This window comes from Adiantum capillus-veneris, chromosome 1, assembly GCF_014529385.1.
Source record: "Adiantum capillus-veneris isolate H3 chromosome 1, ASM1452938v2, whole genome shotgun sequence".
Taxonomy (NCBI): Eukaryota; Viridiplantae; Streptophyta; class Polypodiopsida; order Polypodiales; family Pteridaceae; genus Adiantum; species Adiantum capillus-veneris.
This window is the reverse complement of record NC_140931.1, coordinates 66,887,375-66,959,463: the sequence shown is the minus strand read 5'-3', so window position 1 is coordinate 66,959,463 and position 72,089 is coordinate 66,887,375. Positions and strand designations below refer to the sequence as shown.

General features: G+C 42.1%; 1 protein-coding gene across 4 annotated transcripts; it reads left to right on the top strand.

Moving 5' to 3' along the window:
• The first annotated feature begins 39,261 nt into the window (after positions 1-39,261).
• On the top strand, positions 39,262-46,616 carry LOC147464922 (putative beta-1,3-galactosyltransferase 2). 4 transcript variants are annotated; one of them, XR_015188738.1, is made up of 11 exons: positions 39,262-40,451; positions 40,978-41,041; positions 41,234-41,304; positions 41,533-41,735; positions 42,040-42,103; positions 42,995-43,067; positions 43,657-43,777; positions 43,888-43,975; positions 44,979-45,104; positions 45,210-45,338; positions 45,912-46,049. XR_015188738.1 is itself a non-coding variant. In XM_086517082.1 (11 exons), the coding sequence occupies exons 1-11, from the start codon at positions 40,360-40,362 to the stop codon at positions 46,058-46,060; spliced, it is 1,161 nt and encodes a 386-aa protein (XP_086373208.1). In that variant the 5' UTR covers positions 39,318-40,359; the 3' UTR covers positions 46,061-46,616. The 4 variants fall into 4 exon arrangements, 3 of the variants coding, with proteins under 3 accessions (XP_086373208.1, XP_086373211.1, XP_086373215.1); XM_086517082.1 differs by having other exon boundaries at positions 39,318-40,451; positions 45,229-45,338; positions 45,912-46,616; XM_086517085.1 differs by having other exon boundaries at positions 39,320-40,451; positions 41,249-41,304; positions 45,229-45,338; positions 45,912-46,616.
• The last annotated feature ends 25,473 nt before the right edge of the window (positions 46,617-72,089 follow it).

Genomic DNA, 72,089 nt, shown 5'->3' with positions numbered 1-72,089 from the left:
TGAACCTGACGTGAAACCAAGCTCGGGTGTGAGGTAAAGATGGAGAATTTAGAGCAGATGATGAAGTTGATTGAAGAGTTAAGTGCAAATTGTTTTGATGATAGGTCACAGTTCCATATTTTTCAAAGATGTTTCAATTGGTTTAAGGATCTTTGCTTGAAATGAAGACCATGAAGAAGAAGAATAAAATGGATGAAGCTTTGGATGTAGCTTTAGATGCGATGATGGAAACCAAGTTAAGAGGGATACCAAAAGAGTTAATGATCAGATCCTTTGAGCAGTTAGTGAGTTCATATTTGAAGGAGCAGATTCAAGAGGTTACCAAAGCCTACAATGACGACTCGAAATACTTCAAAGAAGCTATTGTTACAAGTAAGTTATGATCATTATGCAAGCTATCATGAAAAAAGTCCAAGTCTACCAAACTATGTCGATATCGAGGAAAAGTACGATCAAAATTAGAACTTGTGATTGATGAGTGTATTGTACAAGATGCTACCTTCTTACAAGCTAATGATGAAGACACAGTTAAAGCTGTGTATGAAAATTTGGGTTTTGCAGATGCCTTGCATGAAGTATAAGTATTTGAGAGTGAGTCTCTACAGCCTCAAGATACACAGGGTGAATTTTGCAAAGAACCTATACATGCAGTATAGGAGGAAAAGAAATCAGGGGATCAAAACAACGAATTGGATAAAACTCAAGAAGAAATTGTGCAGGTGAATGAGTGTAGCCATATTCAAGTAGATATGCATGAAGATTCGGTTACAACTGATATTTTTGCTACTACTGACTCAAAACCAGAGAACTTTTATTTTGGTGCAGATTCTACCATAGAGTTGATTGATGATACAGATGGTATAGGTCAAAGAAAGGCTACAATTGAGAGCAGTAGGACCATGGATTTACCAGATTTATCGAATTTGGATATACTAGATTTTGAGGACTTGGTTAAGAAAGAGTATGTGTTTAAAGATCTACAAAATGTTGATTCAGAGGGGGTGCAGACTCCTTGTTTGACAAGATTCTGTGACCCAGAGCTACCGATGTGGCAAATTGATGCTGTTGGGAGGAAGAGGGGGAGATCAATTGCTTAAAACTATTCAACACATGCTCACAAACATCACCATCAACCTATCCACCTCTTTTCCCAATTTCCAAGCGCACACACACACACCTAGACTATCACACACACACACACACACACACACACACACACACACACACACACACACACACACACACACACACACACACACACACACACACACACACACACACACACACACAGAACATGGAATTGACATAGAAAAGATTGTAAGAGTGTGTAAGAGATTTGTAAGGGATAGAGACTTGATTAGAGAGTACACAAAAAATAGAGCATAGCATAAGAGAGTAGAGAAGAGAATTTGCAAGAGAAAGGCCTCAATCTAGCCCCAAACCCACGGCACCTGTTCTTGTGGAGTTGGTATTTAATATATTATTTAAGGTGCCAAAATTTGAGGCCCCTCTTTTACAACCACTTCACTTTTGTAAATGAGTGAAGCTCATTAGTTCTTGCATGATCCATAAGGAGAGTTCCCACTACAATTATTTACAGAGCCATAGTGGCTTATTGGAATGAAAATCTAAAAATACTGTGCGAGTATAAATTGGCCAAGAGTAATTGCCGATGCCTCTTTGTCAACTCCCCGCATTCCACTCTACGAAATCATCATCATCAACTCAATTAGAAAAATAAATAGACAGTACATAATTAACCATTACGTGAGCTATCTTAATTGCAGCTAGCCACTACAACAAGAGGGTGCCCAGTCTCGTAACATCCCTCCCACTAGGAATAGAAACCGTCCTCAATTACTCAATAGAGAAATCAAATGGACCGTGAGTGATGGAAATTGTGAAGAAGGTATGGGAAGTTGCGAAAGAACTTTTCAGGCATCCATTTGGCATCCTCTCTAGGGTGGCCCTTGAAAGTCAAAAGGTAACGGTTATAAACCATACCCGTGCGTGTAGTGGTGGTCTTGTAATCAACTATTTTTTCAGGGATGAGTTGCTCTTCTTGGTCTACAAGTGAAGGTGGGTCTTCATAAATGTGATGTGTGGGTAGGGGTCTTCTAAATGGTCGTAAAAGACTAATGTGAAATGCATTGTGAATGTGCCAATGTGCAGGTAGGTCTAAACGGCAAGAAACATCATTAATGACAACTGAAATTTTAAAAGGTCCCTAAAAATGAGGAGCAAGTTTAACAAAGACATTGGTATCAACACTTTTAATCCGTCATTTTTCAATGCGAAGTAAAACATAATCACCTTCTTTGAATTGGTGTGCCTTGCGGTGCTTGTTAGCATGCTTAGTGTAAAGTTCTTATGGGTGTTTAATGACATAATGCACACTTATATAAACATCATGAAAGTCAGTAGTGAAATCATCAGCGACAAGCACAACATTAGAAACACGCATAGCAGGAGTAGGAAGAGAGTGACCATGTACAACTTCAAATGGAGATTTACCCGTGGCTGTGTGAGTGGTGTTGTTATATGAAAATTGTAGAATATGGAGATAATCATCCTATTTCTTAGGTTGAGAAGAAACATAAGCCTTTAACAAATCAATGATAGTGCGATTGGTGACTTCGGTTTGACCATTAGATTCAGGATGAAATGCAGAAGTGAAGTCAAGTGTAGTGCCAAAATTTTCAAACACAATAGTCCAAAACGCACTACAAAATTTTGTCTCGATAAAAAATAATGACTTTAGGAAACCATGATGTGGGAAAACAGTCTTAAGAAACAAAAGTGAAGCTTGATGTGCTGTGAGTGTTTTCTTACAAGGAATGAAATACGTTTGTTTAGAAAACGATCAATAATAGTCCAAATCATGTCATGCTTGTGACTGTGAGTGGGAAACCAGTAACAAAATCCATTGAAATGTGTTCCCAAGGTCTTTTAGGAATGGGGAGAGGGTGTAAAAGTCCCAATTTCTTACATGTAGCTGCTTTGATCTTTTGACAAATCAAACAAGTTGACACATATTGTTTAACATCAATTCTCATAGTAGGCCAATAGAAATCATGACATAAATTTTGAAAAGTTGCAGCAAATCCTCTATGTCCAACATAGGGTGGTTTGTGCTATTCTTTAGTAATTAATGTACGAAAAGGTTCAGTTACACACAATTTTTGTTTGAAATAAAGGAAGTTTTCTTGAATAGTGTATTCGAGAAATGTGTCCACAAAATTGTCAAGCTTATGCAACCATGTCATTTTGAAGTGATCATCTTGTGCATAAGTGTCAGGCATAGTGTTAAATGAAGTTCCCGTAATGGTTGATAGATGATTAAGTGAGGGTCTTCTACTCAAAGCATCAGCTACCATGTTTTCTTTACCAGAATGGTATTGAATGTTGGGCTGGAAACTTTGAATAAAAGCGGTCCACTTAATATGTCTATCATCTATTAAGGGCTGAGAAAGTAAATATTTGATACTTTGTTGATCAGTTTTAATGATCAAGTCAATACACATTACATAGTGTTTCCAAATTTTCAATGCATGTACAACAACAGTAAATTCTTTATCATAAGTACTGAACTTTGTTTCAGAAGGTTTGAACTTACAACTTTCAAAAGCAAGTGGATGGTTATCTTGCATAAGGACTACAGTGATAACTTTTCCATTAGCATCAATGATTACAACAAAGAATGGTCTTTCAAAATCAAGCAATTGCAATATAGGTGCATTGGTCAAAGCATGTTTAAGTGCATTAAATGAGCGTTCTTGCAAATCAGTCCATTCATAAGGTGTATTTTTCTTTAACGGGAGAGTCAAATAATGTGTCTTGTAAGCAAAGTTACGAACAAATTTCCTGAGATAGCTACAAAGACTGATGAAAGAACGTAGCTCATGCAAGTTTTTGGGTCTAGGCCATGACTGAATGGCTTCAATTATCTTAGGGTCTACATGTATTCCCTTACCCGATACGATGTGTCCCAAATATTCAATTTCAGATTGGAAAAATGAACTCTTTTCAGGATTCAAGTACAAGTGATTTTGTGTAAGTAGATCAAATACACGTGTTAAGTGCTCTTTATGCTCTTCTTCAGATTTACTAATTACCAGAATTCATCAAAAAATACAATCAAATAACCTTGATGGTCAATGAAAATTCATCATGCATGTGAACGTGGCTGGTGCATTTGTCAAACCAAATGGCATGACAAGAAATTCATAGTGTCCAGTTTGTGTTTTGAAAGCAGTTTTGTAGACATCATGTTCAAACATTTTGACTTGGTGATACCCTGATTTAAGGTTAATTTTGCTAAAGCTGTTTGCCCCTTTCAGTTTATCTAAAAGATCATCCACTCTAGGAATAGGAAACCTATTCTTGATGATGATCATGTTTAAAGCCCTGTAGTCGATACACATACGAAAGGTTCCATTTTTCTTCTTGACAAGAAGTACTGGAGCTCCGTATGGTGAGCTACTAGGTTGGATTAGGCCTCGGTCAAGTAAATCAATGCTTTGAATTTGTATCTCCCTGTGTGCGGTTCGATTTACACGATAAGGTGCTGTACAAGGAGGTTCACTACTTGGTATAATATCTATTTTGTGATCTTCTGGGCGTGATGGTGGTATTCCAGGTGGTAGATCATGCATGAAACAATCTTTAAATTGTGAGAAAAATTCCTCGTGTGTAGAGTTGCGTGAAGTTTTAGTTTCATCAGAAATTTGATTTACCAACACTAGATATGTTTTCCCCTGTTTTCGAACTACTCTTTTGGCTTGAGTGTGAGAGAGGAGTGGAAATTTTTGATGTGCTAGTGTTGCTTGGATGGAGAAATTTTTATTATTATGAGTGAGAGACATAGTATGTGTTTTATAATTAATCAATGCATCAAATTCATGATGAAATGGCATTCCCAAAATCATATCAAGACCATGCAATGGTGCTACCAGAAATGTACGTGCTTGTGTAAATTCACCAATGCAAACTTCAACAGTGACTTGGGTTTTACAATTAAAATGTTGATTATTAAAAAAAATTTTGACCTTATGAGGTGATGAGATTTCAGAGAGAGATAGTTACGGTGCCAAGCGTGTAGAAATGAAATCATGGCTACTACCATCATCTAACAGAATGGTGACACTTTCACCCTTAACAATGCCTTGCACTTTTAAACAAAGTGTGGGGAGATAAAGGAGTACCTGAGGATGGGTTGTCATTGTTATCATAATCAAGATCATATCCCTCACCGTAATTAGCTTCCACTTCATTTTCGTGGGGATTAGCATCTTTAATGAGGTTAGAGTAGCACTGTTGGGGCGGTTGTTGTGGGTTTTTGGCTTAAATTTTGGTTGACTCCGGCTGGAGTGGCCATTGGATTGACCATTTCCCTTAGCAGGACCATTTGGACACTTTTCTGCATAGTGACCAACTGAAAACATTTAAAACAATTCACCTTTTTGTTACCATTAGAGTTTGGAGCAGGACGTTGGTTGAAAGAATTTTGGTTGCCTCGTTGCTATGTATTATTGTTGTTGTTGCTTGTATGAGGTTGAGCAGTTGTAGGAGAGTTGTCAAATCTGCGTCTTTTGAAAAAGGTATGGCTTTGATGTTTGTTTCTATCAAAGTTAGTAGAGAAAGGGGGTCTCTTGTTACTATTAGTGTTAGCAATTTGATCAATGTGAGAGGGTTGTCTACCTGTCTTCTTTTCTGCATTGAGAGCCAAATTACTAGCCTTTGACAGAGAATCTGGATCGAGTAGATCTACCTCAGCACCAATTTGTAGTACCAAGCCTGATATGTACTTATGCTTCAATTTCCTGTGACTAACATGTTCAATAGCTTGCAATTGAATTAAACAGTTCCAAAAACGATAAGTGTAACTTTGTACATCTTCATTTTGACCCTGTCAAATTAGATCCCATTGACGTCATGCTTTAGCTTTGTACTATGTGGGAAAAAATTGAGGTAAAAATGCTTTTTTAAATGCATTCCATGTACGTGGTCTTTTTCCGTGCTTTTTGGTGGCATTCCACCACAGTGCAGCGCTGCTAGTGAGATGGTTTGATGCACATTTTACCATTTCATGTTCGGAGAAGTCTTCATCATGAAAATAGTCATCTAGCTAACTAACCCATGCTAGAACAATGCTAGCATCTTTAGTGCCATCAAAATCCTTGAAAGTGAAGGCTTTTCTACTAATTTTGTTTTGCTTGGGTTCCGGTGCAGATTTTGTGCGTGCAGAATGTAATAATTTATCTTCAAGTTCTTGCCTTTGCATGCGATCATACGTGAGGGATTGTTGCAGATTGGCAAGCTGTTCAAAAATTGTGGGTGCCTGAGGAAGGTGTGCCATGATTGCGTGCGTTTTATATTTTTATATTTTTGATTTTTAATTTTTTTAATATGATGTTTTTAAACAATAATGCTTAAAAGGGCTATATGGTGATATTTATAGATGCAATATGCGGAATAAGTAAACAAAAGTAAAATAAATAATAAAAATGAAAGGTACTTAGCTGAGAAATTGTATTGGCGTCCAGTCTAGAAAGGCGATGCGCTAGGAAATTTCCCGAAAAAGTGAGCGGTCCGAAGGTTTGTCTGCGAGTCGGTCGAGTTTTGTGGCGCCTGATCTCCCGTATCCCCAGAGGAGACAACAATATCAATTGTAGAAGAGAGTCCGTAGGTTATTCAAATAAGTGATAAATCCTTCGATTAATTTGACGATGTCCGGATTCTTGGGAGGTAATTTCGCAGCTCCATTGGGATAGTTGATGTCAAGGAGGAATTAAGTTGGAAAAATCGACAATTTTTGTTCCATAATCTGTGGCAACTGCGGGAATTGCCGGTGCCAATGCCGACCCGTTGACTTGCAAGAAATGGAAAGCCGAGCTTTGGAAAAACAATCGCCCCTTGGGACCGAACGGGGGCCGATCAGGTTGGGAGACCAGTCAAGTGGAGAGCGCTTTGAGGAGAAAGGGGTGAATGGAGGTTAAGGAAGGTCTAAAAAAAAAAGTGGCAATGGGCGGCCGGCCATTAGCTTTTACCAAAGCCTCCCCTTTTCACAAAAGGTGTATACTCAATTGCATGGTGGCGTGCATGAAAGTAGGAAACAACGCGAGTAGGAAGATGTGGACGGGGCGCCGTGAAGGAGCCGATTCAAGGCTTGGGGGAGGAGAATATAATGTTCCTCAGACTAGGGTGCTCTTTCCCATGCCGGCCTTGCAGACTTTGAGCAGGGTCGGTGGTGTGGTTCTTTTGCTTGCAAGGGATGTTTCCCGCGACCGTTAGAGGCAGCCTTCCAAGGGAAATTATTTATTTTATCCCTCGGAACTCAAACTTCATTTGTAGAGTCACGATTGGTGGATTGTCGACGGCTTCAATTCCTTCTATTAACTTCAAAGGATCTCGCAAACCGTTCTTCTTTTGATCTCCTTCTTGATACTATTTAATCTATACCAGGCTTTAGCCGTCCAAATTTCCTTCTGATTTCTCCAATGTCGGATTCGACTCTTGCTCTCTTTGCTTCACAATCCGCATTTTTTTTAATAGACATTAACTTGGAATTTGAGGTTTGACATACCGTATCTTGACCATCATGAAGCCAAAACTGGAAACCAGTTGTCGATTAGTTGTCGATTTGCCGCCAATTAATGACCAAGCAGAATTTCTTTTGCAAATTCAACCGATTAATCTTTGAGTTTCCACGAATCCTTGAATCTTTGAATTGAAAATTTGAGGAATTGCAATTTGGAGTTTGACGATTCGAGGAATTTCCTCCTTGAGATTGAAATCTGGTGCCGATTAAATCAAACCTGTTAGCTCTAATATCACTAGTGGGAGGAAGAGGGGGAGACAGATTGCTTAAAACTATTCAACACATGCTCACAAACATCACCATCAACCTGTCCACCTCTTTTCCCAATTTCCAAGCGCGCGCGCGCACGCACACACACACACACACACACACACACACACACACACACACACACACACACACACACACACACACACACACATCTTATAGACTATACAATCACTCCACTTGGCCTTAGCCAAATATAGCTAAGCCTTTCACGCCTCCCTTCTGAAGGAAATCTATGAAAACACACTCAAAGATTGATCCACATAGGATGGCTTAGTAAAGACATGTATGCAAGGGTTGGTTGTATCAACTTTTAGCCAAATATTGACATCGAGTTATGTGGGCAACAATTCCTGCCAATTGGAAGTGGAGGTATATACACATGGCACACTTGGGTTTGCTTGTTGTTTATGAGCAAAGGCATAATGTGGTATGATCAACTTTAGTCTTATACACCTTGTCTGGCTTTGTTCCCCTCTTGTATTCTCACTATGCATGCATGTTGGTGGGTATTAGTGCTTCCCTCTTCACCCTCAATAAACAAATATTTCAATTTTTGGCAAATGCATTTTCTATAGCTTACAAGCTACACCCTATTCCTGTAACTGATTGTAATGCAAATAAGCGGTAGGCCATCCTCATGCAAGGGCCATCGCTCATGCGCTATCCCTTACCTCGATGATCACATCGGTGGAGAATAAAACCACACAAGCTGTTTGCACAGATACCTCAACCTCTCTCTTTTGCTCGCATCCTGGCTTGCCATAACCTATGAATGTCTCATGAAAATAGGGATTGGAGTATCCCTCCACCCTTATGCCTCCTCTAGTACTCGAAGCATCTTCTACACTCTGCTGTCGAGCATAACAACACTACATGGAAACAACCTTCTCACTTCTGTTGATTCTCAACAAATCATCTTGGCAAGCAAAGTTGAATCCCTTGCGATATCTGGTGTGGAGTATCTTCGGGCTCCTGCTGCATACGTTCTGACATACAACACCTACTTCATCAATCATTAAAAACACGGCATCTAGGTAGGTGAATCTGCACCTACTCAGTCTGGCGAAAAGCCTTATATTTGGTTGGTTTTTTAAAATACATTTTGACAGATATTCTTAATCTACCGAATAGAATCTAAGATGATTCTTAATGATGAGAATGTTACTTTGGGAATAGGATAGTTATTTTGGGAGACTTTTATGTGGTGGTATGCTATACAACTTATTGATCAAAGAGGATATAGTGCTTTCTTTGGCTATGTTAAGGCGCGTGCACGCGCGCACGCGCGCGTGCGCGCGCGCGCACACACACACACACACACACACACACACACACACATACACTTGATATTCTGTCTGCCTTGGTCCCGATCCACCCCTTGCACCCTCGTGCCCTCCTCTCAATTTTACACACTTGTATCCTACTGCAACAACTATTTCATACCGTGATAAGGCAGAATTTGCACGTTTAAAGTGTTTAACTAAGGATGGAGCTTGACCCAAATCTCCAAGAGCTGAAAATATCTTCAATTTGGCATCTCGAGTCTTAACCAACATACCACTTCAGGCTGTTTTGGTGCTTGAAAAACATGCATATACTGACAGGTTTGATATTTAATTTGGTTGCCCCTATGACCATGATGTTTTATGCAAGATAAGTGCTTGTCATAAGAATTCCAAATAATATCATAATTTGGACATACTGCTTGTTTTAGGATATGGAAAGTTGGTAATGGCACGGTATCATTGGCATATAGATACCAAACTGTGCCACTATGATAACCTGATTGGGGTTTATTGATCATGGGAACGTTAATTGTCGACAAAAATCTAGGTCTTGAAGCTAGGAAAATGGGGGTTGATTCTCTACCATCCATAATATACTTTGGACTTTCCCATATTAATGGGATTTGCTGATACTCTGCTTTGACTGCTGATGCGTATTCCTAACTTTGATATTGTACTCCCTCTAAGTGGTACTCTCTCTAAGATGGTAATGGCATCTTGGTATTATAGTTGAAATTTTCTTAGTTTTTAAAGCTGAACACTCGTCTCTTTCTTTGACATAGATGTTTACATTCTTGCAGATCAAGATTTTTATGGGGTTTGAGATGAAAATAGCACTTTCTTTTGGGAATTGGAATTTAAAATAGCTTTTTGAGGAGGAAATTTTGTTATAGTGATATATTTGTATATGCAGGAACTCAGTCTTGATGAAGGTAAGTATATAGTGGTAAATTCACATTTGTAAAGTACTTTTTGATGCTATCCTTTCTTGACAGATAAAGGAATTTTTTTGGGAATTTATTTGGAAATTGTCCAATGATGGTAAAAAGAGCCTTAAACCTCATGTGGGGGTCTCGGATGAGATGGCATTAGACTGGAAAGTTTGAGAATTGATCCAGTTTACAAAGGAGGTGCTGTCCGATTTTTTTTGGAAATTAAATAATGAAAATAGTATCATAAACAAATGGCTCAGTCTCTAAACATAATATTTGATCTGTGTTATGTTGTTAGTGTTTGTTGTAATTTTTGACACCAATAACATGGGGAGGGAGTCGTTGACACCTGTCTTCCCAAGTAATGCCAGTTCTGATAGGCTTGTGTTTCTTGGATGGTGGTAGGTAAGAGATTCTTTCCTTGGGATTACAACGACAACTGCTGCAATAATAGAAGATCATCCATTGTTTGATTATTTTTTAGAGATTGAAAACCCTTGTGAGGGTTACCTTCTTAGCTATAGTTTTCAAAGTTCCTTGGCTGAAGATAGCGGACTATTATATCTTCTGGCTCTTGATTTCAGTACTATGTATAAAGACTGTTCTGTACTATCAATGGGAATTATACCACCTTTTCATTGACATAGTTTCTAGTGTCTTTTGTGATATGAAAGGATTCTTTGGTGTATATTGTATATTGTATATTGTTATTGAAACACACACACACACACACACACACACACACACACACACACACACACACACACACACACACACACACACACCCCATGTAATTGACATAGACAAGATTGTAAGAGTGTATAAGAGAATTGTAAGCGATAGAGACTTGATTAAAGAGTACACAACAAATAGAGCATAGCATAAGAGAGTAGAGTAGAGAATCTGCAAGAGAAAGACCTAAATCTAGCCCCAAACTCCACGGCACTATTCTTGTGGAGTTGGTATTTAATGTAATATTTAAGGTGCCAAAATTTGAGGCCCCTCTTTTACAACCACTTCACTTTTGTAAATGAGTGAAGCTCATTAGTTCTTGCATGACCCATAAGGGGAGCTCCCACTACAATTATTTACAGAGCCATAGTGGCTTATTGGAATGAAAATCTAAAATACTGTGCAAGTATAAAATGGCCAAGAGTAATTGCCGGTGCCTCTTCGTCAACTTCCCGCATTCCACTCTACAAAATCATCATCATCAACTCAATTAGAAAAATAAATAGACAGCACATTATTAATCATTACGCGACCTATCCCAATTGCAGCTAGCCACTACAACAGGAGGGTGCCCAGTCTTGTAACGGATCCCAAATTTGCTGATGATTTAGAGGGGGAGCAAAATTCTTCTCTATCAAGATTTTGTGACACAGGACTCACACTATGGCAAAATGATCATGAACTTGATGATGCTGATTCAGAGAGGGTGCATAGTGAAGTGCAATCTCTTGGTATTGAATATGATTGGTTTCATTGTGTTGATGATACAGACATGGCAGTCGATGAAATTTTCAATGTGCATGTTGAACTTTGTGCTACAGAAGTGCAAAGATATTTGGATGAGGGTGAAAGACTTGAAGAGCAGTTCACAATTGATGTGTTTAGTATGCATGTCATATGTGAAAATCTTAGTTTATAGCAGCAGCCTGAGATGTGCAGGAAGGAGGAACCTTTTGAACCCGCGGACCTAGATCTTATGTGCTTATGGGACGAAGCTTTGGAAGGGTTCTCAAATATAGATGCTAAGGATACCGATCAATCTAGATTCATGCATGAGCAAGTTTGTTTAGATGCAGCTGATGATGAAATTATGCAGTTATTGGATGATGCTCTACTTGATTGTGAGCCTCTACAAGATAAAGAATTGTTTTTTGATGTGTCTTGAGAGCCTAATGAAGAGAGTTTTTCCAGAGACTTGATGTATTCAAATATGCATGATTGGGATTACAATACTAGTGAGAGTGAGGGTGTACTACTAATGCTTTTACATGTTATTAATGATCGACAATTGGATGAGCCAATTGCACAGGGGATATGGTAGTATCTATTGATACCTGATGCTATATGGGATCTAATGTTACCCTATGATGTCGGAGACTATGCGGTAGCTTTTGACCCAGGAGGTGACATATATATGCATGGTCCGGGGCAATTGACTTATATGCCATATGATCCAGGTGCTTTTCATGAAGATTTGTGGGTTAATTTATTTTTATGCTCTACTGATTGGAAATTCTTGTATTTTTCCTATAATCCTGGAGGATGGTGCAAAATTTTCAAAGAAATGCTCACAGTGGGACAAATGATTGGTTTCCCGTTTGATCCTGGGGCCTATTGAAGTGCAAGTTGCAGATTTGAAGAGTACTAGTTATCCGTTGTAGCAGGCTGCATGGTAAAATGTTTTGGTTTCTAGATTATGCTAATTCAAAAGAGTTTTTGGTTATGCGTTCAATAAGATTACATGACTAGCTTCTAGTTGACAACTTTGGACAATTGATAAAGTATCTATACATCTTTTGAGTTGGTTTTACTACCAGAAATTGAAGTAAAGGACTTGAAGGCCATTCCGTGTGTAGAAAAGTAAGGCATACTTGAGCTAGACAGGGTTCCCTAAAGCGAGCTTAATGGTCAAGCTGTGTGCATCATTAAGTGGAGCACTTGAGTCTGGCGGGGTTCACTAAACAGGTTTTCTATAATTGAATGCTTTGGAGATACGGTAGATACGGTTCAAAGATTTTTGATGGGTAGCTACCTAATGAATAAGTTAGAACATTGATGATAGGATATAAGCCTTATATTATTTTCCATATGTTTACCAGTTACGTGAATCTGATGATGGCAAAGAGCTTAAGGTACTATAGCAGATGCAGGTTGAAGCGCAGCTGGCACAGACCAGAGGCTGTGCAGGTTCAGAGGGGATGGATGTAGTGTTGCTCCGCTTCCATGATGGGAAAAACAACAAAGAAATGCAGGCTAAGCTTTGGTTCCATTGCGATGTTGTGCCGCTCCGCTTCCATGGTGGGAGAAAGAGCAAAGAAATACAAGCTAAGCTTCTTTAAAGCCTACACATTTACTAGAGCAATGATTAGGTCAATTGCAGATCCGTGCCGGATTGGGCAACTGCAGCTGAGGGGACATAAATGAAGTGAATGCATGGGCCTAAAATGCTCACTTCGTGGAGCGTGTTGGTCTTTTCAGATCAGTGATCGAAGTTACGATTACCAAGATATAGCTAGATTAAATTTCACCAGGGGCCAGTTTCGTACCAGTCTGGTCGGCTCGGTCGGTGTGCCATCTTGGAATTTTTGACTTCGACCAAGTTTCGGAACATTATCTTTTGCCGTGCACTGATAATATATATGCAAGAGGATTTGAACTCGGCACTACTTTAGCCAATATCTGTGTCATCACTATGCTTGGCAATGCTTTGATCTAAACTTATAATGCTAATTGGTACGCAATCCAATGGTTTGCAAGGAAATGCCTTGGGTGAATTATATGCCAAATGTGGTGCCGTACGGAAGCACATAAGGTTTTTGAAGAGCTTCGTGTCCGGAATGTCGTATCTTGGAATGCAATGATCGCGAGATCTACCCAATAGAGGCAGGGCTAGGAAGCTGGCTATTTTGAGCAGATGCAAAGAGAGGAATACTCTCCAAATGCAATCACTTATACTTGCATATTGAAGGTGTATAGCACTATCGAAGAAATTAATGCAGGCATCAAAATTCACAATGATATTGTTAGTCAAGAACTATTGGAGAAGGGCTTGCCTTGCCATGCCTTGGCCGATATATATGCTAAATGTGCTGCCTCTACAAGCCCAAAGGATGGCCGCCCATGGTCAAAGTCTACCCAAGGCCAAAAGGGCACCCAAGGCAAGAGGTGGCTGCCCATTGAGTTAAAAAAAGAAATCCTAATGTGTAAAATGAGTGAGATGTAGGAAGAAAGAAGGGGAGAGATGGTGTGTAGACAACAAGGACAATGTAGGTGCGAGGAAGAGGAGCTCAAGGCGGCTGCTACAAGGCCTGGACACAGTCGGTGAGAAGAAGGAAATTACAGAGCGGGTGGGTTGGGGCGAAACTTTTTGGGCCCAGTTTTGCTGCAATCGGCACTGTTGCGAAATCCGTTGCCACGCCATTAAGGGTCAATTTATGTTCCCTAGCAACGATGACACCGTCGTTGCTAAGGGAGGGGTGAAAGATAATAAGAGGGGAGGTATTTATAGAAGGGCATGAACGTGAGAAGAGGGTTACTAGAAGAAGAGGGAATTGGCATGAGGAATGGAGGAGGAGAACGAGAGGTGCATGAAGGTCGAGCGGGGAGAGCTTGGATGAGGGCAAGACAAGGAGGGGAGCACGAGGAGGTAAAAAAGGGGGATTTGATCAATGAGGAAGCATAATAGCTCTCTCTCTCTCTCTCTCTCTCTCTCTCGGTGTATGAGCAAGGGTGTTCGAGCAGGAGGAAGATAATCAAAAAAGGGGCAAGACAAGGAGGTAAAGCTAGATAAGCTAGGAGGAGACCCGCTCTCTCTCTCTCTCTCTCTCTCTCTCTCTCTCTCTCTCTCTCTCTCTCTCTCTCTCTCTCTCTCTCGACCTTGGGAGCAAGAAGAAGAAATCTCGATCCCTTTCTCTCGACTTCAGGGGAAAAGACTCGATCTTTCTCTCTCTCTCTCAACGCAAGCTTGGAGTTTGAAGATCTTAATTTCTCTCTCTTAAGTATAGAGGGGCGGAATCAGAGAGGGTAGGCAAGGGAGGGGTGATTCTTGAGGATCTTTCTCATTCTCTCTCTCAATTTTGAAGGCTTCAAAGGTAAGCTTTCTCTTGATGTTGATGAGCAAGAAAGGAAAGCAATTAAGAGCAGCAGAGGGAGCTTTGAAAGCTTTGGATGGAAACCGAAGAAGAGGACAAAGAAAACTTGTGAGCGGCAATTAAGGCAGTGCAAAGCACACAAAGCAAGAAGTTGCAGAACAGTTGACAATAATTGAAGCATGATGATTGACACAATTAACTTAAATGAAGTTTGCAGGATCTTGAAGGTAGTTGAAATAGATAAAGTGACATGTGGGAATTTCCATCACCGTCATTAGCTCAAAGATTGATTAATTATCTTGTTAAGTCCCGGTGTTGTTAACGGCCCGATTAATCCTGTAAAACGGGAGCTTAAACTCCTAGTTATGAGATGATCCAAATGACGGTGCTGTTCACAGTCCGCCTTGGCTAAGGATTAAGTTGTACTCGATTAATTGAAGTTTACGGTGATTGTCAGATCCATTTGCATCTGTTGTTCTCGTTCTCTCTCTTTTAAACCTCTCACAACTAGAGGCCCGGCGCCTTCCCGACTCACGTTTCAAACACATATCCCCCGACAAAGTTGTTGAAAATGGATCTTTCTACTAATTGCAACATTTATTCTAATGTGTGGAGTGAAATGAATGGAAAAAAACCTCCATTCTTGGACCATTATCTATGATCTATGCATGATCTAATGCTTAAAATAGAACAAAAGTATATACATTCAAACTAAGGTCGTACCTAATGAGAGTAACAATAAAAGGATATACTGAAGCGTTTATCTCAACCAACCTAAGAGGGCCCAAAATTCTACAAATTACTCATTGAAATTGTAATTTAGTGCTAACAATGATATACACCTTTTGCCTTGCAATGGGAACAAATGGGTCGTACAAGTATTCAAGATTCATGCAATCCATTTGATTATGATAAAAACTAAACATTAATGCAATATGCAACAATAATAGACACCAAGCCCTCCTCATTGGGGGCACCAAGATTGAGGCGGTCCGGGGCGGCCAACAAGAGAGGTGAACTCTAAACACCCCTCAAGGCTCTCATGCTGCTCAATTGGGACTGGGACAATCACAAATAAGAAAAACAACAACAAACCCATAGCCAAACAAGTGAAGGGGCACCACTTAGTTATGGTATGCGAACTAGGATACAAGAGAGATTTTGTCACAACTAAAAAGATGCAGAACAAAACACACACAAGCAATCTCACACCAAGATACACACCAAATGGAGCAAGAGAGAGCTAGAGCAAAGGGAAGAGAGAGGAAAATGGAACTTGTATAATATCTCGTTTGTAACTTGCAAATAGAGACGGTTTGTTATGATGCTATCATAGAGCTTGTACAAAACTAATCCAATGCTTAGTGAATGCTAAACATTGCCAACACACACACACACACACACACACACACAAAGTCTTAGGGTGTGGGAGACCTCTCACCACAATACCCTCTTACAATGAACACACAATTGGCAATAAAATCACACTAAATGTTTTCTCAAACAAGCTCAAATGATAGAAATTTAAAAGGCACAAGTCACCTTGAATTCACCAAACCGCATTGTACAAGTGCAAGGACGAATATTTGAACTCCAAATCACGCCTTTGAAGCACCAAACCTCAATATTATTGATGATGGAGGAACATATACAATAGCGGTTTTGAGATTTGAACTCATACTCTCTCACTTGCAATGTGTAGCTTGAAAGCTTCTCTCACACCAAGTGTGAAACTCACAAAGTGGTTGCTATGCCTAAGTCTCTTCTCACGCATAGAGTATTGGGGTGCTATGTGAGATGTTGGAGATGGTTTACAAAAAGGAGAGGGGTATCTTTATAGTTTGGAGACGCCTCATTAAGGTTATTGGTAACCCTATTTTAGAAGTTAATGAAATTGAAATTATGATCTTTTTTGAATATCAAATTATTCGGGCCTTCATTGTCTGCTTGAGTCATGGATGTGAGCTCAAGAGAAAGCATTATTGGTGGTAGATAAATGTGAAATTAGAGAGAGAGAGAGAGAGAGAGAGAGAGAGAGAGAGAGAGAGAGACTTTACTATATCTACATGTCTTGAGGGGAGGTGCTTTTTAAAGTTAGGTCAATGGGCGTTTGTGTTAGTAGGTTAGTAGTTAGTGTTAGCAGTCACTAAAAAGCTAATGATATGTTTACAATGGGTAGAATGAGTTGGATGGTTGAAGAAAGATGGGTGAATGAAGCGACAAAATGCTTGTGATGGTGAAGTTTTGAAGAAGTTTTGGATTTACTTGTGTAATTTCTCAAAAATGATTGTTGATCCTCTTCTTCTTCTTCTCTTCTTACGTCGTCGCCGTCAAGGTTGAACACCACGATAAAAAATCCAATGTTGGTTGATGAGAATCCCCGATTAGCAGACATTAAGTATGGTTTTCATGCTGAATTTTATGTATATAGAGAAAAGGTAAGAAGGAATTGTGATTTAGAGATGATAGAGAGAGGCATAGAGAGGGTCTAGAGTTCCTATGCGAGCTATGGAGGTGAGAGGGAAGGGTGAGGGTGAGAGAACCCATGGAAGGTACATGTTTGAGGGAGAAATAGAGAGAAATGAGTGTGTGTGTATGTGTGTGTGTGTAGAAGTGTGAAGGAAGGAGAGAGAAAACTAGGATGACTTGTGAGAAAAAGTGGGCAGACTGGGGTGCACCAAAAAAATCATATCTCATCGGTGGTAGCTCCAAAAATTATGAAAACTTTTGAGGTGATTATTCAACTTGTGATATACATTTTTTACATTGAATACTTTCTCAAAATTAGAGTGTAGTGGATGTCGAAAATCCCACCAAAATACCCATTTTGTCCTCATTGCAAAAGTCTTTTTGTGGCCCTCTTTTTGTTGAATTTTCATAAAACTCCAAGGGTGAGCCCCTCCTTGCATGAAAGCATGACCTAATAGATTCTTGAGTGTTTGAAAACATGCATAGATTAGGAGTATTCACAAATATGGTATATGGATATGATGGAAAAAAAAGTTAGTTTATAAACAATTCATGGAATTTAGAATAGAGTCACATACATATAAACATAAAAATAGAATATATGAAAGTATAGGGAATCAAATGAGGGGACCTTTATTTCTTTAAATTGATGTAGGTCTATTTACAAAAAGTCAGAAAAAATGCATGTAGAAAATAATAATTTAGAAAAAGGGGATGATTGGGTGGGAATTCACACCAAAACTGATAAAATTATAGAGGCTTGAATGAAAAGATTTATTTATAGAATGGAGGGAATACACATTTGTAAAAAAAATTATGGCAACGGTGAGTCAATGTACATAACATACTTAGACAAATAACGCATACTTAGGTCAAAATATTTAAATAAATACCAAAAAACTATAATAATATTTAGGCCCTATATACAATGAAATATTTACACACAAATGGGCCATGATAGTTTTATTTTTTATTTTTATTTATTTATTTGGCTCAACTAGCCTAGTGACTAGCTAGCTGAGGGTTTTTAAGGAGATATGGAAAAAGTCACCTCTAACTCATATGCCTGTGTATAGTGAAAAGGTGAGGATAGCCACAATGTTTATGTGATTTTGGTAGGGTGAGGTAGCTCACTATGGCAGATACGGATAGCCAAAAAATGACTATCAGTGTTCTGCCTGACCGATAGCATGATATGCTATCTTTGTGAGCACTTCTAAAGCCCCCAAGAAGGATATGTTCTCTGGCTTCTTTACATGTGTTAGAGTGGTATGAATATAGTGGGTATGGTTGACCTTAGTGGTTCCTTCTCTCTTTAATTCCTAAATGAAAGTAGAAGCCACAACGCGATTAGGAACGATGTACCTTGATGGCCTCTTTGCAGTGAAATAAAAGAGTTGATGGTATGAGTCTAAGTGCTCTCTCTATCTCCCTGTTTGAGATCTGCAAATGATGTGGATTTGCCAAAGAGTATGCCTATGGTAGGCAACTGGCGATATCTCATTGGTCTTCCCTCCTTGGATAGTATAAGGGCTTCTACTATCTGATCTTCTGTGATGTTCACTTCTATGGGAGTCACTCAAATTCAAATTAGTGGCATGACCATCTTCATTAATGATGTGCAATAACTCATAAGCTCTTTCGTAGTCCACACCACATGGTTACAATTGGATGTATTTTGCAAGACCACTCTTTTCCCATAGTGATCTAACTGCCTCTTCTCTTGCCAAGTCTTGAGCTTCCTTGGGCAATAGTTGCATTTCTACTCTAGATCCTTGTGCGCTTTTAAATATTCCATGATAAACTGTGACATGCTAGCTCTCTAGCTGTTCTTTGGCTAGCCATGTAACGTTGGTCTCTTGGTTTTCCCCAAGCTTCCCTGACGGATTTTGTTGTTATGGCTATGCCTACCCCACTGTCCAAAACAGCCATGGTGGTTACATCATTGCATTGTACTAGCATGGTAGTGTTCCCCTCGTTCCCCTCATAGTAGTATGCTATCTTGTTCATAGGAACAAAGTTGAAAAGTTTAGTCCGTATCTCCTCGTTTTGCAAATTTTCCAGGTTTGTTTGAGATACTCCCTTTAATCCCATCTTTTCCATAGTGGTTTGAAGGTCTCCCCATAGGTGTGGTCTCCCCATAGTGAGACAATCCTCTCCTCAGTTGGTATTTCCAACTTTGGACATCTGTCCATATACTGCATCATCCAACTCACACTATCTCTGATAGTTTCTCCTTTTTTTGTTTGAAATTGTAGATTTTCATCACTGTACTATGTTTGATTTTCATTTTTGAGCAAGCAGCAATAAATCTCATTGCCAAGGTTGGTAGATCACTTATTGATATGGGGGGTATGTTCTAGAACCAAGTTAAAGCTTTGACTTCCAAGATCATTCTGAACCCCTCAAACTGTGTATGGAAGTCAATTATGCATTCAACCCTCAAAACCTGTCTGAAGCTCGCTAAGTGGTCATACGGACCCCCTGACCTGCTGTGTTTTTTGAACCATTTTTGGAAGTCTACTGGTTTGACTCTACAGTGATGTTCAACCCCCACACACTCTCTCTCTTCTAGTTGGAATTTCTCCCATTAAGCCTTGAAACCAGCTGTTTGGTAGATGTGACTCATGTGGACCTCTACTTGTCCTAGTATCACTCATTCTTTCCCTGTTAAAGGTGGTTTTTGAATTTCTTTCCATGTTTCCATCATTGAGGTAATTGCCCCTATCTGTACTTCTTCTTTGATTGACCATGCTATCATAGACTCTATCATTTGGGCCTATGTTCTATTCAATTTCATGTACTGTTCTCGTAATCACTTCTCGGATTGAATGTCCTTGGTATTTGGTCTATTTAATCTCCTTCAGAGTCATCATAACAAAATTGTTATAACAATCCATAAAGAGGTGGACAGGTAGTTCCACTAAACCCTTCTCCTTGATCTTGATCTTGAAAATATACACAATTTTCAAGGGTGTCAATTGCCATGGTTTGGAATAAGTAGTCTAGATCAAATTTTTGATAATGTTGGCTTCCCAACAATAGACTCCAAGCCTAGGGTTGTCAGTGGGTATGCACTTTAGAGGTTTGGTATATATCATCATATTCTTCTAATTCTAGAATAGGAGGTCCTTCCTTCACAACCTTATTTGGAATCAGAGTATCAACCTCCAATCCCCATTTGTCTACTGAATAAGGATTCTGTATCTTGAGGTATTGCACCCCATATGTTTAGAAATGGCTTTAAATTAGTGTTTCAAGAAGGATAAATATAACACTTTTAGCCTAAATAGCAGCGATTATCTTCAATGGTACTTGTAAGTACGTTACGTTGTATATGTAGCCATACCAAAAAACAAAGTAAAATGCTTCATATAGCTCCGTCCATCCCCCCCCCCCCCCCCCCCCCCCCCCCCCCCCCCCCTCTCTCTCTCAATGTGTGTATGTGAATTGTTTCAATTTGTGGTGGGTTTATACACTCTTAACTCTTTTGAGTATAGGAAATTGGTGCACATTTTTTTCTTCCTCTCACATGTGTTCTATTCTCTCTCTCTCTCTCTCTCTCTCTCTCTCTCTCTCTCTCTCTCTCTCTCTCTCTCTCTCTCTCTCTCTCACCAAGCTTCTAATAAACAATGTGTAGATTTTGTCACCTTGCAACAGATAATGGAGATTAACAATATATTTTTGCGGAGATGGTAAAGTGAATTGCTTCCATAATTGCCTCTACCAGTAGAGAATTTTTGCAAAACATATCTACATATAATAGTGTATTGGCTTTTGCAAAACATATCTACATATAATAGTGTATTGGCCCTATTTTTTGAGAGTTATGAAATGTTGCGGATTATGGTTAAAAACAACATTTGTAATGAGTAGTTAGTCTAGTTGCAGAAGCCGGGGGTGCAATGGCACTTCCAGATTGTAAATACAAAGCCATTTACTCCTTGCACTCTATTTTAGGTTTAACCTATGGTAGCCTTAGTATATAAGGTACCTAGGTCATTTTGTAAAGAGAACTTTTATCATAATCAAGTTTTGAAGCTGCCATCGACTGTGTGTGAGAGAGAAAGAGAGAGAGCGTGAGCTTTATCCTAGCGCTACTCCTTGCTCACTCATCGGATTGGAGAATCGACAACATCGCGATAGACTCGGAAAGAGCTACACATCAACACCAAGTATTCCTCACAAAACAGAGCAAACACACTGACGCATCTACAAGCCATTTGTGGTCGTAAGTGTATCAAACAATCCCAATTTTCTGCTTGCAAGTAGTCCTTAGAGTCGTGGAGACATAAGACACTCATAGATACTCATGGACTTTAGTTTCGGGCACTTCAAAATTTTGGCTCTGTCTTCATACGCGTTTTTTGTAGATGGGTATAGAGTGAGGGTTTTGAGTGTAGAGCTTTGGGATAGGTGCATCCTAGTGAGGGGATGGTGTTCCTTAAGTTTCATACAATTCTGGTATGGTTTAGTGAGTTTTCCTTCCGTTTGTGTGTATGTGGGTTGGGTGGTGTAGTTGAGAGCAGTGAAATTCTAGATTGTGGTTTAATTAGCCTTCTAGAGTGTTGTATGTGTGGGATGGTCTCAGTCTAACAAGCTAAAGAGATTTCCTCAGTGCACCTATTGTGTCATCTATGTCCTCAATTGATATTATGTTGATCTAGGTAGTGTTGCATGCACTTTATAGGCGGTGTGATTCGCTCCCCTAACATTGGCACTATTGCTGGGGACAGAAGGACTTGAGTAGGTGATCCTACTAATACTCGTGTGATGGTTTCTTGCTTTAGTTTTGGCTAAAGAGAGATTTTTTCTCACGTGGATCCGGAAGAGGATATTCCGAGATCAAGTGGATAGCTAGGAAGCGTGAGTCTTGCCGAGGGTTTGCGACTAGGTACATTTAGTTAGGATTTATAGTATTAGTTGTAGATTAGAGTAGTTGTTGGTGGTTGAGGATTTGTGAAGTGATACAAGCGGTTGCTAGTTCGTGTTTGGTAGTGGAATGTTTTTCTACTCATAAAGGCAAAACCCCATATCATGTGTGGGGAGTAGCTTTAGGTAAGTGATTTGATTTTGATCTAGAGCTATTCATCATTGATTTATTTGTTGAAGTGCTTGTTTGCATTCATGATCTCTAAAAAGTCTAATTTTGAGGGAAAAAATTACAATAAACAACTTTCTGTTAACATTTTTGCATGACTGATTGGTGCTAAGCATTTGAGAGGGCATGTGCAAGAGGTCTGTGTCGAAAGACGACAATTCTATAAACTTGGACATCATACACGTATGATGTCTCAAGAGGCATCTAGAGATCAAATTTGAAAAATTTGTCTGTATCAGAGTGTTTAGAAGGGGGGTTTTATCCTAGGTACACACTGAGATTAGAGTTTTGACCAACTCTTGACACCCAAAAGGCAAAAGACAGAGTGTCGAAAACAAAAAAAAGAGAAACTTGTGATTTTGAGCACATTTTTGCACGAAAACTGGTAAAGATGCTTGAAAAACCAGTGCTGAAGACTTGGAAATGCTTGTGGATGAATTCTGTCTAAAAATTCATCAACAGACATCATACACGTATGATATATGAAGGGTGATTCTAGCAGCAAAAATGAACTTTTGACATTCTATCCATCTTCTACATGTTGTGTTGAGCACATACACCAAATTTCATTTCATTTGGGCTTATAGATTGAGTTTTGAGGGGCTTTACTCTTTCGAGAATTTCCTTGTCAAAAAGTGGTGATTTTGTCCAATTTTGACACCCAACATTTGTTGTGAGCACATATTCTTGTTGTACATATCAAGGAGTTAGGTCTTCGAGCAAGCTCAACGGAGCGAGCTTTGCAGTGAGCTTTTTTTTTTTGGAGTACCGCCCTCTCTACCTCCCCTTCCTCCTCTTGCCGCCCATGTGCTTCCTCCTCTTCCCTTCCTCCTCCTCCTCCTCCTCAACCTCCTCCTCCAAAATCTTTCCTCTCCTCCACCTCCTCTCTCCATCTACTCCTCTAACCACCTTCCCTTCCTCCAGCTCCTCCTCTAAAAACCACCATCCCTTCCCTAAAGTCCTCCTATCTCCTACTCCCTTCTTCCTCTCTCTTTTCTTAGTCGCTCTATAACCCCTCTCCTTATCCCTCTCTCCCTCTCTCTCTCTCTCTCTCTCTCTCCACCCCTCTCTCGTGCTGTCTTCCCTCTGTGTGTGCGTCTCTCTCTCTCGCCCGCCACCCCTCTCTCTCGTTCTCTCCCCCCCCCCCCCCCCCCCGCTCCCCCCCCCCCCCTCTCTCTCTCTCTCTCTCTCTCTCTGTGTGTGTGTGTCTCTCTCTTTCCCTCTCTCCCTCTCTCTCTCTCTCTCTCTCTCTCTCCCTCTCCCTTGCCTTCCCTCCCTAGCTGGAGTGAGCTTCACCCCTCTCTCCCCCATGTCTCTCTCTCTCTCTCTCTCTCTCTCTCTCACACACACACACACACACACACACACACACACACACACACACACACACACACGCACACACGCACGCACGCACGCACGCACACGCACACACACTAGGACGAGAGGGAAGGGTGGCAAGCATAGGCTCTCTCTCTCTCTCTCTCTCTCTCTCTCTGACACACACACACTAGGACGAGAGGGAAGGGTGGTTAGGGGAGAGAGAGAGAGAGAGAGAGAGAGAGAGAGAGAGAGAGAGAGAGAGAGAGAGAGAGAGGGTGAGAGGGTGCAGAGAGCTATTTAAAAAAAACAAAGCACTAGCAGTATCTCTAGTGCCTCCGTTTTTTTGTAAGAGAGGGAGAGAGGGGGAGAGAAAGAGAGAGTGATAGCGGGAGGGGAAGAGAGAGGGGGGGCATTGGGAGGGAGAGAGAGATCAAGAGAAGAGGGGTGGCAGGTGGAGAGAGAGTAGGAGACTAGGAGGGAGAAAGAAAGCAAGAGTGGGGGGTTGGGGTTGTACAGGGTGAGCCCGTCTTTCTTTAAAAAAAAAAAACAATACACTTCACCTCTCTCCCTCAGAATTTTGTCGCCCCCTTCTCTCTCTCTCTCTCTCTCTCTCTCTTAAATCTGCCGAATTCAATTTCAAGTTGGTGTGAGGATGTACGAATTTGACCAATAGCACATCTCAAACCATGAGACAGGTGGGTATCCATGTAGCTCGGGCAAATCACAAATCCATCTTCAGATAGCTGTAGGATGTTTTCTTTGTAGTCGGCCATCTTCGTGCCCAATTCTTGTGTAGGGTCTACCCATGTCCTCTTAGTATCCAACTGTATAAGATCTTGACGGATGATTTTATCAATCTCCGTTCGTGTACTTGCCAGTGATGGAGCCACAAGAGATTATTGGAAGAGAGAGAGAGAGAGAGAGAGAGAGAGAGAGAGAAGGGGGGGAGAGGGGTCCGCAAGGGAAGGGAAGGTTTAAACACCGGGGGGGGGGGGGGGGGGGGGGGGCGGGGATTGTGAGAGGAGAGAGTGGAGTGTAGTTTTCTTTTTTGTTTTCTTTTTATAGGGAAAGAAAGGGAGAGAGAGGAGTGCTTAGGCTCCCCAAAAAAAACAAAAAAAACCCATGCAAAGCAATAGCGAGGTTTGCATGGTTTTTTTTTAAAAATTTTGGGGGGCCTAAGGGCTCCTCTCTCTCCCTTTCTTTCACTTTAAAAAAAAAAAAACTACACTCCACTCCCTCCCTCTCACAGTCTCTCCCCTCCCCTCCCCCCCCCCCCCTCTCTCTCTCTCTCTCTCTCTCTCTCTCTCTCTCTCTCCCCCTTTCACTGCAAGTTCGAGAGTCTGAGTACCACACACTTCTAGAGTGCTCAGCTTTTGGTCACATGTAAACTTACTTCCTTCACATTTTCAGCCATGACCTAGACCTACACACTTTCCTCTCCGAGCCATAGTGTGGGCTCTCCATTGCGACTCTCATCACCACAATTTTGGACCATCAAGAATCACTCATCAGCGACACAAATACTACATCACATGTAACTTTGGTCCCATATGTCCCATGTAACTTTGGTCTCATATGTCATATGATAAACAGATCTATCTATCTACCTCTCCCTCCCCAACTGGCCCCTCCCTTCCTCTCTCTCTCTCTCTCTCTCTCTCTCTCTCTCTCTCTCCCCCCTCTTTCTCTGTCATTTTCCTTTGTACCCATGCATTGTATTATATCCACCAAGACTGTATCAGTTTAGTCTCATATGTCATTTTTACCTTATGAAAATCCTTAATACAACATTTCATTCCATTTCTCTCTAGGGTTGGAGGGACTCAAGGGGGGATGGGGTGGGGTGGTGTGGTGGGAGTAAAGAGAGAGAAAAGGAATAGGGGGTGGGGAGAGAGGTGGCAAGTGGAGGGGGGCAGAGAGAGAGAGAGAGGGATAGGGAGAGCAAGATAGGAGGACACACACACACACACACACACACACACACACACACACACATATATATATATATATATATATATATATATAGAGAGAGAGAGAGAGAGAGAGAGAGAGAGAGAGAGAGAGAGAGGGGGGGGGGGGGAAGGATCGGAGCTAGGGAAGAGGGCGGACGTAGAGCAAGAGGTGGGGGCCAGAGAGAGGAAAGAGGTGGGTTGGAGAGAGAGAGAGAGAGAGAGAGAGAGAGAGAGAGAGAGAGAGAGGAATGGGTTGCAGGGATCATGAGAGGGCGAGAAGGGGAGTGGTGAGAGGGTCTGATTTAAAAAAACAAAACCAAAGGCACTAGAAAAATCGCTAATGTTTTAGGTTTTTTTGGAGAGATAGAGAGAAAGAGAGGAGAATTTTAACGTTATAGAAAAGTACATACATACATACATACATACATACATACATACATACATATATATATATATATATATATATATAGAGAGAGAGAGAGAGAGAGAGAGAGAGAGAGAGAGAGAGAGAGAGAGAGAGAGAGAGAGAGAGAGAGAGAGAGAGAGAGAGAGAAGGGGGTGGGGGGGGGTAGGGGGTGGGAGGGGGAGACAACAAGAGAGAGGGGTGGTGGGCAAGAGAGAGACACATGCACAGAGGGAAGGAAGAGAGAGAGAGAGAGAGAGAGAGAGGAGGTCCTTGGCTACTTCACTGGAGAGAGGGGCGGCAATTGGCGGTGGTGGTAGGATTAGGGGCGGCACATGGTGGTAGTAAGTTAGCACCACTAACCACCAGTGGTGGGCTAGGGTGGTGGGTGGTGATGGTTGCTAAGGGGTGGCAATGGGAGGTAGTGGTGGTGGGATGAAAAAAAAAAAAGCTTTCTCCAAAGCTCGCTTCACTGAGCTCGCTCCTTAACCGTCCCCCATATCAAGGGGCACCTTGGGTAGAAACATAAGTTCATTCTAACCACCTTGACATCATACATCAGGATGTCTTAGAGTCTATATTTGGAGTCAAAAGTGACATCTGAGTGCACCCTTGTGATCCAGAGCATTTAGGAAGCATATAGGCCAATTTTTGTCAAATTTGAAGCATTTTTGGGCTTGCAAATACCGCAGACGGATCTAGGTAAAGTGATTGCTTGAATTGGCCATAACTTGCACAAAAAGTGTTGGAATTCAATTCCGAAAGTTGCTGTGAGTTACCAGTGTAGTGAGGAACCTATGGAGTGAATTTCACTTCAAACTAACCAGCTAGATATCATACCTGTATGATGTCTAAAGGGAACTTTTAGGGACCAAAATCAAAATCTGAGCATACAAGGGTATTAAGCACCACAAGGCAAGCTTACATAACAAATTTGGGCCAATTCTGAGCACATAGACATCATACGTGTATGAGATCTCAAGGTCAGATCTGACAGTCCGCACTTTTGACCACATAGGGGGTTTGGGAATGATGTGTTAAGCTGGGTTGCAAAATTTCATCTCATCTGCATACATACTTTTTCATTTAAAGAGATTTTTGTAGATACAAGAAGGTAAAGGTAAAAAAGTAGTGATTTTGAGCAATTTTGATATCCAAAATTTGCTATGATCACATATTGTTGTTGTATGCATCAAGGAGTACCTTGGGTAGAAATATAAGTGAAATCTGAGCAAAAAGACATCATACGTGTATGATGTCTTAGGGGCATATCTGGGTCAAATCAGACATTTGAGTATACCCTAGTGTCCTAGAGCATAAAAGGAGACTCTAGCCAAAATTTCATTGAATTTTGGAGCACATTTGGGCTAAAAACTGCCAAAAAGACAAAATTGGGCAAGGTTCTGCTTGTATTGACCATAACTTGCACAAAAAAGTGTCCAAATTGAATTTTGAAAGTTGATTAGAATTGCTTAAGACAGAGTCAGTGGGACAAAAGTCACTTCATTACGCCACAAAAGACATCATACGCATATGATGTCTCAAGTGCCAAAATAGAAGTCAAAACTTGCATATGAGCTCACAAAAGTGTTTGCCATTACAAAATAAGCCTAGAGACCAAGTTTCATTCAAGTGGGATCACTTTTGGCTTGGTAAACCTTCCCGGGAAGTCGTAGGCAACCAAACAGAAGAAGGACTGATAGACCTACCTAAAAGTGTCAAAATTGCAAACTGAGACTTGGAGTGGTTAGAGTACATCAATGAGAGTCTACAGTTGAAGTTTGGAGCAAATCTAAGTCAGGAGACGTCATACGCGTATGAAGTCTTTGGGCACAGATTGACTATTTTGGCCATAACTTGAGCTACCAATATCGGACCTAGAAACTGTTTTTTATCAAAACAAAGCCCTAGAGTAGCTCTACAGGATTCAATGTGACCCCCTGAACAACAATTTAAAACCATTTGGATCATTTATTGTTGGTCAGCGTCCAAAAAAACGTTGTTTAAGGCCTCAAAATTCATATGAAAGTTAGGGGTGTCCAAAACTGACAATTTGAGAGAATTGTGAGAAAATGATCGCGGTTTTGAACATAGTTTTGACTTTTCCCTAACCAAAGCACTTGAACACATTGGTACAATCGGCGAGTTAAACCATCCCAAATCCAAAAATGGGTAAATAGGAAATACTCTAGAGATAAAGATCTGAGAGATCACATAGAGGCTTTCAAAAGAGTAATTAGAGCAGTGGAAGTTTTAGATTTTGCGACACAATTTGTGGAATTTGGACTAACTCTGGAAGATGACGCGGCTACATGGTTCGACTTAGTGGAAAGACGCAATTTTGAGACTCTAGATGAGCTATTGAAAGAATTGATTGGAGAATCCTCACAAAAAGGCATAGCTCACAATACAGTCTCACAAATCCACAGATTCAAGTAGAAAGAGGGTGAATCAGTTCGCAAGGCAGCATTACAACTCAAGAGATATGTAAAGTTTTGTCCAAGAGCAAAACTCCCTATGCAGGCATGATTGATCATAATCTTTATCCAGAGAATGAGACATGCGGGTCTTCAAAAGGATCTACACATGATAAGGAGAAAGACACTAAATGAATTGATCAAAAAAGCTCTTTATCTGGTGGATAACTGTGAGAAATATAGAGAAAAGGATCGTAAGAGTCAAGAGGATGACATATCCTCTCACCATAGTGATTCACAGATGAGTGAGTCCATTGCAAAACCAACGGCACCTATCAAATAGCTAAAATATCTTTTTCGTATATGCCGACCCGTTCATCAGCATTGTACCTTCGGCTCTCATATGCTATGGCATGCCCTTCTTGAAGTAAAAATTCTCCAAGGCAATTACCACAATCATCACATTGGACCTCAATTGGCTTTGAGAGATCCGGAAGCATAATGACTGGTTGGGAGGTAAGTTTCTCTTTGAGCTTGTCAAAAGCATTTTTCTCTTTAGCAGTCCATGAGTACTTAACGTTCTTCTTTGTTAAGTCATGAAATGGTCCTGCTATTTGAGAGAATTTTGCTATGAAGCGTCTATAGTATGCACACATACCAATATAGATTCTTAGCTCATGTGGATTCCTTGGATTAGGCCATGCTTTTATTACCTCCAACTTTGATGGATCCATACAGATACCATCTTGAGAGATAATGTGACCTAAGTATTGAATCTCTTGAAGGAAAAATTCTCTCTTCTTTTGATTGATAAAAATCTTGCTCTCCCTCAAAGCTTGAAAGATTACATGGAGATGTTGCTTGTGCTCCTCCAAGGACTTGGAGTAGATGATGATATCATCAAAGAACACTCCAGTGACTTGCGGTAGGGTCTAAATATTTTCTCCATCAAACGATTAGATATTCATAAAGACCAAATGCTGTATGGAATGCGGTCTTTAGGATATCTTCATTGACTATCTTTATTTGATGATAGCTACTTTTAAGGTCAATCCAATAATGTTCATTCTACGCTCTTGGTTATTGTCAGCCATGCTAATTAATACTTATGTATAGATTATTGTCTGCTTTGGTACCCTCAAAAACCTTAGTTGCTACTCTTCTTTACCTTTGAAAATTGATTCTCAAGTAGCGACACCCGTGGTTTAGACACTGTTGATTGTAAAGACTAGTGGAGAGGGTCTAACATTACTCGCGGTTGATTATGGTTCCTGTTGAGCTTGCTCGTAGCACAATAATGGTTAAGCCAAAGGAAAGCCCCGAGAGACTCCATTATTAAGACTATAGTTCCCAATGGTGTACCTCGAACTAAGTCCTTCTCAACCAAGATAATAGATCCCTGTCCCACTTACCCTATTCCAATGAACATGTCCAACCTTTCATGGACAACTCAAGGACCTCTCTTCTTAAGCAAGAAAATAGAAACCAATAGCTCTGATACCAATGTAATGGAAATAGACTATGAACTTTGAGAATAGCGAAATTAAGAGAATTAGAGTGAGCATTTTCATGAGACTACTTTGAGAACATAGAGTGTGAAATTCATTAGCGGTAGCAACATAACCATTATACTTAATTAACTTGGCATGAACAATACTTTTGCAAGAGAGAGAGAGAGTTAGAGAACTTGAAAACAGTTGAGGACTTGATTTATGTGGAGCCAGTCCCCCCTCCAATAGGCTTTTGTATTATAGATTCTCCCATAAAGAGAAACTTCGTACAATACAATCTTTGTGTTCCTTGTGACCTAGGTGATGCAATGAAGATGGAAATCTTCATGCATCACGAGCATAACATAAACTTTGTAAAAAGCATTAAGCATCCCCGGCCTCAGTCCCAAGGCCTCAAACACCTTCAAAGGTGGAGAGAGCTAGCGGGGAATGAGGCTAGGGAAGAGGAAGAAGAAGCATCCATAGGAGAAAGAAATAGTTCCTCACTTATCATCACTCTTCTTGCTTAACATAGCATAATAGCATAGTAATGAAGATGAGGATGATGGCAAGCTTAAACATTGAAGCATGACTCTTGGTTGGATTTGCATTCCATAGCCAAGAGTGTTGGTGTAGGCTCTCCACTTTGCAACAAACTTGGAGAAGGAGATGGAGCTCTTGCACTTTGCACTCCACACAATGAGAGAGAGAGAGAGAGAGAGAGAGAGAGAGAGAGAGAGAGAGAGAGAGAGAGAGAGAGAGAGTGCACGTGCGTGTGGGAGAGAATACCCCCCAAGCTAGCCGCCTCCTTGCTTTGGCCGACCCCCTCTTTTAGCTCATGGTGGAAGCTCATTGGACCCCTTCAAGCCTACTAGCCAATCACATGCAAAGTGCATATCAAGCAAGCATGCTAGCCTTGGGACAAGTGTCCTCCTTTCCCCTTTGAGAGAGAGTACTTAATAAATGCATACACAATTAATTGAATTAGCTAAATTATCATTGGACCTATTGAGAGGCCAACCAATAGGCTTTAGGCACCTTATGAGGGAAACATGGAGAGGAACTTGACATGTGTCCTTGTTGCCTCCGTGGACTAGGTTTGCCTTGTGTGAGGGTGTGTGTGTTCTCTCTCTTGTCCCTACTTGTAGGGCTCGCCCCCTCCTTGTAGGGATACTTGTTGACTTTTGGAACACCTTAGCCTCTCATGCTTGGACAAGGTTCCCACCTCAAGCTCAACTCTATCAAGCTTGGAGAAGCTTCCCATATCAAGCTTGGAGAAGCTTCCCACATCAAGCTTAGCCCTAGCACCTCAAGCACGACAAGCACCTTAGTCATCAAGCGCGACAAGCACCTAAAGCACCTTAGTCATCAAGCACGACAATCACCTCAAGCACCTTAGTCAGCAAGCACGACAAGCACCTCAAGCTTGGGCCGGGTTACCACCTCAAGCATAGTCCTAGCTTGCCTAAGGTCAAAGGGCTTTTTAACACTAACCTTTGGAGGTCCGTAATGAAGCTAACCCTAAGGAATTTGAGCTCCATTAGGTAGCATTGCTCTTTGACATATCCTCTCATTTGGACCCTTTTACCTTGGCCCCGTGTTGAGGTAGATCCATAAGCACATATCTATATCCTAATCCTTGTTCCCGTTTATTCTCCCACCTAATCCTTGTTCCCGTTTATTCTCCCATATTAAATGATTAGCTTAATATGAGAAAATCATTTGGGTTGGTTAGATATTAGATTTTATGACATGACATATATTTTATACTCAAATTAGAATGCTTAGGGAGGATCTCGGGGGTCACTATGTATCAAAAGTGTATATCGTGTGCGTTCAGTGACTATTTTTAAAACTCCTTATATGTGAATTTTCAACAAATAAAATACGCCCTTTTCCTATTTAATTCGTGCTTTTTTTCCCAATTTCACTTTACGGTATTCTTCTGTACGTGAAAATGTGAGAAAATATTAATAACTCCTTCTACTGCACTCATGTGATAGTCACATAATTATTAAGTGACCCACCCCGAGGGGAGGATCTCCCTTAGCTTCCATAATTTTCTCAAATTGTGACCGAAGAAGTCGAAAGTGGTGCTGCCCCACACTCTCAATTGCATCCCTAGCTCCCAAGTGCCCATATCTAAACCTATTGCCCTGTGCTCTACACGACACTTTCTAGCTTTGTGTGCCACCTTCTAGCTCTACACAGTCCAATGTACCACTACACCATCTCACGTCCCGTATTCCACCTCCACCAACTTGAAGCCCTACCAGTCTCGCTTGCAACACGGGAGCATGTGACACTCATAGCAATAACGCCACCAACACCATTGGTATGGGGAATCTAAGCAATAATGAGATAACAAAGAATTATTGTTCTTTCTTTATGGTAAAAAAAGAGCAAGACAGACCGGCCTACCTTGTAATGCTAGTTTAGTGTTAGAAAGTCAAGGGTGAGGAAATGGTCTTTTAAAGCATTGGTGGGAATGTGCCCTCATTAGATTCCAAGTTTGTGACGATTGTGTGCACAAAGCAAGCGAAGAGTCGCGCTTTTTAACACTTTGATGCCTTGGTAAGCAATCATTTAGGCCCTCATGACATGTGCCATCCAACTTCCAAGAGGAAAAGTTGAAGCCATGTGTCTATGTGTGTGAAAAGGGCAGGTGGATGAAGAAGATTTGAATGCATGCAAAAGTTGCAAAGCACTTTTTGGTTGGACTTGTTTTATGCATTTTGTGATCTATTACACTTGCCTAGGGATAAGGAGAAGATTTTGGGGCAAATGATCAATAAAATTATAAATCCAATTTACTTCTGATTGTTGTCATCTACAATTGTACAAACTCTACTCGTACTTCCAGAACACTATACATAATACTATGAGGTCTTAGATGAACCTCGGGAGGCGGGACGTCGGAGAACACTATACATAATACTATGAGGTCTTAGATGAACCTCGGGAGGCGGGACGTCGGAAGCAGGGCTAGAAAAATACATTTTTCCTAACCGAAGAAAATAAGGGCAAGCTTGAAATGCTCCCGGTTTTTAGGTCAAAATTAAAATCTTTTGCCAGTAATTACTCTAAAATTTGTGAAAACTTCCTAGTTTTCTTCAAGGCAAGCTCAAAATCTAGCCAGGATTTTAGGATTTTAGCCAGTTAAAATACATTGGAACCCAGTTTTTTTCTAACACTGGGCGGGAGATGAGATTGACAGTGGGCAATGGACCACCCGAATCTCGAGGCGAATGAGCAGCCCACAAAAATAAAGCCCACATTGACCACCTTCAATTATCACCTTAGATCCCACCTCTTGGGGTTCATTTAAGACCCTGCGGTATGCCAATGCAATATGTTGTAAATTTCCATTCGAATTCCATTAGGAATCGAGCTTGGGTCAGCAGGAACTCACACAATCACTTTACCGCTAGGATACAGAAGGACAAGCCTTCCTAGAAGCCATCTAGAAAGAGTTGGGTATATAACACAACAAGTTTTGGATAAATTCTCACAATAATTCCCACATTGTGACTTACCTCAACATCATGAGCTTCGGTGAGGGAAGCACCACATACCTAGCTAGGTATGATTGGGGGTAGGGGACCGCCGGCCCCCCAGCCGGGGGTCCCTTGCCTCCAATCGTACCTAGCTAGGTATGCAGTGCCTCTCAAGCAGAAGCTCACGATGTTATGCATTGTATGAAAAACACTGAAAAAGACTTTGTTTTCCTACATGAAAAATTTCTAAATCTTCTTGTGTAAGGGTCCCCAAGACACGAGGAAAGTTGATGCCCTGCTTATTTGCAGTTTTGCCCAATGTATTGGCTAACGGTATGTAAAGTGGGTGTGTCACCCTTTGCTACATAGTACATACTACATACCCCCCACAAGCAAGCTCACCTCCCCAAGTCAGGGCCAGAAAAATACATTGTCCCTAACCGAAGGAAATAAGGGCAAACTTGAAATTATTCCGGGTTTTTGGTCAAAATTTGAAGCTTTTGCCGGTATTTATACTAAAACTTGTGTAAATTTTCCAGTTTTTTTCAAAGCAAGCTCAAAATTTAAGCAGGATTTTATGATTTTAGCCGGTTAAAATACACTGTACCTCGGTTTTTTTCTAACACTGCCCCCAAGTCACAGGACCGCCTCCTTGGGTCCCTCTAATGTTTTTCTTTAAAATCAAAAGAATGGGACTCGGGCGATGACAAACGCTGAGATTGTATAGATTTGCGAGCTTGCATATGCGGACAAGTGAGTTGACTGCTGCAATACTTTGCTTTGCGCGCATTTTTAAGGTTCGGAGTACTTGCTTTTTGAGATCTAAGCCAAGGTTCACTACCCAACATCAGTTCTAACCTTCTATCCTAATTTCCAAAAGCCAAATAGAAAATTTAATCTAATAGTCTCTAATTGCAGCAACGAAAGAACAGTAATTACTACTTCACACACGTTACATTAATTGGACTGCGTCAGATGGATTAATCTTCTCATTAAATGTAGCTTGATTATTGATGCTTTTATTGATTAATTATGCCCAGGAAGATTAACCAGATTATAATTTCTCAGCCTTGTCTCTTTTCTTCTAATATAAATTTCTCTCGCCTTGATGGATTAAAAAAAAATAAAATTCTCAGCCTTCGGGCACTTTCATTCATTCAGTTTTGTACTTCAGAAGATTTGATCAATTGGACTGCTGGTGTCCGAAATCTCAATCAAGCGGGCAAATACTGACGTATTTCACTTGTGTGAGCGCGCATAGATCAACTCTCTCGGGCTCGATTCTGCCAGCGGCATGCCTCCATTTTTTAAAGAGTCACTATTAGGTTGGAGATACTATTAGAGAATACATCAGATCAATGTAATTTTGTCCTCTTTCTAAAGTAAATCTCTCGTCCGCCCTTTATGGAAAAAAAAAAAAGAAGTAACACTCTTTCATCGAAGCCATAAATGAAACCCAAAATTTGGATGTAAATGGTCTATTGGTGGTCATCTCACGCACGATGGCTTCTCCTCATAACGAGGGCTTTACAAATGTGCAATTTTTAGAATAAAAATTATAAAAAATTTTTAACAAAAAAGATATCTATACTTTATATTAAACAGATAGACATTTAAGGGACCACGTGGCGCATTTTATCTCATCCTATAGTGTGGCTTTGCAGCTGATCCGGTAACGCTGAGAACAGTGCACGCTATAGAGAGAGAGGTGACCGAAGGTCGCCGGCCACACTAGTACATTAAAGACGACATCCCGATTTCAACAACCTTCCCTTTTCCCTTTAATTTTATTTAATTGTTTTTATAGCCCCTTGAAGATGATGTATAAAATAAAAGAGTCATGGAAAGAGACGACTTCAGGCTTTTACTTTCCTATAAGAAAGGTTTCGGTTGAAAGGTCGTTAGATCTTGCCACACAATATATATAACTAATCCTTCTTCTGCTTTTTAGGAAAAAATAAAACTTTGAGACGTTACACCGAAGATTTGAGGGACTCTTTGGCTGGGTTCAGACCATGCCGGCGGAGGAAAGCAATTCTACCGCTGCATTGTCTGAATGGTGCCAGAGGCGGAAAAGCGAAAAAGACTGAGGGGTTGTGATAAGCGAGCAGCTCTTTTGGGGGTCGGGGGAGGGATCGGAAGAAAAAAGGCGGGCCCGGAGGAAGAGTAATTCTGTTGCAACGAATTAGCGTTCACAATTCCACCTACATGCCCTTGTGCGAGGCATTTCCTCTCCCTAGTCTGAACCAGGCCTTTATTAACCATCTCATAAATGCTAAAAAACGAGGGGTTTAATGTAATTTTAACCAATAGAAATTGTAAAATCCCAACTACATTTCAAGCCTGCTTTGAAGAAAACCGGCAAAATTTTACGAGTTTTCGTGTAAGGGGGCAGTTACACATTGCCTGTCCAAAGTTGGGCGCGCTTCCATGGACTCCAAATGGAAAGCTGCTATTCGGCCTGCCAAAGGTTCAATGCCAAGTCGATGGATAGCAAAACTCCTCTGCCCAAGATTGGGTGGGGATGGAGCTCACATCGTGACCACAGCATTAAGAAGGCGGAACCAATATGCTGCACGTATTTCGCTGAAAAGGTTTATACTTACTTAATACTCACTGCAACTTGGGCAAGCAGGTGTGTAAAATACGCCCGCCCACCCCAAAAGATGGTGGGTGCTTGCCCATTGGTTTGTAACCGGCCTAAGAGCCCCGTCCCGCCCAGCACCTAGAGGGGTTGGAGGGGACTTCCCTGTCATGTGCTGCAAGAACCGTCTACTAGTCACACGAATTCCAGCTTTAAATTGTTTTTCTGATTAGTAAGTAGTATTCTGAGTTGAAATTGCCATTTTAAGAGATGAAAATCAGTGTGTAGCATCTTAAGGTAGTGGATACGCACGATAGCCAGTTTCTCGCTCCATGCACTGTAAACTCGCCTTCAAAGACACGTCTTTGCCGTGCCTAGAGTGCAATGGTTCTGCCCCCGTACGTGCTACATTTTCGAGTGGCTCTGGAGCAACGAGTCCCCCCCATGCACTAGGTGGGACGGGGCTCTAAGTACCTTCACTTAGCAAAAAAAATGTTTTTGGCAAGCCTTGCTTTTCACCCATTTCCGCACTATGCAAAAATTGCAGGCCTCTATAGTCCATTCATCGTGGCATCCCAAACACTTGTGCCAGATCGAACTTACATCCTTTGGTTTGTGAGGGAGAAGGTAGACCATCGCACCTATTTCCGCACAAATGCAAAATTGCGAGGGATTTGCATCGCTCTTATTTTTTGTAGCAGCACGAGCATTTCCGCTTGCATGTCACAAAGAATGTCCGTGAGCACTATCAAGGTCACCTAGCCGCATTCGAACCTATGACTTGGGTCACGGTGACAAATGCTCAACTAACCCATTGACATAAGGGGATGCAACCCATTGCATCCCCTTATGTCAATGTATGCCAAACATGAGCCGATATGAACTTAGGCACTTCGACGGAGGGCCAAAGACGACTTGGCCGATCTAGACCACTAGTATACCAATGTATCTCAAACATGAACTGATCCGAACTTAAAGGGCTTGCCTCATCTTTCATGGAAATTAAGATGAAAAATGACACATTTTTTGGTAGAGAATTTGAAATTGGGCTAATTGCTAAGTCACAAATTCATTTCTTTGATTTTTTTTTTAATAAATTTGATAGTTTGATCCAATCTGTGAGAAATTTCAGGGCAAAGTAATCTTGGGTACCCAACATGACTTTTTTTTCTCGAGATTAGACAATGGTCGCTCAAGGCTTAGTTATCAGTTATTTGAACAAATAACTAAGCCTCATTCTTGGTCACACGCAGAAAGGAGCATTAAATGAGTTACTAAGCCTATGCTTTGTAACTATGCCGAGTTTGTCATAGTTGTCAAGTTCAAGGCATAGTTGGGAGGATGAATGAATAACTAAGCCTCGCGTGACCATGCAAGAGGCTTAGTTGGTCATGCAAGAGGCTTAGTTATTCATTTAATGCTTTGTCTTTGCATAATTGGCATAGTTACCAATAACTGATAACTAAGCCTCGCGTGACCATGCCCAAAAACTTTGCTCAGGATCTACAATGCTCATTTATCATGCCTTAGATCCCATGATGGCATGCCCGTGAAAGATACCGAGGAGGATTGACTTATGGAATCTTGAGAGATCTAATACAGCTAATAAGAGGCTTTTGCAAAAACCTCTAAATGGATGAGAGTGGTAGCTAGCCCACCAAGAGGTCTTGAGTAGGCGGTAATTTAAGTCCTCAATGGGACTATCCTTTTGTTGAAAGTCATTCACACTCTTTTTTGGTGTGTTTTTGGTTTAGTTGAAACCCATCTACACTCTTTGGTCTAGAGCATTTGAACTAAGGCCGGGTTCAGATGAGCCCGACAAAAGTTTCCATGTTCTCCTTCTGCCATTAGCCCCTCTGTTTAGACGAGACAGAGGAAGACTGTTTTTTGAAATGGTAGGGTCATGAGGCATCCAATGGGCTTAGCTCACGTCGTGAGGTAAATCTCTCCAAGCCAACTGGCGCGTGTTCTACCCTCATCGTTCGCTATTTGCGCTGAAAGGGTGCCTGGAAGTGCTTCTCTTCCGGGAGGGGCTGTTTTCTGGTGGGTCTAGAAATGGTTCTCTTCTTTTCAGCTCAATGGGTGTGCACCACGAAGGACACACACCCTCTTTGCCGCCGGCCCGTCTAAATAGGACCTAAACCAAACACACACATCAAAAGAAGCTTTTGCCATGACTACTAGGACAGCCAGATTGGGGGCCACATTGTCTTTACTGTTTTCTAGTTTGACATGTTTTGTGAGGTGTTTTCCTCACAGCAATCATTCCTCAAATGTTCTACCTACAACAAAGGGAAGGGCCCCATGCTTGCTGCCCATCTCTAAAATCCTTCAACACCTGTGAGTTGCACCAAGAAAACAAAGAAATGTCACTTCAGAAGTTACATCAGCACAAGAAAGCAGAGCAAAAAGGAGGGTGCAGCACTTATGATTACTTTCACCCACAAAAATTCTTTCTTTTCCTCCTCACACAGACAGCCCACCTCTCTCCCGCCCTCCCCCTCCTATGCAGCATAATTATAAGAAAGATCTCCTCTCCTACTTTATTATTATCAAAAAATCACATGCACTCACAACTCCTATCATAGGCAATTATACATTTTGCCCATCTCCTCTCCTTTCAGCACTAAAGGGCACGGGAGGAAAGAGATGGGATCTGCGGTGGGGGTCCAAAGGGGAAATCTCGAGATGAATGCATGGCAAAAAAAATGGGCATCGATAGTAAGCATAGGGACTTGAACCCAGACGACCAACGTGAGAGCCCAATGCACTAACGGCTACGCCTGCGACAATTATGTGAATCTGTGGGCAAACCATAAAATTATAATTAAACTTTGACAGGCTCCCCGTCTGTCCAAGTTTACTATATTTTGTCCTAGTTTACCCCCGAAATCAAGGGCCGCACGCGCCTTGATCCCCCCGTCATAGTTTCGTTGCTGTAGATCCCAACGTTGGAGCTTCATTAAACCTCCTGTGCCCTTTAGTGCTGAGGATCTCCTCTGCACAAATTTTAAAATTTAGGGGTATTTTGATAATTTTCCCTTATTTTATTGAACCCTCATGCACGAACAAGTTCTGCCATCAGGCAATTATACTACATTTTACATTTTACCCATCTCCCTCTGCTCTTTATTTATTTAACCAGATCCACTCTTTTTCCACAACCCCCAGCTTTTGCAATCTTCAGTTTTTCAACCCCATCGTTTTCAAAGCCCTGCCAAATTTAACAGCATCCATAGCTAAATGCCTGTGTTGGAGTAATAAAGTGTGTGAGTGCATGAGTCATGGCCTCATTGAGGGAGTTGAATCGTTGAAGCAAGGGTAGGGAAAGGCAGAAATCATGCCAATAAAGCCTCCAGAGCTGCCCATTAACTTTGATCTGCTTTCTTTCTTTAACTCACTTTAATCACAAGAAAAAGCGCCCATCAAATCTATCTGCAGGAGCCCTGGCGCCATAGCGCTCTCTCTCTCTCTCTCTCTCTCTCTCTCTCTCTCTCAAACAGACAATTCATGTGCCAATTTGCCCATGTCATGTTCTTCCACTTCCGCACACATCCTCTGCCAAAGTACACAAGCTTTAGCTGACAAGAAACCAAGCCTTTCTTCTCACACCACCTCTGCCTACATGCAGAATCTTTTAACAACTCCATGTGTAGGCAAGATCCAACACAGAGGGTCATGAGGAGAGTGCACCAATTTTGGCATATAGTTGTTTTGGAACATGACTCATATTGCTGTGTTCCCATCCCAATGCAGGTGAACTTTATTGACAGTTTATTGCTTCATGTTGTCCTCCATATCTGTGAAGACTTGGCATCCACTTAAAGTGACTCGGATGCACAGAAATCGCAAGTGTCCGCACTTTTGTTAAGCCAAATAGTTGAGTAGGATGCTTGTTCCTGCAGCATCTGCAACATCTTCTCAATCCCTCAGCATTCCAAATCTGGCTTTGATGAATACGCAGACATGTGAAAAAGGACAATTTCAATCAGCATTAGTGTGATCTCATTAAACATGAGCTTTAACCTGCTGAGTTTCAAAGGAATGAGAGCTCTTTTGCGACCAATGGACATGTTTAGCGCTTGAGTATAATCAAAGCCATTGAAGCAGCATCGGGAAATAAAGAAAATACACCTTCTAATGGCCCTCTCAGATTCATCAGAATGATTTCTCAATACTTCCATTAATGTTCTGTGCTCTTTAAAGAGCAAAACAATGGCAGCTAAGCTTGGTGGAGGGCTGTCCTACAGGTGGATTATCATCCTCTGCATTGCTAGCTTTTGTACAGGATTGCTATTCACTAACAGGTAATTTGAATACTTCTCTGATCAATTTGCTCTCTCTTTGTAAGACACACTGTAGGTGATAATCAATCGATGGTACTCATGATGAAATGTGCCCCAAGGTAGATCATGGGTAGGATAGAGTAAACCCCATGTATATATCGAGCCGTTGGTTTGATATGATCTTTCTGATAGAGTGGTAGCTATCAGGTGATAGGTCAGCAGGTAGAGTATTTCAACAGGATAGCATGTACATGATGCGACTCCCAGGTTCATTTTCTCGACTCTCATGATGAGTAGGGGATGTCAGGACGTTGTTGGTAAAGAGAAGACTCAACCCAGAACCATGCAATATAGCATGAGTTGAACCCAGCCCAGGACACGGAGAACCAATGGTGTTCTTCTAAGTATTGGCCTTGGAGAAGGCAGGAACTTTTGACCCTCAGTACTAATTAGTCATTCATATTAACATAACTTTCTCATATAGTTGTTCAAGAATCTTTCACATATTCTTCTCTTTGTGCCTAACAATGTGTTTCTGATTCAACAGAATGTGGTTGCTGCCAGAAACCACGGAACGTGCACAAGGACTATCTGATGGATGTGAAACCAAGGTGATGAAGTCACCACACCTTAATTCTTTTTGTTCTTGCAGTCTCTTCATCAATGATATCTATACGATTCTTCTGTGAAATGTATATCAATGCTGATTATATGATGATGACAATGTTTATGGATTTGGACTTCGTATTCTTGATTGTATGGATCCATCAACATTTTCTCCATTATCTGATGCTGAAAAACAGCTTATTGGCCATCAGGAATCTGAAAGTGATCGAGATATCAGTATGCTTCCAGGCGATGCATCAGCTATTCAGTTAGCACCTCTCCCTGAACATTAATGCATCCAATGGTTTTTGCTATGTTGTCGTGAGCTGCGGCCAGTGTCTTGCATCCTTGTCATCATATATTGTGTCCCTTCAGGTCGTAGGATTGGTACTTGTGGGTGCATGTATGTGTGGGTGTTGTGTATGACATAGCTTGCATAAGATGAGCACAAGTGACATGTGAGCAAAGTAGTGACAAACTTTCCCACTCTTGACAGCTCGATGTCAGATGCAGACATCGAACCAGAAGCATGGAGACCATCAGAGTCCGAGGGACCTGAGGTATCACCAGCACCCCAAGACCTGGATTGGAGTGGAACACCAGACCAGCGTCCCAAAGTGTTCATGGTTGTCGGAATCAATACTGCTTTCAGCAGCAGAAAACGCAGGGACTCTGTGCGGCGCACATGGATGCCCAGAGGTATGTGACTTGATGCTAATGTTTGAAACTCTCAAACAAATCATGTTTCTACATGTGAATTGTACTGTGCCTGCGCATTCTTTGCATTGAGTCCAAGGCTTGAAAGCCTCAACATGACGGCTATCATGTTCGTTCAGGTTATATCTATGTGCATTCGGCTATTGACACAATCTTGATTATTGAAAACAGAAAAGCTTTGGTGAAATGCCCGTACCTCAAAATGAGGTCACGCTCCATAAAGATGAGCTGCATGATGTTGTCATGATTGACATGTGAAGTATCTCACAGATTCCTTGCTGTGCAGGTGAAAAACTGCAAAAGTTGGAGGAAGAAAAGAAGATTGTCGTTCGATTTGTAATTGGTCATGGGTAAGAGTTTCCCAGCTTGCCTTGCTAGCTAATTCTAGCTCATGTCCAGCTGACGATACAAACAATGGGTGAATCCTGATTCTAAGTAGGTTAGAGCTAACATGCAATTATGGAAGCTTAAGTTGACATCACGCGACAATGGTGGGTCGAAATGTATGCCAAATGTGATGTCCTTATAAAGGCACAAAATGTTTTTTATGAGCTTCCTGTCTAGGTTCTCATGTCTTGGAATGCATCAATTGCAAGATATGCAAAAGAGGGCCAAGACCAAGAAGTTATAAGCTGTTCTTGATGAGCGTCCTATCCGGGATATCTCTTTTGGATGCATTGAATCCTGGTCATTCATGTTCACAATGACTTTTAGGCAAGATATCCTATGGTCGTAGGTCTAGAGAAGGAAAAAAGTCAATCAATCAAGGATTTCCTTGAAGACATGAATGACATGCAAAAGGCAGTGAGAGAAAGCATCTGTAGTGCAGATTAAGGTCATGCTAGCGAAAGGCATAGGTCTGTCATCTTTGCAAAGGTAAGTCTGTAATCTTGAAGGTTCTTGTGCAGTCAAAAACCATGAAAATATAAGTTTAATGAAGTTTCTAGAAGGGCATGGCATTGAAGCGATACCATATTCATCACATGACATAGGGCTCAAGCCTGATTGGCATAGAAACAAGTAAAAGGTTGATGTTGTGTATCAATTGACTATTCTAGTCATCTCTGTTCGATGATAGTCATCTCTGTTCAATGATAGTCCTCCTATATCAAGCTTTAAATCAGTATGCGGTGGCGCATGAGAACGTGTTTCTTTTTATCCTGTTTTAGTTGCTCATCATATGCCATTGTTTCAGCAAATAGAGTCGACCTGATGGGTTTTATACATTTTCATGATGACAGTGCTACGCCTGGTGGCATACTGGATCGGGCCATTCAGGCTGAAAATTCACAGCATCATGACTTCATGAGACTGGTGAGTGATATCGTAACTAAAGGTAAAATTCTACTCATTTCCCTGCAAGCTAATTATGGTTTGTCCTAAGATCAAGTTTCATCTAGGTAGCGAAGAACATGACCAAGGGCACTCTCAAGAAGAAAACAAACAGAGAAAAGATTACTAGGACTAGTCACCTCTGAAAACAAACAAGCAAACAGTAGATGAGAGAAATGGTTATCGTCGTAAACTCGTTGGAATCGAGGCCCCGATTCAAGGAAGGTTAAAAAGTAGGAGCAAGCAATAGGAAATTCAAATGGTATTACTCCATTTCCAGCTATGATAAATGATTCTGTATATTTAATGATGTGAAAAGACAGATCATGTAAAGGTCTACTCATTGCAAAGGCTACCCCTATCATATTTCCAAAGTAAGGCAATGACAAATTTGATCTTACTTGATCACCATAATCAAGTTCAACAAAAGTGATTTTCAAATCGATTCTGGTTCGGGAACACAGCTGATACAAATATTTTTCATATAGAGAAATTGTCCCCGGATTAAGCATACAATTGTTGCATTCATTAATTTGGTCATGAATCAAGAAAATGTTTCAATGTCTTACAGGCACATGTAGAAGGATACCATGAGCTTTCAGCCAAAACAAAAGTCTATTTTGCAACAGCTGTTTCCATGTGGGATGCAGAGTACTACATAAAAGTGGATGATGACGTACATGTTAACTTAGGTAAGTAATGCATCTAATACAAATTAAATGCTACAGACTCCTACTTTTTACATATCTGATGTACAAAAAGAGCTATGGATATGTAACTCCGACTATGGTTGCATGTGTAGGAGCACTCAGCACAACATTAGCCCGACACCGTGCCAAGCCCCGTGTGTACATTGGCTGCATGAAGTCAGGGCCTGTCCTTGCACAAAAGTAAGGTCCCCAACCGTAAACACAAAATTATCTAATATAAAACTGATTCTAAGTCTTGGAACAAAATTCATTTGAATGCAACAGCCCAATAAGGTTGCGCTCCTTGTTAGTATTCACAGCAAGCTAAGGGATGTAAAGGGAGAACAAGAAAAGAACAGGAGCCAAATGCAGGGTCAGCTTGGCTGAAAGCTTACCTTGTGAGAGTCAAGTGAATGAGAGAGAGAGAGAGTCATTCATTACTAAGGAGCATGTGAGGATCATAGATGCATCTCTCATTCACTTGTGAGAGTCAAGTGAATGAGAGAGAGAGAGAGAGAGAGTCATTCATTAATTACTAAGGAGCATGTGAGGATCATAGATGCATCTTTGGCATGCTGTAGTCTCTTTAATTTCATTTAAGAACCTGCAGTACTCATGTGACTTTTGTTTTCTGCTCAAGATATAGTTAGTTTGTTTTCTGCCATATACACACACACACACACACACACACACACACACACACACATATATATATATATATATATATATATATATATATATATATAGAGAGAGAGAGAGAGAGAGAGAGAGAGAGAGAGAGAGAGAGAGAGAGAGAGAGAGAGAAGAAGAAGAAGAAGAGAGTTTTAACGTTGTAGGAAACTATCCCAAGGGACCTTATAGATCTAGCCGACGAGAAGTTGAACTCAAGACCTGTTATTCAAGAGGGAAATGGCATAACCAATCTACCACACTTGGGTGATAGAAAGGTTATACCATTTTCCTCTTTTATTAGCACACACCCACACCCACACACACATACACCCGAGAAGAAGAGAATTTTAACTTCGTAGGAAACTATCCCAAGAGACCTTGAAGATCTATCCGACTAGGAGAGAGAGAGAGAGAGAGAGAGAGAGAGAGAGAGAGAGAGAGAGAGAGAGAGAGAGAGAGAGGGGGGGGGGGGGGGGGGGGGAGGTGTTTACAATACATTGACCTAGTGTACTGTTCACCGTCAATTGTGCAGGGGTGTTCGGTACCACGAACCAGAGCATTGGAAGTTTGGGGAGCAGGGTAACAAATACTTCAGACACGCTACAGGACAGCTGTATGCCCTATCTAGAGAGTTAGCAACCTATATTACAAAAAACCAGTAAGTAGCAAGACTCTAAATTGAAACACCACACATCATGCAACTTTTACCAGTTTTTATGCTACATCTTGTGCACCCACATGGGGTTTGGGTCTGTCATAACAGATGGTGGCACCCTTTGCAGGGACATTTTACACAAATATGCAAATGAGGATGTTTCTCTCGGAGCATGGTTCATCGGTCTTGACGTTGACCATGTCGATGATAGAAAACTGTGCTGTGGCACTCCTCCAGGTCAATCCCATCTTCAATTATAGCTAGATAATGTTAATAAAACCTCTTCTTGGTATTAAGGCAGCCCACTCCTTTGCATGTTTATGATTTTGTCTCATCTCGGAATTGCGTGTTAGCACTCTACACACCATGCTTTCTTTTCATGTAGCAGTAGAGACTCTCAAGTAAGAAGCACTCTTATCATCTTTGGCAACTTTGGACTCAGGCAAATATATAAGTCACAAATCTTGTCAGGGAGGTCATTGATGCTACCGCCTATTGCTTTTGTCGGTAGCAAAGTGATAAACTTTAGCTTTTGACTAGGCATGCGTTCCAAAATACAATCAAACAAAGAAGTATTGCTTCTAAAACAAAGAGAAAATCACATGGGCCATTGAAAAAATATAGAGGGGACCCTTTGCAGGCGAAAAAATACATACACAAAAGAATGTAGGCCTATCTCCTTTCTCTTCTAAGGCATGTTTTAGCATGCCAAAAACAAAGTGCATACACTAAGCTATCAAGCATGTCCGTTTAACTATATTAAACACTTCACCACGCTTGCGATTGTTAAATCTGTATTTGGTTGTGCAGATTGTGAGTGGAAGTTGCAAGCAGGCAATGCATGTGCTGCATCTTTTGATTGGTCCTGCAGTGGGATTTGTAATTCAGTGGAGAGATTAAAGCATATTCATCAAAAGTGTGGCGAAAGCGAAAGGGCATTATGGAAAGCTGCGCTTTGAGAGAAATTGACCAGGATAGGTAGGGATTAATCGCTTCCTACCTCCAGAAATTCCAGCCTTTGGGCTGTGCGCCCAAAATCTTTTACTTTAATCAATTACACGGATCGATAACGCAGTTACAAATACTATCGGCAACTATTCAACAGACCTAGTCAAACGCTAGCGTCCGAGAACAACCCTCCCTAAATATCAAGGGCATTGGGCTGTATGTAAGATGTTATAAGTCATTCCATGTATACAGCAAAGTTCTAGCCATTCGCATTTTTGTATTATATACATATAATGACAGGTTACATCCTAACTCAACAGTCCCTCAATGCAAAGCAACAAGCAGAGGACTGTTGTTTCTCCTAACTGCAAAAACTGGAACCCTTTATCATCTTTATATTGTTGATGCTTAATTACACCGAGGTTCGTGCGGCACTGCAGCCTTTCTAGCACTCAAATCCAGGACAATTTGCTATCATGCACACTGTCAAAGAAGAATAACTCAAATATGCATAAAATTAAATGATATCTCTGCCGAATGATTGCGATTTAGCTCTCTCATTTTGCAGCTGTTAATCTCTTAGGGTGAAGATATTATTTCACCCTGCCATTCTGCTTCTGTTGTTTGTGAAGAGTGGTTACTCTTGAAGTGGAAATTTCACCATTTTGTACACGATTTTCAAACAAGGCAGTGAGGTTTCTGAGAAATTGTTTCGTAATAGTGAAGATTGTGATCTCTTATCAACTTCCATCACAACTTTGATGCCCCCCGCATGACCCTGCGCCATCGAGATCATGTGGTGCTAGCCCCCTTCACAATATGGGCAGCAGGACTGCTTCTTGAGAGCGTCTCTCTCTCTCTCTCTCTCTCAAGACTGAAGATCTGCTTTGGCATGGCCTCACACCATGCCATCGCGCCTTCGCGCTGTCCTACGTTGAGGCCAAATTGCCACAACATAAAATTTCGAGCGCTCGCCGGGGGGGGCAAGAAGGCTAAAGCGTTGCACCCATAGTATGAGATGGAAAGAGCCGAGCAACTCAATGTTAGGATTTGAAGGGCAACCTATTCGTTCAAAAGATGGGTTGTAGAAAAATGCACCCTTCCCTATAGAAGGGTCTATTTTCAGTTTTCCCTTCTAATGAGAAAATTTTGCATATTTACAAGGCAAGATATTATATTCTGTCAATGAGTATAACCAATATACATATAGATATTGTAAATGAGCATTAATATATATAGAATGTTTTTTAATTAGCCCTTCCATTGACATGTATTCTATTTTTTCACCCTTCTCTATAAAAGGATAATTTTGAACAAGTCCTTCCAATGACAGACTCAAAAAAACTTTGGTCTTCATACGACCGGCAAAATGCCTTAAGAAGGGCAGATGGGCGTCAAATCCTATCACTGGCTGAGCTATCTATTTTCAAGGAGATTATGAGAGAGAGTTATATTAACGTCTTCATAAGGCCAAAGTGACCTACGAGACCAAAAAGTTACAATGTGGTGGATCTGATACAGAGTAAGAGTAACAAGAATGACAAATGACAAAATAAATACAATGGAATCCTAAATTGCTATGTGTGAACTAAGCAGCTAGTTGGAATAGCTAAATCACAAGAGATCCAGCATTAGTTGTTGGCGGGTCTCATCAATTTCCTCCATGGTCAGCATCTCACCGGGCATCGTGCATGTCGGGCCAAAGTGATCTGAATCCTCTGATGCAACCTTCGTCGCAGTCGTGGGCATCTGGATCTCCCCAGCTTGGTCGCTCGGTCGATGAATGTGCCTCTAGTGTGAGGCGACGAGCTCTCTTGTGGTAGTAGCTCCTCTAGGTGTCCAGTCTCTACTCTAAAGAAGTCTGTGATCCGTCTCTGAGACTGGCTAGCCTCCCCCTCATCACGCTCTCTCTTTGCCTACGCAGCTCGAGTAAAAACAGACACATGCATCTTTGATCCTCGTACCGCATGACTCTGGAGAGTGGTCCAAAGCCCTCTTTGAACAAGCAGTGAAAGCGGCCTCGTAACTTGTAGTAGACGGGGCAGTGGCATGTGTAGTGCAACTCTATCTCAGGCTCCATGTCACACAGGAGGCATGTCTTGGCCTCTGCTGGTACTCCGCTATATCTCCCAGTCTCGATCCGTAGCTGGTGTGAAGATGTGCGTATCTGGCCAATAGCACATCGTATCCCATGAGACAAGTGGATGTCATGTATCTGGGCCTCGTCACAAAACCGTCCTTTGTAAGCTGGAGAAGATGCTCTCTGTAGAAAGCCATCTTCGTGTCCAACTCCTGTGCTAGTTGTATCCATGTCCTCTTGGTGTCTAACTGAGTCAGGTATTGGTGGATGAGCCTAGCGATCTCGGACTGTATAAGAGTCAGAGAGGGAGCATCCAATGAGTACTGGAAGGGGGGCAATCTGTCAATGCTGAACCCATGCGCCTGAAACCATGATGTCATCTCCCCATACCAGCATGATGTATCTCCCTGCATGGCTAACTGTCGTGGGAAGTTCCCACATGCGGTGTATATTAAGGAGACAGATCTGATGAGCGCCTCAACCACTAGTGGGGGGGCAGCTAGCTCTGCTCGGATAATGGCACGTGGTACTGAAGCCTTGGATCTAATGAGCCGCGAGATAATAGAGACTAGTGGCTTCTCGATGTCCCCCGATCCATCACTGCGACCTGTCCTCCCGTGATGATCCAATGAAGGTCCCCAAATCTCAGCTCCATAGAGCAATGCAGAAGCCACCAAAGTATCAAAGAGCTAGAGCTTCGTCCAAGGCTCCTGAAACTGAACCTGTGAACACATCCTCTTCAATCTACCCAATGCTGCATTGGGCTCTGGTCAATCTAGTCTCTGCTGGTCTCCTCATGAAAAAGCTGGTCCACTAAACACCACTCCAAGGTAAGTGTAAGCATTTGTATACTCCACTGTCTCCTGGCCGTATGTAAATGCGGGCGCTGACCTCCTGATCCACTGTGGGGTGGTATTAAATACCATGACCGTGGTTTTACCAAGGTTGACAGACAAACCACTTTCATGGGCAAACCTATGCAAAGCATCTAGGTGAGTTGCATCCCCTTTGGAGAGTCGGAGATCAACACAATATCATCAGCATATAACAATAGTGGAATCCATGTCCCTACCAGTTGTGCACCTCTATCACCATCTCTCTCAATGTAGTCAGAAACCTCATACACATACATACCAAATAGAGTAGGACAGAGCGGGCAACCCTGCTTCACCCCAATAATGGAGTAACCGGTCTAGATAGACTCTCTGGGGTGTGTTAGGAATTGGATCGTGCTAGCTATGGTGGATGAAAGAGAAACATAGCTTCAATGTGTGAGTGTGTGTGTAATCAAGGTTATCACTCAAGTGAATTAGGTTCCAAGATAGAATTAGATCGTGCTAGCTATGGTGGATGAAAGAGAAACATAGCTTCAATGTGTGAGTGTGTGTGTAAGCAAGGTTATCACTCAAGTGAATTAGGTTCCAAGATAGAATTAGCTTGGACTCATAAACACAATCTTGAGTATTGACTTAGCTTAGCACAAGCTTACCATGGACAAGCATGTAGTGCAAAATGAAGTTGTTGTTTATTCATTCATGAAATGAGCTTTAAGTAGCTCTACAGCCTCGCTCCACAGTATGTGGGATAAATCCACTCTCTTCTCCTTGACTCACACCTTAGGACAAAGCTCAAGGCTTTACAATCCTCCTCTTGAGGTTTGGGCTAAGACAAGATACCGAAGATGCATGATCCACACAGGCTAACAAAATCCACATAGGATGTGATATCCACACAGGAAAATAAAGTCCACAAAGGATGGTGATATCCACACAGGATGGTAAAATCCACACAAGAAAAATCCACAAAGGATGGTGATGTCCACACCGTGGATGATAAGATCCACACAGGAAAAAGTCCTCCCCTACAAGTAGAGAGTCTGCATCTTCAAAATGGGTCTTCATAAAAGACAATGTTGCTCTCGTCTTCATCCTTTTTGTCTTCTACTATGTGAGTTGATCCTCTGTCAGGTCTCTTGCCTTCGTTGCTTCTACTGTTGCTTTCAACTGCTTCATGGTCTGACTTCGTATCCTCCCCTCGAACGAGTGCTTCTGTCCCCCTTTTTGTTGTGCAATCAGGCTTTATTCCATGCATCATAATGACATGCAACAATATGCTAAAATATCCTATGAAAAGGTTTATGCAAAAATTAATGCTTGCTCTTCCATCTTGGTCATACTTCGAGAGCCTTTTTGAAGCTAAATTTGGCATACAAATTATAAAGGGCGGTCTTACCAAGTGCAAAATTGCACCGACAGTGTCTAAACCCCTTTGCAAATGGATACAAGGGTTGTGTGCTTACAATATAGGCTTCAACAATCAATTGAAATCTTTTGAGTTTGCATATAACAACTCTAACTCAGTGAGAGTCAATAGTGAATCAAGTTGGCATGCAGTGCCTTTAATGAACATAAATTTTGTGAGCCAAAATGTTGGCCGCAGGAACCGGTGCTAGTGCCAAAACTGGCACGCGGGGTCAAGCTGGGTAGGCTCCGGGTAGTCGGGGCAAGTTGGGCGGCGGGTAGCACTCCCGGGTAAGCGCGAGCAGGTGGGCAGAAGATCGGGAAGGCGGGGGCACCAGGGCAGCCAGTTCGGGCAATGGCCGATCGATCGTGGCCAGTCTTGTGAGCAACGCGATGCGGCCGGTCGAGCTAGAGTCTGTTCACGGACTCCGCCGATCGGATGGGCACTTAATGAAGCGCCGATTACGGTCGGTCAGTGCCTACGACGGTCGTTCGGACCCGAAAACGGAATTCAAAACAGTTGACCGCCGGTTTCAAGTCCGCCAGTGGGTGTCCAAATCGGGTGTGGCCCTTTGCCTTTAAAAAAGGTCAAAGGCCCTAAAATCAAGGTGTTCCCACCACGGTAGGGCCCGTTTGAGCTGCTTTGGGGCCTATTTTCTACAATATTTTGGTGAGCATTAAAGGCCTTTTAGGCACACACATACACACACACAATTTGGGCTTTGAATCTGCAGGGAAAACCAGAGAATGAGGGTGTGCATGAGAGAAATATTGAGCAAGCTTTAGAATAGGCAAAAGAGATGCGATTTTAGCATGGGTGGGCTTGACGGAAAGCACTTGAATGGGGCTACGCACACATACCAATGGTGAATTCCAATTTTGCTAAAATGAGGTGGAGATTTTGAATGCAAAATGCAAGTTTCTAATGGAAAATTAATAAAATCTTATGCTAATTAATCTTCCAATTAGCTAGTGAGTAGTGGCCCAAGAGTCTTTAGCTCAAGAACATGCTCATGCTAGCCAATGGAACACTAATCAGGCATGCGGTATGCAATAGAGGGGCAAAAAAAATGGATTTATCTAATGATGATAGAGTAATGCTAATTGTACTAACACACAAATGCATAACAACAATCCTAGCTAGTAGACCATAAATCTGAGACCAAATGTTAGGAATTAGATCGTGCTAGCTATGTTTCTCTTTCATCCACCATAGCTAGCACGATCCAATTCCTAACAGGGTGTGTACATGCCCCACTAATGACCTGTATAATGCCATAATCCCCTCTGTGGGTACTCCCATCTCCTGTAATCTGCGCATCAATCTAGCTCTGGGTACTGTGTCAAATGCTTTGTGAAAGTCGACAAATCTACAGAGATCCATCTCCCATGTGATCTGCCCTCCTCAATGATGGCTCTAAGCGTCAAGATATGGGCAAGAGTAGTAAAACCTCTCCTGAACCCTGCCTATTTGATTGCACGTATCCCCTCCCTCTCTTCCCAGCTACTTAGCTGCTGCTCAAGAATGGATGCGTACAACCGTGCCAATGTGTGTCCAATCATGATAGTGAGATAATTCCCAGGCTCCATAGGGTCTCCTCACTTGAAGATATGTACAATATTAGATAGGCTCTAAGTATCAGGCAAGCCCTTACGCATGGCACGGTTACACATAACTGCTAGAAGCTCTACTAGTAGATCTTTGGCATGCATGAAGTGCTCAACCACTAAGCTATCATGATCATATGCTCTCCCAGCCCTCATTCTGTCAATGGCCTTCCTCACCATCTCAGCGGTGAAAAAAGCACATGTGTGGGGGCATGGATCCGGGGGGTTGCGAAGGGGCAGCTATCTAGGAACTGTGTACAGAGATGACGCGTCTTGGCCCCAGGCCTCTGTAGAGGTAATGGCAGGGGGGGGGGGGGGGGGGGGGGGGGGGGGGGGGGAGTGCTCATGAAAGATCCGCCATGCCTCACGTGAGTCTTGACTCAAGAATAGCTGGTATAGATCCTGCTCTAGGCGAGCCAAAAATGCCCTCTTCTTCCGCCACACTAGGCGTCGGAAGTCAATCTGTGACTGTCTGTGAGTGATGTCCCCCAAAAGAACCTCCCTCTGAAGTCTAGCTCTAGTTTCGTGGAATTCCTCATCATACCAGCTGTTCTAGGGCATGCTTCTAGAACGGCATCTCTGCTCAGGCTGGGTGTGTGGGTATGCCTTTGTTGCTACATCATGTAAAAGCACCTCCCTCTGAAGTCTAGCTCTAGTTTCGTGGAATTCCTCATCATACCAGCTGTTCTAGGGCATGCTTCTAGAACGGAATCTCTGCTCAGGCTGGGTGTGTGGGTATGCCTTTGTTACTACTATACTGTCCATGTCAGTATAGTAGTAAGCTCCTCCAAAGTTCGCCCTGGCTCCTCTGTACACAGGCGTCTGTAGATCCCATCTATGTATACAGAGTCCATCTCCCACGTGAAGGTGTAACGAGTAGGGTCTACTGTCTATGGCCTGTGTGCTACACTAAACTGGAAAGAGATGGTCAACGACACAAGAGAATGATCCACTGCCACACCAACAGTTCTGGGTCCAACCATGAGATCCTGGATACTAGAGATGAGACTCGGCTATGCCATGACATAATCCACTGTGATAGCTCCATGTCTGTGTGGAAAGCATGTAAAACCCCCCACAATGGGAAATATCTGTAGGCCATTCAATATGACCAATCCATGTGCAATCCCCATGTCTATCAGTATGTTCCCCATCCTGTGATATTCTGGATAGGCCAGTCTGTGGAACATCCAGCTCTCTCAGCATCTCCTTTGATGTATCATAAAAAACTGTTTAATGATGGGCAGTCCTAGCATTGAAGTCCCCTAGAATGATGATGTCCCCATCTCTAGAGAACTCCCATATGTCATCATCCAAAATAGAAAAGGGGGACTGTCCTGTGGGTGGTGCATACACTGACGTACTTGGGAAAAAGTAGCAAATAGCAATGTAAAGATATCTGCCCATCTTTGCTCTCAATCTCACCCACATGTACCTAGCTTGCTCATCCCTGTGAGCTATATGTATCAATGGCTGCAACTCCTTCCTGAATAACACTGCCACTCCTCCTGAGCCCCACCCTCTATGCTCTGATCGTGTCTCCTGTCTACAGACTGTCTCCCATTTGTATCCACTAATGTGAGGCATAGACTGTCTAGGGGCCTGATGTGTCTCAGAGTAGAAGACGATGTCTCTTCTCGTAAAACTATTCTGAAAAGCACCCACATCAAGGTGCATAGATCCATTACAATTCCAGGTCGCAACTTTGACTGTGGTCCCATAGGCCTCACAACCTCATGTGGAGCATCGCTCTAATGTTACCACTCTTCCATCTCGGTAAAAGACAATCTTACCTTTTTCTCTTGCCGCTTGAATCTCTGGCATTACCTTGTGCATATGAGCGATCTGTGAGAGGGTAAGGTCATCTCCGAGAAAGATGCCCGTTTTCTTTAGAGTTGGTCTCTTCTTCAAATAGTCCTTCTTCATTTCCATGGACAAAAACCGAAGGATGAGTGCCCTTTCTTTCGAGGTTTCCCCCTTCCTCCCATTTTTCTTGTTGCCCACTCTCCAAGCTCTTGAGTGCATCGGCTCATGAACCCCCATCAAAGCCATGAGTTCTTTTACCTCTTCATCCACATTATCTTTGTCTTTAAGGCCGCAAATTCTCACATGCAGAGAGTGCACACGCCTTCTTTGCTCCTCTTCTAGTGTCAGGTTAATAATGGTGGATGTGGACGTTGTTTCCTTGCTTTTCCCTTTCTTGGCAACCGCAATCCATTTCTTGGCCTCATCTGCCTTCTATTGAGTCGTTGTAATAATGTCCACCCAAGTAGTCATCATTTCTTTGTGCTGCTCTTCCCCCTCTTTGATGGCTCGCACTTGCTCTTTGATCGCGTTGAGCTCTTCTATTATTGAAGGTTGCAATTCTCCTTCTTCAAGTGTATTTCGTGATCGTACCTCAGCGAGCTCCCTCTTGAGTGACGCAATCTCTTCGTCTTGGGCTGTCATACGATCTCCCAGTGTAGTTATCTTGTTTCTTAGGCCAACACGCGTTCTGCGAACATTTTTTATTGTGCCCAATAGGTTGCGGTTGATCTTGTTAATGGTTTCGGTCATTTCTTCCTTGCACTTTTTGAACTGCATCCTCTAAGGGGTCGGACTTATCATTCTGTTTCCTCATGATCGGTTGCCGCAAAAAATGAGAGGAAATTTGCGACGGTAGTAGGAGATCACACTACACGCACCACATTATGCATACATGTTCTCCCACATTAAGCATACATGGCATACATATGCATTTCCTGTAGTTTCTGCAAATCAGAACAAAGTCCTACTTTTTGCAATGCAAATTCTGTTGAAATTTTTGAAAATTTGATTTTTTTTTTTGTAAATTTTTTAATTTTTTGCTCTCTATTTTTTGCAATTTCTATTTTCCTACAGGGATGAAAAAACTGTTTTGAAAACTCTGTTTTCTAATAGCGTTAGCCTGCACACCTGCGGGAGAGAAAGAAGGGGGGGGGGGGGGGGGGGGTACTGGGGGACTACGCTGACGAGGGGTGGGCTACAGGTTACGCAAGGGGGGTGCAACAGGTTACGCGTGGGCGTGCAGCAGGTTACGCGAGGGCGGGTGCTTCAGGTTACGAGAGAGAGAGAGAGAGAGAGAGAGAGAGAGAGAGAGAGAGAGAGAGAGAGAGAGAGAGAGAGAGAGAGAGAGAGAGAGAGAGAGAGAGAGAGAGAGAGACGAACACATAGGTTGCCCTCATATAGAGCATCGCGTAAGGGATCTCCCTCTTGCCCTGCACCCTTTCTCATGAATCATAGACCCAAATATATATATATATATATATACACACACACATACATACATACATACATACATACATACATATCTTCGGTTTGCTCCTGATGCGCAACACGTCTCCCTCTCACTCTCTCTCCTTGACGTCGCTAGCATTGGCTTTTACTTCAGTTTTATGAGGGTATCTTTTGAGATACCCCTTAATTAAGCACCTCAAACAAAATTGGGCATGTTTATTGGATTGGAGATGGTTAGCCTATGTTTAAGGAGAGCCTTTCACTACCTAAAAAAGTGCTAGTGGGGTTTATAAACGCCTTCTATATTTGTGGAGGAAAACATGGATATACGTGTATATAGTAAAAATCCTATTGGCCCATGGCGCCACCTAGCTCTTATGTGGCGTAGCCATTAGGAAATTTCAGAGGTCATTTGGAGGGCCATATGAAGAGAGAGAAAAATAGAGCGTGTCCAATGAGCACGAAGGCTACATTACGTAGGAAAGTACGTGGAAAGACTCAAAAAATAGGAAAATAGCATAAAACTTTCATGAATCTAGGATCGTAGCATCGTAATTTCCTTCCTTTTACCGAGCTTTTAGGTGCTTGAATGTGGTCCCACTTCTGATATTCTCTTATGGTCATTAACGTACTGGAGGGTGACCATTAAGCCCGCACAAGATATTGGAATTCTAAAACACTTTCCCTCCATTAGAATGATTTCAAAGTGAATCTCCCTCCACTAAAGCTTTTCTCTGAGAGCTATGGCTTCCACGTCTTCTCGCCCAAGAAGCTCCAGGTGTTTACTGTCTCTCACACCAACAACCAACAACTGCACTTTGCCTAGAAGGCCAAGTAGTAGCATATCCTCAATTACAATATCAACTTCAATAAGTGCAGAGAACCAATGGGTTGGACAAAGGATAAACAAAGGTTCATGGGTCCTCATGCAACCAAGAAGACCCAAGAGGTCTAGTGGTATCAACGTTTACCGCTCAGCATGGAAGGCCAGAGTGTTGGATTTCAAAGTTGAAATTGACAAAAGATCTGTAAAGGAAGTTCTTGTTCAGCATGTGTTTACCCATCCAGAGGTGATAGAAAACGGTGGAAATGTATCAAATATACATCAACCACGTTGCAATTGTAAGTACTCTTGACATGTGAACTTACTGATACTCTCATTATAACTTTTCTTATATATTTTGCAATGTTTCTCCCGCTTCTTATGAGCAATGTCTCCATTCTTCATAGCTCAATTACATTAGATTTGTCATTTTTACTTATTGATACTCTTAGTTTAACTCTTCTTATATATATTGCAGATGTTTATCCCTTTTCTTATGAGCAATGGGAGCCTGTGGAGTGCATAATAGGCATCTTCCATGTTGTTCATGCCCACATTGGTTCTCTACAGTATTCAGGGAGGAGCAGCAAAAGCCTGGCTGATGAGGGAATATTTTTTTATGACCACTTCTACCAACTCAGCTCAGGGAATAAGAATGGCATGTTGGTGAAAGTGCCCCTACCAACCGATTGGAACACTGTGGACTGTCCAGTTCCCGAGGAAACAATGGTGGAGGCAATGTGAAGTAAGATCTACAAGGATATACAGAGGTCTCTACGTAGCTCTATTCTCACCAAACTGGTTAGAATTGCAAAATTTTGTCCTGTTGTACTCTTCATAGAGCTGTTTCATAGCTACAACATCCGTGTTACGAAAACTATGTTCATGTGCAAGTCATTTCAGCAGTCATCCTGTGACAAACTTCTTGACAGAGGATGGTATGTAAAGGAAGAGATTGGTTTACGGTGCGAGGTCGCGCTTGATACTCTAGTTGTCAAGTACATGATTGCAAGCCAATCACTGTTACTCTCGTTTTGGTATATGCGATCACAAATGCTCAGTGGTAAGTACATTCCTATGGACCAGGTTTCTACAGGTTTGGAAGATAATCCTGCTGTGGATGTGGAAGTGATTGATAAAGAGCATGGCCTACTGTTGGTGGTTACAATAAGGGAGCTATGCAGTCTTCAGCATTTGCGGCATGACATAATTGAAGAGTCAATGGACAGGGACCTATCAGATTTTTCCTTTTTCCTAGCTGGCCGTAAGGTGATGCGGCGAAGGAAAAAAGATATTTTGTGCAAAGAGTTGGATGGTCGGGTTGAAGTAGTGTCAATGTAACAGATATTCTTGTGAACCCAAGTGTATACAAATGACTTTCAATACATGAAGTTTATTGAGCTCATTTGTCAATTGTGCCCTGTGAAAAAGTGTGCTTGAAATACATTTCTTTACCATGTCAAATCTCTCTCTCTCTCTCTCTCAATGTTAGACAAGACAAAGACATGATAGAAGAGTCATCTTAATTCATTAGAAAGTACAAACTCGTCTGTGAACAATGGACTGAGATACAATTTCTGTAAGTATGGAATCAGAATGTCTTCAAGGTAAAAATCGAAGGAATGCCCCTCGAAAGAAGGTGGTGAGATAGTTGTTCCCGACGGATTTAGTTCTCCCTTTTCAGGAGTATCATCAATCAGTAGTGTATTAGTTGCATCAAAGGGTACACCGATTTGGCTAAACGGTTTGTACAGAAGAGGTAAGTGTGGTTTTTTAGGGTGGTAGTGGCCCTCAACGGTAACGCATTTTCTTTGATCATACAAAAAGGCAAAATCTGATGTGTGAGCGCCGCATACACTGCAAACTATTGTAACTACTGGCGACAAGTTTTGCCTTTGCATTGAAGACCATATGGGAACTCTGAAGCGTGGAAGAAGAAACTGAATAAATTCCTTGGTTCCTGGACGAACCATGACTCGACAAGTTCCCATCCGAAACGTTTGCAAATCCTCAAAGGGTTCTGTGCCACTGAGAGGCACGCGCATCAGCAGCAATCCATTGACGTCCAAGACAATCAACCTCTGTAAAAGTTGACAAGTACATATAAGTAGTTAGAAGCTGAACATATTTTGCCATACTTGAATAGACATTACCGGAACAATCGTATCTACAGGTAGCAAGGGTCCATACTGGGTCTCTCTAGTGTTGATGTCGTTGTTGCTCTCCTCTGCTTTAGCTTCATCATTCACATCTTCATAGTCATCATTCACATCTTCATCAGGGGTCTCCCCCATGGCTCTTTCTGCCTCATTCAAGGTTTCCTCCAAGGTCTTTTCCTCTCCCTCGGTTGACCGGCTTGCCTCATACATCCTTGCCTGATCCATATCAGTTTGCTCATCCCTAGGCCTGCTTTCCTCATCCATATCCTTTTGCTCATCTATAGGCCTGCTTTCCTCATCTTGGGTTTCACCCATAGGATCTTTTGGCTCCTCCACTGGCTGACTTGGCTCTTTCATTGTCTCCTCTGGTTGTACACTAGCACCTTCCATATGCTCATTTGGCTTTTCCTCATCCTCGGCTCTTTCATCTTCTGCTGATATGACCCCCTCGGCCCGTTGTGATTCCACTGTATCGGATGCAGGGGTTTGTCGTGGTGGCACGTCATGTATTGTTAGATCAATAGTGCGGTCATCCAAGCTGCTATCTTCAAGCTCTCTGGGGCTAGACATAGTAAGCAGGTGTTGTATTAAACTTACCCGGTATCTTTGCAAATAATCATATGTGTAGTTTTTTAAAGCACTCTGCAAAATTGAAAGACCACATGGTGAGAATTCTTTTATAAACTAAACCAAAACTGACTGAATGCATTGCCAAATGGTTACCTTAGTCATGAAAGGTTTTAATGCAAAGTAGCTTTGCAGGACATATTCTGCATGGAGAAGACATCTCCAGCCGCAATAATTCCCATCGGTTTGATTTGGGACAGGTACATCTTTGATTGGGGCCTTGTATAGTTCATATCTTCCACATAGCTTGCCATAGGCAAGCAACAACCTCTTTATACAACTGCACAAAGCAACGTCAAGATGTTAGCATGAGGCTTCAAATTTACGTGGATATCTATAAGAAACACTTTCTGATACAAAACACTTACAACCTAATTTCAGGGTGGGTTCCTTTTATTGAATTGAACACCCACACTGCTGGTTGGTCAACATCAAGGCATATGAGACTCCAGTGATGGTTGTTCTCATATGGAAAGATGATGACAGTAACTTCCAGCATAGCACAGTGGAGAAACCAACTCTCAAAGGTCCCAGATGGACTGTTCTTTTGTCTAATAATCACTGACATTTGTGGATCAAGAAGAAACACCTCTGTGTGGGTGTGCAGTGGGAGTTGACTTTTGATCAGGCTGCAGAGAGTTTACCTGAGTTAGCAAACCTATTATCTGAGTTTTCAAAGCTAGCAAGATAGTAACACTTACTTAAGACAAGCATAGATAATTGTGTCTGAAATCTGAGCATCTGCATTCTGCAATAAATTAATGTCCACTTTTTCCAGAGCTAGCTTTCTGGCTCCATCTACAAATGGTATCTCTGCAAGCAAACCATCCTTCATTGAAAGTAGAGTTTCTTGATTGCTTGCCTCTATGGACAGGGTCACATTGCATTCTGTTTGCCTCTGGGACTCCACTGCTACTTTTGCTTTCTCCTTAAGCTCTGCTTCCCTCATGTCCTCTGTTTGGCGAGCAATAGTGTCTGCCCTTGCCCTTGTATTCACATCATGTGTGACATCTACAACTGTGAGTTGTGGCACTAGCTCAGGGGGGTATAACAAAATTTCCCTCATTTTCTGCCTCCCGGCAGACATTGGGGACCAGTAGTTTGTCATACCTCCACCTTATTCTTTTCAATGTCTCACTATCTTTGTCCATTATAGTAACCCTGTGGGCATGGGCTGCAACAATGGTGATGTCACTGAAGTACTCCAGTAGGAAGTCCTTTGCTGCTTCTTGTAGAGCCATTAATGCCACCACCTTCCACCTTTTGGTGCCCCAGGTAGCTTCTTCACATATGGACCTCACCATCCTCTGAAAGGGCAGCTTTGGTATGCATAAATCTACACATTTTTGTGCCTTTCTGATTTCTCTGAAAAGTCCCATGCAGGTTTGTAACTTCTTCACCCTTGGACCTTTCAGAATTTTATTGGGTTTTCCAGGTCTTTTCTTTGGGGTTGCAGATCTGCTACTTGCCTTAGCTGCTAATCCTGGTCCCTTGCCTTCCTTCCTTGCAGTGGCTTTTGTTCTAGCCATTTCACTGTATACAAAAAGAGGAGTCTCTCTCTCTCTCTCTCTCTCTCTCTCTCTCTCTCTCTCTCTCTTTCTCCCTCTCCCTCTCCTTTCTATAGCTTAGCATATTTAAATAGAGAGAGAGAGAGTGAGAGACTCCCATTACTAAAGGCGCGCGTGGAGCATGTTTTGACCTCAAAAAACACCTCCGCGCGCCGTTAGTATAAGGTAAAAGAAAGACTCACTCTCTCTCTCTCTCTCTTTCCCCTACCTTACATCCTCTCTCTATAACACTCACACATACACTGGTCGATGCACAGTACTAACGGCGTGCATAGAGACATGCACACCGGTTATGCCTCTCTACGCGCGCCTTTAGTATCTATCTATATATATCTATATATATATATATATATATATATATATATATATATATATATATATATATCTATATATATATATATATATATATATATATATATATATATATATATATATATATATATATATAGAGAGAGAGAGAGAGAGAGGCTGTGTGTGTGTGTGTGTGTGTGTAAGTTATATTTGTGTGTGTGTGTCTCTGTATGTGTGTGTGTGTGTCTGTGTGTGTGTATGTTATATTTGTGTCTCTGTGTGTTTGTGTGTATGTTATATTTGTCTGTATCTGTGTGTGTTTGTGTGTGTATGTTAGATTTGTGTGTCTCTGGGTTTGTGAGTGTGTGTGTCTTTGGTGTGTATGTTATATTTGTGTCTCCGTGTGTTTGTGTGTATGTTATATTTGTCTGTTTCTGTGTGTGTGTGTGTGTGTCTGTATGTGTGTGTGTGTGTGTATGTTTTATTTGTGTGTCTGTGTGTTTGTGAGTGTGTGTGTGTGTGTTGTGTTTGTGACTGTATGTGTGTGTTGTTTGTTAAGACAGAGCTAGATATGCAATATACTGTGACAGAAACAGAGAGAGAGAGATAGAGGCAAAGGCAGAGGGAAATTTCAGAAGCAGAGGGAGAGAGAGAGAGGGCCAAACCTCTTGAGGACGCAGACCTTCGTTATGTCTAAGATGGGTCGGCTTGCTGTCAGAGACGCAGACGACGGCTCTTTCTCTCTCTCTCTCTCTCTCTCTCTCTCTTTCACGAGGTGCGGTTTTTCTCTCTCATGACCTCTATATATGACGTACAAAAGTATACGGTCTCAATAATGACCGCACGTGCGACAACATGCAATTATACTCTATTTTACAGTAACACGTGGGGCGCCGCCATGTGTATCCGTTATAAGTGTGATTTTGAGAGAGAGAAAGAGAGAGAACAATAGAAAGAGAGAGAGAGAGAGAGAGAGAGAGAGAGAGAGAGAGAGAGAGAGAGAGAGAGAGCCTCATTACTACCAGAGAGTGATAGAGAGACAGAGAGAGAGAGAACCATAGAAAGAGAGAAGGAGAGAGAGAGAGACAGATTGAGAGAGAGATAGAGAGAGGGACTCCTTACTCTCAGAGAGAGAGAGGGAGAGAGACAGAGTTAGTTTGACAGACAAAAAGCAACGGAGGAGACACCTCCCTTGGAGTTTCTGCAAACCCCACCAACAAAAGGTGATCTCTCACTCTTTCTATCTGTATTTCCAACAGTTGGTACAAATTGTGTGTGTGTGTGTGTGTGTGTGTAAACAAAGAAAAACCCATACTGTTGTTCAACACACACACACCTCAACACATACTTCCGTAGACAAAGACACACACACACAGACACACACAGACACACATACACACAGACACACACACATAGACATACACACACTCTCTCTCCCTCCCCTCTCTGTCCCCGTTACTAACGGCGCGTAGAGCCAACCAAACACTGGCTGCGGCTCTCTCCGCGCGCCTATAGTATAGTTATGACTCTCTCTCTCTCTCTCTCTCTCAATTGTACTTAAGGCGCGTGTAGAGAGTTGCAAAAAGTATGTTGTCGTCCTTGCGCGCTTTTAGTACAAAGAGACACATCAGAGAGAGAGAGAGAGAGAGAGAGAGAGAAGAGAGAGAAGAAGAGAGAGAGAGAGAGAGGAGTCTATGTGTATTTTTTATGTTCTTTAGAGAGAGAGAGAGAGAGAGAGAGAGAGAGAGAGAGAGAGAGAGAGAGAGAGAGAGAGAGAGAGAGAGAGACTATGTGTGTTTTGTTTGTGCTTTGGAGAGAGACAGATATATATATATATTATATATATATATTATATATATATATATATATATTATATATATATATATATATATATATGGAGAGAGAGAGAGAGAGAGAGAGAGAGAGAGAGAGAGAGAGAGGAGAGAGAGGACTTGTCATGTTTCATGAGAATAGGATTAAGGTCCAGTAGCAGGATTTCAACCTTTGCAGGCTCAGTTGCTTAATGTTTCTGCCAAAAGAACTGTTGACTTTTGTCAGGACATATCTGAAGAAAGTCAATTGGTGAAGATCAATCAGAGAGGTCACAGGCAAGAGGATCCCTCACCCTACAAGGCTCCCTCACCCTGTACAGTACTTGTCAAGAAAAATACAAGAAAGAGGAATATAGACTTCTTAGATGATGCAGATGTGCCAGAAAGTAGTCCCTATGCAACTAAATGTAAAGCCAAAGAGGATGTGTCTTCTCTGGAAGACCCAGCTGCAACTGATGAGAGGCTGTTTGATTTTGCAGCATCTTGTGGTGCTGGGGATAAGTTTGATCTAGTTCATTCTATGTTTAACCCAAAGTTTGACATTGAAGACCTGTTAGCTCAGCACAGTAGTTTCTTGCATTCCTACAGAGATAAGTTTGAAGTGATGGTGCAGGTAGGGGGGTTGTTCTGCCCACTATGACTCTTGTGCATTTAAATGACTGTGGTGGAAAGGGACAGGGACTGAAGAAGTATAGGGAATTACCACCTTCTTGCCAACATTCAGCCTGCCCTTTGCACCAAAAAGAATGCAAACTCATTCAGGAAGCCTTTGGCTTTATGATTTACCTGAACAGCCTGTTTGGATTCCTCATGCAGAATCCTGATGAGGTGTTAGAGGAGCAGGATGCAGCACCAGATGAAGAATGCGAGGAGACAACTCATATACAAGAAGTCGAGGAGGTTGAAGATACAGTCGACCTTGAGGTTGAGGCAATTGAAGTACAAAGAAGTAAGATGCTCTCTGTGAAAACCACAGAAATCAAACTTCCATTGGATGTCAGTAACTTCACTGAGAAGCATGCTCAGATGATGTTGCCTGCTGTGCCTGACTTCAGGATTGGAGACAGGACCTATATCTTCTTACATGATGTGCAAAGCATCTTTTATTTAAGGGAGGATTTCTCCCTGGCGTTTATTTCTAGAGTCCAAGAGGAGAGGAGTGGATTTGTTTTAGAGGATAGTAGTGATGATGAGGCAATGGAAACATCCAGCAATCCAATGGAATGCCTCCGAAGATGCTTTGAGAAAGCTGAAAAATACAAGGAGACACTACCTGATGAAGCAATAAGACAAAGCCTAAGACCATCAACAAGTAACAAAGAAGTGGAGGATTGGTTTAACCATTCAGGTCAGGGGTCAACTAGATCTGTAGACCTGTGGCAGGAAAACCTCTTTCTGCAGGATGAGAGCTTCATGGTAACTCTCTCCTCTCTCTCTCTCTCTCTCTCTCTCTCTCTCTCTCTCTCTCTCTCTCTTTGTGTCACTTCTGACATGATATGTGCAGTCTTGGATTGCTGACAAGGATGACTTCCTTCGGCGGCGGACTCGAGAGTATCGTGGAAGGGATGCGGCCCTAGCGCAGTACCTTTCAAAGCTTTGCGAGTCGCCGATAGTAGTTTTTCACAATTCCATGTCACAAGAGGGTTCAATAGCAACTTACACATTCAAGACACTATCACGCTTCTTGGGTGGACCGTGCTGCCCAAAAGTGCAGATAAAGTCATTCTTGTGGACAAAGTGTTTGCTAGAGATTGTTTTGGTTACTGCCCGGGCTATACAGGTGGTCGGGCAGCGTATTACTACACCTACACAGCAATGGCACTAGCTCTTGGTAGACAAAACCCAGATGAACTTTTAGAGTATGGCAAACATCTCATGATTCGTTACAAGGGTGACGTGCCAAAAAACAAAATTGAACCTTCAAAATCTTGATACACTTCAAGTAGCAATTGTATAAGATCATGTATTACATAAATTTTGTACAATGTCATCCACTCAGAGTATCTTTCTCCACTTGTGATTCACATACACCATTGTCTCTCTCCACCTTCGTTGACTTTCACGAGCTCCGGAGTTGTTGTATGCCATTGATCTTTTAACTTTTTGTTGTTGTAAATGTCTGATGGCTTGTGCTGTTGCTGAATTTGCCCAAGACTTCTTTTGCCTGCATTCGATGAATGATTCTACGATAGAACCATTCAAATAGTTCTCTCAAACTGTTAGCCTTGATTCGAGAGCCACCATGTCGTGTGTGCCTGAAATAAGCATTTCTCGCCATGTAATGAGACTTTTCCATCCCTTGGGTATTCCATATTGCCGGGTTCCCATACTTTTGTATAAAATATGGTAAATGATTGAAGATGATGTGCTGGATATGAAAACAGATTAGTTAGAATGTTTTACACTCACATATTTGCACATAAGAGAGAATGAAATACACGATAATACCATGTAGTGAGTAATCTGGGTGTCTGTCCATGCTGTCTTGAATGATTTTTTCAGAAGGTTGAGATTCTCCTTGAACTTGTTCATATCACCTTGTGACCAGTCATCTTTGTCGCACATCAAAATAGGATGTCTATTGATCGCCAAACCTCAGCCTTCGCGTTACGAGTAGTTGGTTCTTGGTCTTTGACTGCAATATGTAGCTTTTTCCAGCTCTGATACTCTACCTTGCTAACATAAGATGTGTTATATATTTTTCCATGTTTTGTTAGCTTCGGATCTCTTGTACCTTGGGTTTTAGATAAAAACCTCCGTGCCTTCACCCCACCGATGGATGGTTTGCATGGGACATCCTTCTCAGCAGTTGATCTCTTTTCATCCCGCTGGATTTTCACATTGCCACCATGAAGCCCCATATCCGACAGTACCATTCTAAGCACTGCAGGGCTACTTGTCGTTCTGCCGAGTTCTTAATTTTCCAAGCAAACCCGATATATAAGTAGACCAATTTCTCCACAATTCTACAAAGGGCATGCATTGTACAAATGTGGACATTCACAAGTGGTATTTTCAAAACCGGTCGAAAAGCAGGATCCTCAATGTGACGTGTTGGAGCTTTTCTCCACCACTTTGGGTCCATGACCTTTGCAGGCTCCATGCAGAACAAAACACGGCGACTTTGCCATTGCACCCATTCCACAATTATACATGCACTTTAATGTTTTGAGGTCACCTGCAAGATGCACTGAACTTGAAAGTCTCCCCTTCCATCTAGACGTAGTACCTCTCCCTGGTTAGTCTGTCGATCAATCACCTCCGGAATATTAGTTCGATGGAACACCCAATATAGAATCTCATGATCTTCTTTCTTTACCTGCAACACAAAATAAATGAGACTTAAGTAGATGTGAACATTTGAGCTTACCTGAGAATCTCGCTTACCTCAAACGCACCAAGCCACCTGATGGGGGCTTTTCACAAGCCAAGCTCCCATACCCCTCTTCTCTCGTCCCCACCCCATGAAAACCCCCTTTATGGAGGGAGTGATAAAAAGGCTTGGAAAAAGTAAAGAAAAAAATAAAAGTATGATTATGTAAATATCATAAAAAGGTAAATAGGCCACCTCATGTGCGGGGTAGCCATCCCCACCCTTGCCTCTTTTTTCTTCATTGTTTGCCCCGCCGGGTGTCCCTTTTCCTCTCCTCCACTCAAAAGGTCAACCCCCTCTCTCTTCCCCTCGTCCTTTCTCCTTTCTCTCTCCCCTCAAGCTACCCCACCTCTCACCAATAATGCATTATAACTCACCAATAATGCACTCTAACTCACATGCAACTTACCCTATCTTCCAAAAATGGTATACCCCACCCCCTCCTTTCTCTCTCCTATCATATCCCATGACCCAAATACCCCCCTCTCTCTCTAAAGGGCGCCATGTCTCTTTGTCTTGTAGCTAAATAACCTCCCCCACACTACACACACTCAGTTTCACTGAAAAAGGTGCCCACAGACCCATCCCCACCCTGGTTACCTGCTTTTTTTCTTGTGTTCACACACATCTGCACACAGATTCACCTCTGAACACACTCCCCTCTCTCCCCTCTTGTAATTACTTTATTCTCCATGTCACCTCTCACTTTTTTTCATCAACCTATCTCTCTCTCTCTTAGTCTCTCTCTCATGAGACTGCTGTTCTGACACATATACACACAGCCAGACAAGTGGGGCCCACAGTCACATGGCCTATGTAGATAATGATTTCTTCATTTCTAAATTCTAGAATTCCTCCCCCCTCCTCCCCTATATAAAGAGGGGTCACCATCACACTAAACATACACACACCATCACCAAAGAGTACACTATGCACTGTGTGTGCCTAGTGCACACACACACACCCACACCCACACCATCACCATCACCATCACCGCAATCACCATGCTCGTCTTGAGCATGACCTCTACACCCTTGGGCTATTGAAGATGAAGGGAAACTAAATGAAGGATGATGGCCGTAACCCTCGCGCGAGTCTTTGCCATCAACTCCCACCTATCCGCCATGTGCTCTACCACGCTCTCCCTTCTCATTCCCCTACCCTATGCTCCCCATTTCATCGCCTTATTCTCTAAATAAAGCTTGAGGTTTGTGAGTATGTTTTCTTGCAATGTTTTGCCCATGTGAGGTGTGCGAATCGCCACCTAGTCTTGTGTTTGGAGCGAGTTTGTGTATGTGTGAAAGGTGTGCGGATTCGCCATCCTTTTGTGGTGCCTAAGTACTAAGCCGCTATAAACCCCTCCCTCACTCTCTCTCTCTCTCCTCTCTCTCTCTCTCTCTCTCACTTGATCTCATTCCCTTTCCTCTTCATCATTACTCCCAAGCATCCATCTCTCTTGGATGAAAACTTTGTTATGGTGGTGTGTTGTTTGCGTCCTAGCCGCTGAAGCTAGGTGGTGCCCCCTGTTTGCTTTACCGTGACAGGCTCGAGGCGCGCCATTCGGTCCCCGGTGTTTTAGAGGCCGTCGGGGGTTCGGGGTTCGCTTTGCTCCCGTCACCACCATATGTTAGATTGTGATTGAACACTAAAATATAAAGGATCATCACTGGGACACTTTGAGAGGGCTCTATTCATTAAAGTAATAGTAACACGCTCTAGATTTTTCTCTTTAACAAGCTCACACTCATCCAATTTTAACACAAAATGTAATACCCCTCGTGACTCTTCAAATGTGATGTTGTAAAACTCCACCATTCTCTTCTGTAATATCCGCAGGTCCATAAAAATATTATTGAACTCATCATATGCCATGTTTGCTCCATGGCCACTGTAAGTTGCTTTAATATGAAAGGGCTGTCCAAGATAGTCTCCCTGTGCTTCGTTAAGCTGAAGCCTCTCTTTCCAAACACTTGAGGTTGATGGTAGAAGTTTGGATTTTATACCCTTCTTAACAAAGATGGATGAGACAGACTTTTGGATAGCCGAATATCCTCTTTTGCTTACACCAAGTGAATCAAGTGTGCCTTGTATCTCTTTTGCAGGCACTGAGTTCTCTGAAATAAAGCGGTCCACTACATTTCGTTGTAGGACCTTAAACTTCTTGTCATGTACTATATCTCTGCTGCTAGCTTCTACTTATAAGTGGCTTCAATCTCTTTCCTATATTGGCTTTGGGGTCAATGTTTTCCTTGTCAGGATAGATTGAATCTCTACATGAAGACAATGCATAAGTAAATAACAGAAAATTTGCTTCACTAACACTATTTAGGCACATGAAAACAATGCATAACAAAAAAAAACAAAAAGATTACTTAACTAAGACAATGTAGCCAACCAAGAAGCATCACCTTAATGCTCGGATTCTTTTCTTGAGACCTCCTTATGCAACCTGCAATGTTTCAAGATTGCGCAATTTCTTCTTTCGGATACGACCACCTAAGATGGTGTCCTTCATTTGACAACTTCGCACATTTCCTTTCAGTTCTTGTACCCTCTGTTTTATGTTGCAAAATGGTAACCTGATCTGTAGAATGTAAATGTGAAAGGCGAACAATCTCACATTGTTGAGCTTGGAGAATGCCCTTGTAAGTTTCAGCTTCTCTTGTAAGAGATTTACAATAACCCAGAAGGCCCTTTTCTCCATCACCAGCAAAGTTCAATAAGCTTGTAGGATTGACAAACGGTGGAGACACATTAGTCATTGGATTCTTAGGGTAGAGAGAGCCTCTCATCCAGATATCTATGTGTTTAGCTCCCTGAGCTTTGAGCGTGTGTATGGAAGCGGGAGGTATATGTGTGTTTGTTTTACTACGCTTAATCAATGGTTGGTACTCATTGTCCAAATCAATGTGAAGGTGATATTTGGCTCGTTTTTGGGTAACATTTGTGCCATTTGAGGAGTGCGCCATTAGCCAAATGTGCAGGTTTAATGGAAAGTGAATAGCGGCTGCGCCTTCGTCCCTCCATGTTAGCCTCTTTCCCTCCATATTGACAAGGTTCATTCAATGCAACTGAAAAGAGGATTATCCCTCAATCACTACGAACGAATGTTCAGAAGAGTAAGGAATCTACTTAAAGTACACTTTTTGAACTTTTACTATGAAAGACCCAGCTCTATTATTTGCCATTTTTTCTAGAGAGAGAGAGAGTGCAAAAAATACATTTTCTTAGAAGGCCCTCCAAATGACCTCCGAAATTCCCTAATGGCTCGATCGCGCACCAAATTATAGGGGTCCTGTTGTTTACATTGGGTTCAGACGGGGCAGTTCGCTGTTCGGTGGAAACCCGATATTGGTGTGTCTTGTAGGATACCTCAAATAATATTAAAGGAGGAATAGGGTAGAGCAGAGGTAGAGAAAGTTAACAGAAAATAAGGACGTGATCTTTATTAGTGGGACTCGAAGGGATTACAAAAGTAAACAGGAGGAAACGATGGTGTTGGGTGCAGAAGAGGGAGCGTAGGTGATGAGAGTGAGAGGGGAATGAAGGTTAGTATGGTGACTTGCCATGGAAAGGTCACTCCTACTATTGGATGTGCTCCTTGGCGGGGCTTTTATAGCTTCTACTGGGGTTGGATCATGGATGCAGGAGCAATACAAGGGGATCGGTTTTCCAACACTTATTAGGATTAGATTATGATGTTGGATATTAAACAACCATTGTCCACACGCTATACACACGTCACCTCCCCCTGCAATGGACTCTAGAGCAGTGCTCGAAAAACTCTTTTTTCCAAAAACTTGGCAAACCTACATATGTGAAACAATAGAGGTAAACTGACAAAATTTAAAGGTTTTTACACCAAATTACAATAATTTTTTCAAAATTTTGTAGGGTTTCTCACCTTCAAAAATAAAATTTAGAGGTAAATTTCGAAATTTGTAGGTGGGATTACACTAAACCTAGGTTTTTTTGGAGGACTCCTCTAGAGGAGGACGATTGCAATCATTATCATCGCTCGTTAGTTATATCACGACCTCATCTGACAGCACTGTCTGATGAAGGTCCCATGAGTTGATTTGAACCTAAGACTAGTTCCCATGCCCTCCACACTATCTGGCACGGGCATGGTCAAATGGGATCAATGGCTGAGGTGATCTGGGCCGTCAGATACGCATTTGGTAAATTCGGGGCGTTTGGTAAATTCGGAAAGAAAAAGTAAATTCGGGTCGACTTGTAAATGTGGGTCGATCCGCACCCCATGTCTCGAACCCCCGACCTCCCCACCACGAGCCATGTGCACTAACCACTACACCCTCATGCGTACGTCGAAATATAGGGAATTCGAGTATTTCATATTGTAAATATGGGCCGATTAGTAAATTCGGAGCAAATTTGTAAATTTAGGCAAACTGGTAAATTCGGCGCAAACCTCAGATCTGACGATCCATAATTGATGCACGTCGCCTTTTCCTCCTCCACCATTGATCCCATTTGACCATGCCCATGTGATAGACTGATGAGGCATGCCATTGACTTTATGTTATGTTACGAACTTGTTATCATTCCATTGGATGGAAAGGATTTAAGTGGGCTATGATTTGAGATTGGTTTAGGTCACATTTCACTTTGTATATATAATGGTAAGAACATACTACCTATTTGGCTCTACTTTCACTTTTCATTACATAGAATCTTTCCAAGATACTTTAACATCTCCAATTAACATCTCCAATGTACTTTCACTTTTCATTACATAGAATCTTCTCAAGATACTTTAGCATCTCCAATTAACATCTCCAATGCACTGACTATTTAAAACTCTAATGGGTAGGATTTGACTTCATCATGTAGGAGAATAAGGCTTAACCTTAACCACTAGGCTATATGTCTATGCTTGCCTTTTGGTCCCCTTAAGCATTAAAAAAAAACAATACTCTCCCCTCCGCTACCCTAGCCCCCCCCCCCCCCCCCCCCCCCCCCCCCTCTTTTTCCTCACCCTTCCCTTTTCCTTTCTTCCCCCCCTAAACTAATTAATGGGTTCCCTTAAAAACAACGTTTTGGGGACCTACTGCTTCTTCTTGGGCCAACCCAGTAGTTTTCCCCAATCTCAAAAAAAGAAAATTGTTTGTGCAATGTGTTTGAAGATTCCAAATCAGATATAAATGGTTGTCATAATTTGAAGAAAATGGAAGGTGGAAAGCTCTGTAGAATTTAGAAGGTTGAGAGTCTACCTGAGGCGAGTGCCCAAGAATTGATTGCATTTCTTGCTTTGATTTCCCTCGCAATAACCTTGGTCGACCAGAGACGAATGAGCAATGGAAATGATTCCCTCTCTAAAACCTTCTCATCAAGGCGTTTCTCTCTTTGATCTCTCTCTAGATATCGATGTCTATGCATTCGTATGTGTTCCTGTGTTTTTTTGTGTGGGTGAGTGTGTTTTGCTATGGTGATGAAGCAAAACCTGATGTCGAGGAGAGGTGCCTATCAAGGGGAGCACTAGAAAGCAAGTCGATGTAGGCAAGCAAGCATGTGTGTGTGTGTGTGGGTTTTTTGGGGGGGGGGGGGGAGGGGGGGCAACTCTGAAATGGGGAGGTAGAGTTGGGTCAAAAGGATGCTGCCTTGTGCAACATGTTGCTCCTCCTATGTTGGACGTCAAAGGCATGTGATCATCAAGAGGTTCCTTATCACTATATGGCATGGCTCTGGGTGAGAGGGGATCTAGGGCCCAAAATTGGGGGCGCGAGGCGGCTTTAATCTCCGCCCTCGGATCAGAAAGTGAACTAGGGATGAACTAACCGTGAACTAGGGGCGGGTAAGCTAGGGGTGGGTGAACTGGGGGTGAACTAGGGGTGCCTAAACTAGGGTATGATCATGTGCCTTGCCAACATGAACAACGACGCGCGCTAGCGTGGTGGTAGGGCATTCGTGTGGCAACCGAGACGTCCCAGGTTCGACCCACATCCCCCGAGGCGGATGAACTAGGGGTGACTAGGGGTGAACTAGGGGGGTGAACTTGGGGTGCCGTTTTTGCCCCGAGTTCACCCCTAGTTCATCCCTAGTTCACCTCCAATTCACTGCGTGATCCGACGGCCGAGATTAAAGCTGCCTCGCGCCCACAAATTTGGGCCTTAGATCCCCCCTGGCCAAAGCCGTTCCATATAGTGACAAGGGGGTGCCAACA

Excerpts from the sequence above, each read along its gene's own strand:
- LOC147464922 (XM_086517082.1), top strand. The coding sequence starts at position 40,360 with ATGGCAGCTAAGCTTGGTGGAGGGCTGTCCTACAGGTGGATTATCATC. Across the intron at positions 42,104-42,994 it reads CGATTTGTAATTGGTCATGG|TGCTACGCCTGGTGGCATAC; the intron begins GTAAGAGTTTCC and ends TCATGATGACAG. Across the intron at positions 43,778-43,887 it reads TGACGTACATGTTAACTTAG|GAGCACTCAGCACAACATTA; the intron begins GTAAGTAATGCA and ends TTGCATGTGTAG.